Source organism: Triticum aestivum, chromosome 6D (assembly GCF_018294505.1).
Source record: "Triticum aestivum cultivar Chinese Spring chromosome 6D, IWGSC CS RefSeq v2.1, whole genome shotgun sequence".
Taxonomy (NCBI): Eukaryota; Viridiplantae; Streptophyta; class Magnoliopsida; order Poales; family Poaceae; genus Triticum; species Triticum aestivum.
This window is the reverse complement of record NC_057811.1, coordinates 185,454,336-185,526,424: the sequence shown is the minus strand read 5'-3', so window position 1 is coordinate 185,526,424 and position 72,089 is coordinate 185,454,336.

Below are 72,089 nucleotides of genomic sequence, written 5' to 3'. Positions count from 1 at the left end.
ATGCCACTGTTGGGGAACGTAGTATATAAAAAAAATTGCCTACGATCACGCAAGATCTATCTAAGAGAAGCATAGCAACGAGCGGGGAGAGTGTGTCCACGTACCCTTGTAGACCGAAAGCGGAAGCGTTAAGTAACGCGGTTGATGTAGTCGAACGTCTTCGCGATCCAACCGATCAAGTACCGAACGCACGGCACCTCCGCGATCTGCACACGTTCATCTCGGCGACGTCCCTCGAACTCTAGATCCAGCTGAGGCCGAGGGAGAGTTTCGTCAGCACGACGGCATGATGACGGTGATGATGAAGTTACCGACGCAGGGCTTCGCCTAAGCACTACGACAATATGACCAAGGTGGAAATCTGTGGAGGGGGGCACCGCACACGGCTAAGAAATCAACTTGTGTGTCTATGGGGTGCCACCCTCCCCCGTATATAAAGGAGGGGAGGAGGGGGCGGCCGGCCTCATGGGGTGCGCCCCAAGGGGGGGGAATCCTACTCCTACTAGGAGTAGGTTCCCCCCTTTCCTAGTCCAACTAGGAGGGGAAGGAAAGGGAAGAGGGAGAGAAGGAAAGGGGGGGCGGCCACCCTCCCAATTCGGATTGGGCTTGGGGGGGGGCGCCCCTCCACTTGGCCGCCTCCTCCTCTCTTCCACTAAAGCCCATGAAGGCCCATTAACCCCCCGGGGGGTTCCGATAACCCCCCGGAACTCTAGTAAATACCTGATACACCTCGGAACCATTCCGGTGTCCGAATATAGTCATCCAATATATCAATCTTTATGTCTCAACCATTTCGAGACTCCTCGTCATGTTCGTGATCTCATCCGGGACTCTGAACTACCTTCGGTACATCAAAACAGATAAACTCATAATACCGATCGTCATTGAACGTTAAGCGTGCGGACCCTACGGGTTCGAGAACTATGTAGACATGACCGAGACTCATCTCTGGTCAATAACCAATAGCGGAACCTAGATGCTCATATTGGTTCCTACATATTCTACGAAGATCTTTATCGGTCAAACCGTATAACAACATACGTTGTTCCCTTTGTCATCGGTATGCTACTTGCCCGAGATTCGATCGTCGGTATCATTATACCTAGTTCAATCTCATTACCGGCAAGTCTGTTTACTCGTTCCGTAATGCACCATCCCGTAACTAACTCATTAGTCACATTGCTTGCAAGGCTTATAGTGATGTGCATTACCGAGAGGGCCCAGAGATACCTCTCCGACAATCGGAGTGACAAATCCTAATCTTGATCAATGCCAACTCAACAAACACCATCAGAGACACCTGTAGAGAATGTTTATAATCACCCAGTTACGTTGTGACGTTTGATAGCACACTAAGTGTTCCTCCGGTATTCGGGAGTTGCATAATCTCATAGTCATAGGAACATGTATAAGTTATGAAGAAAGCAATAGCAATAAACTAAACGATCATAGTGCTAAGCTAACGTATGGGTCAAGTCAATCACATCATTCTCTAATGATGTGATCCCGTTCATCAAATGACAACTGATGCGTCTAGAATTTTTTATTGTTCCATGCTATTATATTATATGTTTTGGATGTTTAATGGGCTTTGTTATGCACTTTTATATTATTTTTGCGACTAACCTATTAACTGAAGGCCCAGTGCAAATTGCTGTTTTTTGCCTATTTCAGTGTTTCGCAGAAAAGGAATATCAAACGGAGTCCAAACGGAATGAAACCTTCGGGAGAGTTATTTTTGGAACAAACGCAATCCAGGAGACTTGGAGTGGACGTCAAGGAAGCAACGAGGCGGCCACGAGCCAGGGAGGCGCGCCCAGGGGGTAGGCGCGCCCCCCACCCTCGTGGGCCCCTCGTGGCTCCTTCGACCTACTTCTTTCGCCTATATATACTCATATACCTTGAAAACATCCGAGAGCACCACGAAACCCTATTTCCACCGCCGCAACCTTCTGTACCCGTGAGATCCCGTCTTGGGGCCTTTTCTGACGCTCCACCGGAGGGGGAATCGATCATGGAGGGCTTCTACATCAACACCATAGCCTCTGCGATGCTGTGTGAGTAGTTTACCACAGACCTTCGGGTCCGTAGTTATTAGCTAGATGGCTTCTTCTCTCTCTTTGGATCTCAATACAAAGTTCTCCTCGATTTTCTTGGAGATCTATTCGATGTAATTTTTTTGGCGGTGTGTTTGTCGAGATTCGATGAATTGTGGGTTTATGATCAAGATTATCTATGAACAATATTTGAGTCTTCTCTAAATTCTTTTATGCATGATTTAATATCTCTTCGAATTATCAGTTTGGTTTGGCCTACTAGATTGATCTTTCTTGCAATGGGAGAAGTGCTTAGCTTTGGGTTCAATCTTGCGGTGTCGTTTCCCAGTGACAGCAGGGGCAGCAAGGCACGTATTGTATTGTTGCCATCGAGGATAAAAAGATGGGGTTTATATCATATTGCTTGAGTTTATCCCTCTACATCATGTCATCTTGCTTAATGCATTACTCTATTCTTATGAACTTAATACTCTAGATGCATGCTGGATAGCGGTCGATGTGTGGAGTAATAGTAGTAGATGCCGAATCGTTTCGGTCTACTTGTCACGGACGTGATGCCTATATACATGATCATGCCTAGATATTCTCATAACTATGCGCTTTTCTATCAATTGCTCGACAGTAATTTGTTCACCCACCGTAAATTATGCTATCTTGAGAGAAGCCACTAGTGAAACCTATGGCCCCCCGGTCTATCTTCCATCATATTAATTTCCCGTCAACTAGCTATTTCTATTGCCGTTTATTTCGCAGTCTTTACTTTCCAATCTATACAATAAAATACCAAAAATATTTATCTTATTATCTCTATCAGATCTCACTTCTACAAGTGGCCGTGAGGGAATTGACAACCCCTTTATCGCGTTGGTTGCAACGTTCTTATTTGTTTGTGCAGGTATGAGGGACTTGCGTGTAGTCTCCTACTGGATTAATACCTTGGTTCTCAAAAACTGAGGGAAATACTTACGCTACTTTGCTGCATCACCCTTTCCTCTTGAAGGGAAAACCAACGCATGCTCAAGAGGTAGCAAGAAGGATTTCTGGCGCCATTGCCGGGGAGGCTTACACCAAGTCAAGTCAAGATTTGATCTCCCGTCAACGAGCCATTTGTGGCGCCGTTGCCGGGGAGATCTACGCACAAGTCAAGGCATACCAAGTACCCATCACAAACTCTTATCCCTCGCATTACGTTATTTTCCATTTGCCTCTCGTTTTCCTTCCCCCCACTTCACCCTTGCCGTTTTATTCGCCCTTTTTCCGTTCGTCTCTTTTCGCTTGCTTCTTATGTGCTTGTGTGTTGGATTGTTTGTCACGATGGCTCAAGACAATACTAAATTGTGTGATTTTTCCAATACCAACAACAATGATTTTCTTAGCACTCCGATTGCTCCTATTACCGATGCTGAATCTTGTGAAATTAATGATGCTTTGCTGAATCTTGTCATGAAAGATCAATTCTCTGGCCTTCCAAGTGAAGATGCCGCTACACATCTAAACAACTTTGTTGATTTGTGTGATATGAAAAAGAAGAAAGATGTGGATAATGATATTGTTAAATTGAAGCTATTTCCGTTTTTGCTTAGAGAACATGATAAAACTTGGTTTTTGTCTTTACCTAAAAACAGTATTGATTCATGGAATAAGTGCAAAGATGCTTTTATCTCTAAGTATTTTCCTCCCGCTAAGATCATCTCTCTTAGAAACGATATTATGAATTTTAATCAACTTGATCATGAGCATGTTGCACAAGCTTGGGAGAGGATGAAATTAATGATACGTAATTGCCCTACTCATGGATTGGATTTATGGATGATCATACAATTTTTTTATGCTGGATTGAATTTTGCTTCTAGAAATCTTTTAGATTCGGCTGCGGGAGGCACTTTTATGGAAGTCACTTTAGGAGAAGCTACTAAATTCATAGATGACATTATGGTTAATTATTCTCAATGGCACACCGAAAGATCTACTAGTAAAAAGGTTCATGCAATAGAAGAGATTAATGTTTTAAGTGGAAAGATGGATGAACTTATGAAATTGTTTGCTAATAAGAGTGTTTCTTCTGATCCTAATGATATGGCTTTGTCTACTTTGATTGAGAATAATAATGAATCTATGGATGTGAATTTTGTTGGTAGGAACAATTTTGGTAACAACGCATATAGAGGAAACTTTAATTCTAGGCCGTTCCCTAGTAATTCCTCTAATAATTATGGTAATTCCTACAACAACTCTTATGGAAATTTTAATAAGATGCCCTCTGATTTTGAGACTAGTGTTAAAGAATTTATGATTTCGGAAAAGAATTTCAATGCTTTGCTTGAAGAAAAATTGCCTAAGATTGATGAGTTGGCTAGGAATGTGGATAGAATTTCTCTTGATGTTGATTCTTTGAAACTTAGATCTATTCCACCTAAGCACGATATCAATGAGTCTCTCAAATCTATGAGAATTTCCATTGATGAGTGCAAAGAAAGAACCGCTCGGATGCGTGCTAAAAAAGATTGCTTTATGAAAGCGTGTTCTTCTAGTTTTCATGACAATAAGGATGAAGATCTAAAAGTGATTGATGTGTCACCTATTAAATCTTTGTTTTGCAATATGAATCTTGATAATGATGGGACTGGAGATGAGTCAACTTTAGTTAAAAGGCGTCCCAATGATTCAGAGTTTTTAGATCTTGATGCAAAAATTGGTAAAAGTGGGATTGAAGAGGTCAAAACTTTACATAACAATGAACCCACTATTTTGGATTTCAAGGAATTTAATTATGATAATTGTTCTTTGATAGATTGTATTTCCTTGTTGGAATCCATGTTAAATTCTCCTCATGCTTATGATCAAAATAAAGCTTTTACTAAACATATCGTTGATGCTTTAATGCAATCTTATGAAGAGAAGCTTGAATTAGAAGTCTCTATCCCTAGAAAATTTTATGATGAGTGGGAACCTACTATTAAAATTAAGATTAAAGATCATGAATGCTATGCTTTATGTGATTTGGGTGCTAGTGTTTCCACGATTCCAAAAACTTTGTGTGATGTGTTAGGTTTCCGTGAATTTGATGATTGTTCTTTAAATTTTCTTCTTGCGGATTCCACCATTAAGAAACCTATAGGAAGGATTAATGATGTTCTTATTGTTGCAGATAGGAATTATGTGCCCTTAGATTTCATTGTTCTTGATATAGATTGCAATCCTACATGTCCTATTATTCTTGGTAGACCTTTCCTTAGAACGATTGGTGCAATTATTGATATGAAAAAAGGAAATATTACATTCCAATTTCCATTAAGGAAAGGTATGGAACACTTTCCTAGGAAGAAAATTAAATTACCTTATGAATCTATTATGAGAGCCACTTATGGATTGCATACCAAAGATGATAATACCTAGATCTATTCTTACTTTTATGCCTAGCTAGGGGCGTTAAACGGTAGCGCTTGTTGGGAGGCAACCCCATTTTATTTTTGTTTCTTGCTTTTTCACTTCTGTTTAGTAATAAATAATTCATCTAGCCTCTGTTTAGATGTGTTTTTATGTTTTAATTAGTGTTTGTGCCAAGTAGAACCAATAGGATCTTCTTGGGTGATAATTATTTGATCTTGCTGAAAAAGACAGAAACTTTGCGCTCACGAAAATATTGTTAAAATTCACCCGAACGTGATAAAATACCAATTCTTTTTGCAGTATATCAATATACAAATTTTCCAGGTTATCCTAGTTTTTCAGAAGTTTTCGAGTTCCAGAAGTATTCGAACAAATCATATTGCTACAGACTGTTCTGTTTTTGACAGATTCTGTTTTTCGTGTGTTGTTTGCTTATTTTGATGAATCTATGGCTAGTATCGGGGGGTATGAACCATAGAGAAGTTGGAATACAGTAGGTTTAACACAAATATAAGTAAAGAATGAGTTCATTACAGTACCTTATTGTGGTGGTTTGTTTTATTTCGCTAACGGAGCTCATGAGATTTTCTGTTGAGTTTTGTGTTGTGAAGTTTTCAAGTTTTTGGGTAAAGATTTGATGGATTATGGAATAAGGAGTGGCAAGAGCCTAATCTTGGGGATGCCCAAGGCACCCCAAGGTAAAATTCAAGGACAACCAAAAGCCTCAGCTTGGGGATGCCCCGGAAGACATCCCCTCTTTTGTCTTCGTCTATTGGTAACTTTACTTGAGGCTATATTTTTATTCACCACATGATATGTGTTTTGCTTGGAGCGTCTTGTATGATTTAAGTCTTTGATTTTTATTTTACCACAATCATCCTTTCTGTACACACCTTTTGGAGAGACACACATGAATCAGAATTTATTAGAATACTCTATGTACTTCACTTATATCATTTGAGCTAGATAACTTTGCTCTAGTGCTTCGCTTATATTTTTTAGAGCACGGTGGTGGTTTTATTTTATAGAAATTATTGATCTCTCATGCTTCACTTATATTATTTTGAGAGTCTTTTAGAACAGCATGGTAATTTTCTTTGGCTATAAAGTTAGTCCCAATATGATGAACATCCAAGATAGGTATAATAAAAACTATCATATAAAGTGCATCGAATGCTATGAAAAGTTTGATTCTTTATGATTGTTTTGAGATATGAAGATGGTGATATTAGAGTCATGCTAGTTGAGTAGTTGTGAATTTGAGAAATGCTTGTTCTAAAGTTTGTGATTCCCGTAGCATGCACGTATGGTGAACCGTTATGTGATGAAGTCGGAGCATGATTTATTTATTGATTGTCTTCCTTATGAGTGGCAGCCGGGGACGAGCGATGGTCTTTTCCTACCAATCTATCCCCCTAGGAGCATGCGTGTAGTACTTCGTTTCGATAACTAATAGATTTTTGCAATAAGTATGTGAGTTCTTTATGACTAATGTTGAGTCCATGGATTATACGCACTCTCACCCTTCCACCATTGCTAGCTTCTCTAATACCGTGCACCTTTCGCCGGTATCATACACCCACCATATACCTTCCTCAAAACAGCCACCATACCTACCTATTATGGCATTTCCATAGCCATTCTGAGATATATTGCCATGCAACTTACCACCGTTCCGTTCGTTATGACACGCTCCATCATTGTCATATTGCTTTGCATGATCATGTAGTTGACATCGTATGTGTGGCAAAGCCACCTTTATAATTCTTTCATACATGTCACTCTTGATTCATTGCATATCCCAGTACACCGCCGGAGGCATTCACATAGAGTCATATTTTGTTCTAAGTATTGAGTTGTAATTTTGAGTTGTAAGTAAATAAAAGTGTGATGACCATCATTATTAGAGCATTGTCCCAAGTGAGGAAAGGATGATGGAGACTATGATTCCCCCACAAGTCGGGATGAGACTCCGGACGAAAATAAGAAAAAGAGAGAAAAAAAGAGGCCACAAAAAAAGAAGAGAAAAAGGCCCAAATAAAAAAAATGAGAGAAAAAGAGAGAAGGGACAATGTTACTATCCTTTTACCACACTTGTGCTTCAAAGTAGAACCATGATCTCCATGATAGAGAGTCTCCTATGTTGTCACTTTCATATACTAGTGGGAATCTTTCATTATAGAACTTGGCTTGTATATTCCAATGATGGGCTTCCTCAAAATGCCCTAGGTCTTCGTGAGCAAGCGAGTTGGATGCACACCCACTTAGTTTCTTTTGTTGAGCTTTCATACACTTATAGCTCTAGTGCATCCGTTGCATGGCAATCCCTACTCACTCACATTGATATCTATTGATGGGCATCTCCATAGCCCGTTGATATGCCTAGTTGATGTGAGACTATCTTCTTCTTTTTGTCTTCTCCACAACCACCATACTATTTCACATATAGTGCTATGTCCATGGCTCACGCTCATATATTGCGTGAAGATTGAAGCTTGAAGCTTGTCGTCCATTGTGGTGACAATGGACTTGTGAAGATGTGTGGAAGAGTGGCTCACCCATAGTGGAGTATGGGGGAGCAATCAACTAGTCTTCATCGAGCCAACGCAATCAAGAAAGGTGGTCCAACTTGAGGGAGTCAAGATCGTCTTCATCTAGCTCAAGTGGACCATGTGCAAGGCAAAGGTTTGCCCTTGATAGGTTTTCTATTTTACCGGTCTCATGATGGTAGTTGGGAGACCGGGTTATAGGATCGTTTGTCGTACTATCAAGGGGGGCTCTCGATGAGTAGCTTGATCGTATCATTCGTAGAGAGCTCAAACCATTGCATCCTTGCATCATCTTTCTTGGTTCTTGTTTGCTTCTCTTTGTGAGTTTTGGAGCTTTTGGTCATCTTGTTGACAAGCTCGAGTTCATCGAAAACGGAGTTCACTTGCATCTTCTATGATGTTTTCGATGTTGGAGGTTATGCCGGTTCTTCTCTGTTGGAGGTTTCACTCCTCTATGTGTTAGGCATAACTCCCCTGCCTCTTCTTACTATAACCAAGCCTACTGTGACTAACCTCTTAGGACCCAACTTGGTTGGGGACCAACTAGCTCAAACTTGATCAATAGGTGTTGTTGGAGGGCATTGGAGACTTGGCTACTTTATGAAGAATTAAGGGGACTTCATCATTCTAATTGTCTCAAGCCAAGTCATTCGGATTATCAAGTTTCTATCTTATATCCAATGTTCCTCCTTGCGGTAACTTGTGCTTAAAGTGTTTACATTGATAGTTACTTACCCCTTTGCATGTTTGGTTTTGTTCCTTGCATGTGTTTGTATATGTTGTGCTTCCAACTTGATTGTGTTGGTTTGCACATCATGTACGTGTGTGTCATGCGTTGAGCCTTTTGCATCTTGTTTATTTCTTAGTTGGCTCTTGTGAGAGATTAATGGAATATTCCATTATGGGGAGTGATGTGCTTTCTGCACCTCACAATTCTATATATGTGTGTACATGAGTAATACCATCTAGTATTGATATTTCAAGATTATCTAGTCGCTATGTGGTATGTCTTCTCATGAGAAATTCAAATTCTAAATCGTCCATTAATTATCTCTTGTTGGATCGTTATTTTGCCTCTTGTTTATCTTTAATTGGTATCACATTATGGGGGAGTAATATGCTATGTGTATATTACTAGCCTAGAAAATGTGTACATTTCAGATATTGTCACCTAGAATTGATATTGTAAATTATCTTGTTCCTAGGTGGCATGTTAGCTCTACAAGTGTCGGGACCCCGATTCTAAGTCACACCGATCTAGCATGTAACACCTCATATCACTTTGCGGCCTCACGCACGGTACTTCCCACGGGTGTCGCCTTACCATGGCCCGGGACCGTTTGCGCCTTTTGGCTCACGTATATGACAATGTCGCTAGCATCCATATGACAGAGAACCCGGGCCGACATGGCTAGTCGTGAACCCAAAGCGGCACTAACGTATGGGGACAGGCATACATGAATCAACATCGAACGTGTCGTTCAGCAGCGTGTGAATTCGGGCTGTAGCACTGGGCTAACAGGACTCCGGGAACCCGGGCTGTAGCAGGCTAGGCAGGACTCCGGATGTCACCGCGTGACATTTCCCCGAAGGGACAGACACAGGAACGAAGTGAAACACATGCCGGCCAGTCAAGTGTCCAGAGCAGTAGTGCTGGGCTAGCAGGACTCCGGTGAACCGGGCTGTAGCGGACTACTATGGCTCAAGGAGGCACTAGACTACATTTCCCCATAAGAGAGGCTGCCAAGGATAAACAACTAGATTGTCGGATCCCACACATAGCAATACACGTTACACGTACGCATAACATGCAAGTATGTGCTGTACAACATGGCATCACAACATAACGCAAACTCATATAGATAAAAGGCCCAGAAGAGCCACATAGCATTAAGTACAAACAGGGGTCACATGACCCATCATTCAGAGCATACAAGCAACGGAAGCATTACATGTCTGAGTACAGACAACTACAAAAGAAAAGGCGAGAAGCCTGACTATCTACAAGACCCTCCCAAGGGTACAAGATCGTAGCTGAGGTACAAGCTACTCGTCGAAGTCCAAGCGGAACTACTAGCAAGACTGAAGTCTCCGCTGCAAAACATAAATAAAGCAACATGAGTACAAAGGTACTCAGCAAGACTTACATCAGATCCTATCATACATGCATTTGTATCAAGAAGGTAGTGTGGGGTTTAGTTGCAGCAAGCCAGCTTTGACTCAGTGGCTATCCTGTTCTACGACTACGAGAAACTTCTTTGAGGTAAGAAGGCGCACACGAGTCCACTAATCACCACCTCAATACACCACTATGGATTCATTCCCGTCTCACTACGAGAAGCCATCCATAGCACTCACACTTATCTTGAGCATTTTAGAGTATCCACTTCAAGTTGTCTATGTACCACGTAAGCATCCAAGAAGTCCATAACCGAGGACACGGCTATTCGAATAGATCATGATAACCCTGCAGGGGTGTACTGCGTCACACACGCTCTCGCCACTTACCGCCATGTACACGTCATGTACCTCGGCAACCTTCAAGCGGAAGCCTGGCGAGGGTGTCGGCCACGACCTGACTAACCACACAAGACTCTAGTCCAGGTTTATCGCCTATTCGGGTTCCATCCGCAAGGAGATCCGGCCGGGGTGTCGCTCACGGCCCCAAACGATGTGTGCAGGGTTCCCGATCCCACCATCCGGGTGCCACTCGGTACACCGGCCCACGTGTGCCTAGTCTGTCCCAAGCCCACCCTGCCGGGTGCCACTCGGTAGAAAAATAGCACTACCTACAAACACCAGAAACTATTTGCAACTCCTGGACAGAGATCAAGGCGGTTAATAAGTCGAGAGAGCTTGGAGCACCCGGAGCCCAATGTGTGGTAGTAGCTAGTCATTGGACGACTTACACAGAACTCGGTTCTTAAGGACGGTCCCAATGAGACAACCCACCATGTACTCCTACATGGCCTCTCACCGCTACCTTTACCAAATCGTGTTCACACGCTTAACTCTCGGCACCAGAACATATCGTAACACTCCAATTCATTCCCAATGAATCAGACCTGACACAACTCTAAGCAATAGCAGGCATGGCATGGTAGGAACACAACATGGCTCAATCAACTCCTACACATGCTAGTGGGCTTCAACTATTTACTGTGGCAATGACAGGTCATGCAGAGGAATGGGTTCAACTACCGCAGCATAAAGTAGCAGTTGAATCGTTGTTGTCCTAATGCAGTAAAAGAGAGCAGGAGCGAGAGAGTAGGATTGTATCGGAATGAACAAAGGGGGTTTGCTTGCCTGGTAGATCAACAGGGTGGCACTGCTCCTCAGACAGGTACTCTGGAACACTCTCCGGAGCAGGACCTATCGAGAAGGAACGGTGTCGACAATCAAAACACAATCATATGCAACAATATGATGCATGAATATGGCATGAATATGTGATGTATTTTGAGCCAATGCATTTAGCATTCAACTTGGAAGAGATCCATTTGAACCAAAGGTTCAAATGCAACTCTAATTTAAGTCCTTATATATGCCATTTATATGTTTTCACTTATACAGTAGGTATAAGTTGGTTTGTCATGCATGAAACTAGTACAGATGGATAGATTGCATTTTTCTGATAATTTTTCATATATAAATTATTTAAATCTGAGCTACGGTTGAATTTCTATGAATTTTAGAAGTTTTGAACATTTTCTGGAATTTCCTGATTTAATTTAAATCCAGAAAAAGGGTTTATTGCGTCAGCACTGCGTCATCATGATGTCAGCGGGTCAGCGGCGCTGACCAAGTCAAATCTGACGTGTGGGGTCCACACATCAGTGACTTAGTGTTAACCGGAGGGGTTTTCTAGTTAATCCAAATTATTTAGCGGTGCTGGGGCCCATTGTCAGTGTCAGTGGGGGTAGATTAGAGGGTGATTAGCCTTAAGCTAATCACCTGACAAGTCGGGCCCACATGGCAGGCCGGAGAGGTCGTCGCCGGCGACCTCTGGACGCGGCGGCGTCCGCGATATAGGCCACGGGGGCGGCAGCTGAGGGCACCGGGGCGTAGCCCGGGATCATCCGCATCCAGGGGAGGCGACGGAAGGACGCGGGGATGCCGGAGCTCGCCGGAATCAAGCTCGGGGCGGCGACCAGAGCACGGGTTCGAGCGGGATGCGGCTACGAGGCACAGCAGGGGCTGCGGAGGTTCACTACGGCTTCCTGGCGTCACCAGGAGCACGGTGACGCGCTCGGGAGCGGCTAGTTTGGCTTCTGGTCACGGTGGCACCATGGACGGCGGCGAGGCGCTACGGCCGCAGCAAGGAGCGGTGCTGGAGCACGCAAAAGCAAGGGGGGAAGAGGGGTTCGAGTCAGTGGCTCACGGTGAGGCCGGCGAGCAGATCAGCAGCTCGGGGGAGGCCCTGCAGGCGACGAGCGGCCGGTGGAGATCCGCGGCGGCCGGAGACGAAGATGGCGATGGCGACGGCTCCACGGGGCGCTCCGGCTTGCGTGGCTCGGCGGAGAGCTTCAGAGCGAGGAGGCGGAGCTCCTGGGCGTGCCGGAGAGGCGAGGGGGTGGCGGTGGCTACGGCAACGGTGGCCGGTGGCGACGGCAGCGCTCGGCCGTGAGAGAGAGAGAGCGAGGGGGAAGAGAGAATGGGCACGGGAGAGAGCGAGAGAGGTGCGGGGCGGCGCGTGGCGTCGTTCGGGCGATCCAGGCGACGAGGGGAGAAGCAGGAGGTGGCGCGCATGCGCGCGGGCGGCGAGCGCGTGCCCCTGTCCTCCTGGCGCGAGGAAGGGGACGACTGGCACGGCCAGCTGGCTGGGCCGGCCTGCTGGGCCGCTGGGCCAGGCCAGGTAAGTTTCTCCCTTTTCCTAGTTTGTTTCTGTTTTCTAATTTTCTGACATTTGTTTGATTTAGTAGAAATACTAAACCATTTTATTTACTTCTGTCAATTTTTGCAGGGACCTAAGGGATTAATCCAAAGCCCCTCACCAAAATTCAGAATTTTTGGACATATATAAAATATATAACATATATATATCCAATGCAAATAATTACTGCATTAATTCCAAATGGCCAAAATAAATATTTATGAGCTCCTAAAAATATTGGTTTGATTTTTATCTCTGTCCAATATTTTCAGGGAGCAACATGAACATTTTCTTGGACCCTTTTGGAGCAATTTTTATCTGGGTCATTTCCAGAAATGATTCTGAGGGTTTCACAAATCCCCATTTCAAATTTAAATGAAATTTAGACATGATGCACACATGACTAGCTAGTCTAGGTCATACCAGAACTAGGGATGTGACAAGTCGCCCCCACTTGAAAGAATCTCGTCCCGAGATTCAGGGGTCGATGGAAAGAAGGTGGGGTACTCCAGTCGAAGACGATCTTCTCGCTCCCAAGTAGCTTCTCTCTCGGAATGATGAGACCACTGAACCTTGAGAAACTTGATGTTCTGACGTCGGGTGACACGCTCTGCTTGATCAAGAATGCGAACAGGGTACTCTCGATATGTGAGGTTATCTTGGAGATCAAGCGTTTCGTGGTCCACTCCGCGGATGGGATCCGAGAAGCAACGCCTGAGTTGAGAGACGTGGAAGACATCATGGACTCGAGAAAGATGTGGGGGTAGTTCCAACTGGTAGGCAACCTCTCCTCGTTTAGCGAGAATGCGAAAAGGACCAATGTAACGAGGAGCCAACTTGCCCTTGATACCGAAACGATGGGTACCCTTTAGAGGAGTAACCCGAAGGTAAGCCTTGTCGCCAACTTCATAAGCCACTTCCTTATGACGACGGTCATACTGGCTCTTTTGACGAGACTGGGCTGTTTTCAAATTCTCACGAATGATGCGAACTTGCTCTTCTGCTTCCTGGATCATGTCCGGTCCAAAGAATTGTCTTTCACCGGTTTCTGACCAGTTCAAAGGTGTTCGACATCTTCGTCCATACAGAATCTCGAAAGGAGCTTTCTTAAGACTGGATTGATAGCTATTGTTATAAGCAAACTCGGCGAAAGGTAGGCATTTCTCCCAATCCATACCGAATGAGATAACGCAAGCTCTAAGCATGTCTTCGAGAATTTGGTTGACCCTTTCCACCTGACCACTTGATTGAGGGTGGAAAGCGGTACTGAAGGAAAGATGGGTGCCCATGGCAGTTTGGAAACTCTCCCAGAAATGAGAAGTGAAGAGACTACCACGGTCTGAATTGATCTCTAGTGGAACACCATGAAGTGACACTATTCGAGAAATATATAAGTCAGCGAGCTGACTAGCAGTGATACTCTCTCGAACAGGTAGGAAGTGAGCCACTTTGGAAAGACGATCAATGACTACGAAGATAGCGTTATTCCCTTTCTTGGTCCTGGGAAAGCCGGTGATGAAGTCCATACCAACTTTATCCCATTTCCACTCAGGAATGGCTAAAGGTTGAAGGGTGCCAGCAGGCCTTTGATGTTCTGCCTTAACGCGACGACAAACGTCACAGTTAGCAATGAACTGAGCGATTTCTCTCTTCATCCTAGTCCACCAGAACCTCTGGCGTAGGTCCTGATACATCTTAGTACTACCGGGATGAATCGTGAGAGGAGATTCATGGCCTCCTTAAGGATCAATTGCCGAAGATGTTGCTTCTTGGGAACCACCAGACGATTCTCAAAGAAAACAACACCTCGATCATCTATAGAGAAACTACCACCAATACCCTTGCAATGTTTCTCTTGATCCGGGTAATTCCCGTATCCTGCTTCTGAGCAGAGATGATCTGATCCACAAGAGTAGGTTTCGCCACCAAGGTAGAAAGGAATCCGTGAGGAGCAATGTGAAGATTAAGCTTACAGAATTCCTCATGGAGAAGTGGTTGGCCCTGCTGCAACATAAGATTGTTGCAATAGGACTTACGACTTAGCGCATCAGCCATGACATTGCCCTTGCCTGGGGTGTAGGTAATCCCTAAGTCGTAATCTGAGATCAACTCCAACCAACGTCTTTGCCTAAGGTTCAAATCTGGTTGGGTGAAGATATACTTGAGACTCTGGTGATCGGTGTAAATCTCGCAACGTTTACCGAGAAGGTAATGTCGCCATGTCTTAAGTGCATAGACTACGGCTGCAAGCTCTAGATCATGTGTAGGATAATTCTCCTCATGTGGATGCAACTGTCGAGATGCATAGGCAATCACATGACGATCCTGCATAAGAATGCAGCCTAGTCCCTGTCGTGAGGCGTCGCAGTAGATAACAAAGTCTTTAGTGAAATCCGGTGGCACAAGTATGGGGGCAGAAGTCAGGCGTCTTTTCAGTTCCTGAAAACTGTATTCACACTGTGGGGACCACTCAAACTTTTTATCCTTCTTGAGAAGTTCCGTGAGGGGTTTGGCTACTTTGGAGAAGTTTTCAACAAAGCGGCGACAATAACTGGCTAGACCAAGGAAACTCCTAACTTGTTTAACTGTTTCAGGTGGAGTCCAATCAAGAACGGCCTGAACTCTCTCAGGATTGACAGCAATGCCCTTACCAGAGATCACGTGGCCTAGGTAGGTCACTTCTGGCAACCAAAATTCGCACTTGGAGAACTTGGCATAAAGGCGGTGCTCTCTGAGTTTTTCTAACACAAGTCTAAGATGTTCGGCATGCTCTTCCTCGTTCTTCGAGTAGATAAGGATATCATCGAGGTAAACCACGACGAACTTGTCTAAGTACTCCATGAAGATCGAGTTCATCAAGCGGGAGAAGGTAGCTGGAGCATTGGTTAGACCAAAGGACATGACGGTGTACTCGTACTGGCCATAACGAGTGACAAAAGCCGTCTTAGGAATGTCCCCGTTTCTAATCTTGATTTGATGGTAGCCTAACCTCAAATCCATCTTGGAAAAGACTGAGGATCCAGCGAGCTGATCATACAGGTCGTTGATCCTGGGGAGCGGATACTTGTTCTTTATCGTGACCAAATTAACGGGACGATAATCTACAACCATCCGGTCCGTACCATCCTTCTTCTTGACGAAGAGGACGGGGCAAGCCCAGGGAGAAGAACTAGGACGGATGAAACCCTTTTGCAAGGACTCATCAAGTTGTTTCTTAAGCTCAGCTAGTTCTAAAGGTGCCATCTTGTAAGGTCTCCTAGAGATTGGGGCGGTTCCTGGGATAAGATCTATGACAAACTCTACATCTCTGTCAGGTGGAATACCTGGCAGTTCCTCTGGAAAGACATCCGGAAAGTCACGGACTACCGGGATATCTTCAAGGTCTGGAAGAGGACTGGCATTAAGAGAATAGAGTTGACGCTTTGCAACTCTGGTGGAGACAGTGACTAACTTGCCAGATGGGTGTGTGAGTTGAACAGACCTGGTGTAACAATCAATCTTGGCATGATGAGCTGTCATCCAGTCCATACCCAAGATGATGTTAATATCTGTAGACTTGAGGGCTATAAGTGAGGCAAGGAATACAAGTCTGTCAACAAGGATTTCATTACCATGGCTTATTCTGGTAGTTTGCCATCTAGACCCTGGAGTTTGGATTTCAAGTGGAGTTGGCATATCACAAAATGACATGTCGTGCAAACGAGCATAGCCTTCAGAGATGAAGGAGTGAGATGCTCCAGTATCGAATAGAACCGAAGCTGGATGGCAATTGACAAGGAGTGTACCAAGAACGACATCCGGATCATCATGAGCGTCTTTAGCTGAGGCGTGATGCACACGTCCACGCTCAGTGGGAGCTGACTTGACACTGATCATCTTGCGTGATGGCTTACCACTGCCAACAGACTTCTCAGGCAGGGGTGGGGCATAGTTGGTTTGAGAGCAGTCACGTGCATAGTGTCCTGGCTTCCCGCATGTGAAGCAAGTCCCTGAAGTTGGATGTGGACCCGCATTGACAAGCGGTCTACCAATAGGCCTGGGTGGAGCATACTGCTGAACTGGGTGAGGCGCCACATAAGATGGCCTCGGTGCATATCCAGGTGGAAGAGCGGAGTTCGGAACCCAAATCCGGCGCTTATGAGAACTAGAACCAGAGGAAGAAACCAAATCACGGGTGTGCTTACGAGACTCCTCGTAGGTGAGCTGAGCTGTCTCCGCATTAATGGCCTTGTTCACAAGAGCCTGGAATGTATTGCAATGGTGCAAGTGGAGATCACGACGCAACTTGGGGTTGAGACCCTTCCGGAACCTAGCCTGCTTCTTAGCGTCCGTGGACACTTCTTCTGTAGCATAGCGGGCGAGGTTCTCAAACTCTCTACTGTAAGCATCAACAGCCATCTTACCCTGGGTGAAACTACAGAACTCTTCTCTCTTGCGGTCAATGAGAGCCTGAGGAATGTGATGCTCGCGAAAAGCCTCAGTGAAATCTCTCCAGGTCGGTATCTGGCCAGCTGGAAGCATAGCCTCATAGTTCTGCCACCAAAGACTAGCAGGACCTTCCAGGTGATATGCAGCATAGGTGACCTTGTCACCTTCAGCTACGTTCGCAGAACGCAGCTTGTGTGTGATACTACGGAGCCAGTCATCTGCATCGAGTGGCTCAATGGAATGATGGAAGGTAGGTGGTTTCAGACCAATGAAATCATAGATGGTCGCTAACTCTTTGCACTGGGGTGCGGTGTTCTCCTCGATACGTGCTAACAAGCGGTTAGACTCATGCTTGTTCCTCTCCATCTCTAACATAAACTCTGCCAACGAAGGCTGGTCGGGAGGATCCTCCTCATCCCTACCACCTCCGTGGTTCAGGCAACGAGCAACAGAACTTCGGTTAACTGACGACATCCTGAGAAGCGGAACCAAGGACGAGGTCAACAACAACTATAGGATGCAACATGTAGCATAAGGAAATTTAGTATCTCTCAAACTCCTAGGACAATTCCGGCAGCATAACGGCAGTAAAATGCTCAAAATGAGACATTCTGCAAAGGACGGGGTAGCACCATACTCAACATCATCACTCAAGGTTCTGAGATATTACTAAACAGGCTACACCGGAGGTACTCGAACTGGGATATGACTCTGATCAACCAATCCTAAGAGACTACGGAGTAGTAACACGTGATCCTGATAGACAGAAGAGAAGCCTAGTTCCTTAACCCCGTAGGAAAGATAGGATGACTCAGATCAGAAGGGCATGAGGTAAAAGAAGTAAAAAGAGCCTTACGTTCCCTTCCACAATCAATTCCCTTACATAACTAAAGAATTTCTAGACTCAACTTCGACCAGGTTGGCTTGGAAATCCTACAGGCAGTCAGGCTCTGATACCAAAGCTGTCGGGACCCCGATTCTAAGTCACACCGATCTAGCATGTAACACCTCATATCACTTTGCGGCCTCACGCACGGTATTCCCACGGGTGTCGCCTTACCATGGCCCGGGACCGTTTGCGCCTTTTGGCTCACGTATATGATAGTGTCGCTAGCATCCATATGACAGAGAACCCGGGCCGACATGGCTAGTCGTGAACCCAAAGTGGCACTAACTTACGGGGACAGGCATACATGAAACAACATCGAGCATGTCGGTCAGCAGCGTGTGAATCCGGGCTGTAGCACTGGGCTAACAGGACTCCGGGAACCCGGGCTGTAGCAGGCTAGGCAGGACTCCGGATGTCACCGCGTGACATTTCCCCGAAGGGACAGACACAGGAACGAAGTGAATCACATGCCGGCCAGTCTAAGTGTTCCGGAGCAGTAGTGCTGGGCTAGCAGGACTCCGGTAAACCGGGCTGTAGCGGACTACCATGGCTCGGTGGAAGCACTAGACTACATTTCCCCATAAGAGAGGCTACCAAGGATAGACAACTAGGTTGTCGGATCCCACACATAGCAATACACGTTACACGTACGCATAACATGCAAGTATGTGCTGTACAACATGGCATCACAACATAACGCAAACTCATATAGATAAAAGGCCCAGAAGAGCCACATAGCATTAAGTACAAACAGGGGTCACATGACCCATCATTCAGAGCATACAAGCAACGGAAGCATTACATGTCTGAGTACAGACAACTACAAAAGAAAAGGCTGAGAAGCCTGACTATCTACAAGACCCTCCCAAGGGTACAAGATCGTAGCTGAGGTACAAGCTACTCGTCGAAGTCCAAGCGGAACTACTAGTAAGACTGAAGTCTCCGCTGCAAAAACATAAATAAAGCAACATGAGTACAAAGGTACTCAGCAAGACTTACATCAGATCCTATCATACATGCATTTGTATCAAGAAGGTAGTGTGGGGTTTAGTTGCAGCAAGCCAGCTTTGACTCAGTGGCTATCCTGTTCTACGACTACGAGAAACTTCTTTGAGGTAAGAAGGCGCACACGAGTCCACTAATCACCACCTCAATACACCACTATGGATTCATTCCCGTCTCACTACGAGAAGCCATCCATAGCACTCACACTTATCTTGAGCATTTTAGAGTATCCACTTCAAGTTGTCTATGTACCACGTAAGCATCCAAGAAGTCCATAACCGAGGACACGGCTATTCGAATAGATCATGATAACCCTGCAGGGGTGTACTGCCTCACACACGCTCTCGCCACTTACCGCCATGTACACGTCATGTACCTCGGCAACCTTCAAGCGGAAGCCTGGCGAGGGTGTCGGCCACGACCTGACTAACCACACAAGACTCTAGTCCAGGTTTATCGCCTATTCGGGTTCCATCCGCAAGGAGATCCGGCCGGGGTGTCGCTCACGGCCCCAAACGATGTGTGCAGGGTTCCCGAGCCCACCATCCGGGTGCCACTCGGTACACCGGGCCACGTGTGCCTAGTCTGTCCCAAGCCCACCCTGCCGGGTGCCACTCGGTAGAAAAATAGCACTACCTACAAACACCAGAAACTAGTTGCAACTCCTGGACAGAGATCAAGTTGGTTAATAAGTCGAGAGGGTCGAGCTACCGGAGCCCAATGTGTGGTAGTAGCTAGTCATTGGACAACTTACACAGAACTCGGTTCTTAAGGACGGTTCCAGTGAGACAACCCACCATGTACTCCTACATGGCCTCTCACCGCTACCTTTACCAAATCGTGTTCACACGCTTAACTCTCAGCACCAGAACATATCGTAACACTCCAATTCATTCCCAATGAATCAGACCTGACACAACTCTAAGCAATAGCAGGCATGGCATGGTAGGAACACAACATGGCTCAATCAACTCCTACACATGCTAGTGGGTTTCAACTATTTACTGTGGCAATGACAGGTCATGCAGAGGAATGGGTTCAACTACCGCAGCATAAAGTAGCAGTTGAATCGTTGTTGTCCTAATGCAGTAAAAGAGAGCAGGAGCGAGAGAGTAGGATTGTATCGGAATGGACAAGGGGGTTTGCTTGCCTGGTAGATCAACAGGGTGGCACTGCTCCTCAGACAGGTACTCTGGAACACTCTCCGGAGCAGGACCTATCGAGAAGGAACGGTGTCGACAATCAAAACACAATCATATGCAACAATATGATGCATGAATATGGCATGAATATGTGATGTATTTTGAGCCAATGCATTTAGCATTCAACTTGGAAGAGATCCATTTGAACCAAAGGTTCAAATGCAACTCTAATTTAAGTCCTTATATATGCCATTTATATGTTTTCACTTATACAGTAGGTATAAGTTGGTTTGTCATGCATGAAACTAGTACAGATGGATAGATTGCATTTTTCTGATAATTTTTCATATATAAATTATTTAAATCTGAGCTACGGTTGAATTTCTATGAATTTTAGAAGTTTTGAACATTTTCTGGAATTTCCTGATTTAATTTAAATCCAGAAAAAGGGTTTATTGCGTCAGCACTGCGTCATCATGACGTCAGCGGGTTAGCGGCGCTGACCAAGTCAAACCTGACGTGTGGGGTCCACACGTCAGTGACTCAGTGTTAACCGGAGGGGTTTTCTAGTTAATCTAAATTATTTAGCGGTGCTGGGGCCCATTGTCAGTGTCAGTGGGGGTAGATTAGAGGGTGATTAGCCTTAAGCTAATCACCTGACAAGTCGGGCCCACATGGCAGGCCGGAGAGGTCGTCGCCGGCGACCTCTGGACGCGGCGGCGTCCGCGATATAGGCCACGGGGGCGGCAGCTGAGGGCACCGGGGCGTAGCCCGGGCTCGTCCGCATCCAGGGGAGGCGACGGAAGGACGCGGGGATGCCGGAGCTCGCCGGAATCAAGCTCGGGGCGGCGACCAGAGCACGGGTTCGAGCGGGATGCGGCTACGAGGCACGGCAGGGGCTGCGGAGGTTCACTACGGCTTCCTGGCGTCACCAGGAGCACGGTGACGCGCTCGGGAGCGGCTAGTTTGGCTTCTGGTCACGGTGGCACCATGGACGGCGGCGAGGCGCTACGGCCGCAGCAAGGAGCGGTGCTGGAGCACGCAAAAGCAAGGGGGAGAAGAGGGGTTCGAGTCAGTGGCTCACGGTGAGGCCGGCGAGCAGATCAGCAGCTCGGGGGAGGCCCTGCAGGCGACGAGCGGCCGGTGGAGATCCGCGACGGCCGGAGACGAAGATGGCGATGGCGACGGCTCCACGGGGCGCTCCGGCTTGCGTGGCTCGGCAGAGAGCTTCAGAGCGAGGAGGCGGAGCTCCTGGGCGTGCCGGAGAGGCGAGGGGGTGGCGGTGGCTACGGCAACGGTGGCCGGTGGCGATGGCAGCGCTCGGCCGTGAGAGAGAGAGCGAGGGGGAAGAGAGAATGGGCACGGGAGAGAGCGAGAGAGGTGCGGGGCGGCGCGTGGCGTCGTTCGGGCGATCCAGGCGACGAGGGGAGAAGCAGGAGGTGGCGCGCATGCGCGCGGGCGGCGAGCGCGTGCCCCTGTCCTCCTGGCGCGAGGAAGGGGACGACTGGCACGGCCAGCTGGCTAGGCCGCTGGGCCAGGCCAGGTAAGTTTCTCCCCTTTTCTAGTTTGTTTCTGTTTTCTAATTTTCTGACATTTGTTTGATTTAGTAGAAATACTAAACCATTTTATTTACTTGTGTCAATTTTGCAGGGACCTAAGGGATTAATCCAAAGCCCCTCACCAAAATTCAGAATTTTTGGACATATATAAAATATATAACATATATATATCCAATGCAAATAATTACTGCATTAATTCCAAATGGCCAAGATAAATATTTATGAGCTCCTAAAAATATTGGTTTGATTTTTATCTCTGTCCATTATTTTCAGGGAGCAACATGAACATTTTCTTGGACCCTTTTGGAGCAATTTTTATCTGGGTCATTTCCAGAAATGATCCTGAGGGTTTCACAAATCCCCATTTCAAATTTAAATGAAATTTAGACATGATGCACACATGACTAGCTAGTCTAGGTCATACCAGAACTAGGGACGTGACAACAAGTTGCAATTTGCTTTTTGTTTGGTGTGAAGATGTTGTCGGATATCCTTGCTATCTACCACCGGGAATTATTTCCAAATACTTCTTGTCTTTTGACAATTGGTACTCACTTATGTGTGGTAGAAATTATTGATCATCCTCACGTTGGCGTTTGCTTTTTATTTGCCTTATCTCTTGCCAAGTTTGTGTTAACTCCCATTGACTTCCGTGCCACTTGAGGATCTTGTTGTTTTCTTGATCTTGTCTAGTATTTTCCTTGATATAGTGAACGTGGTGATCCTACCTTGTGCATTTTGTATTCAAATGCAAATTCTCTATAATGCACAACTCGTGGGGGAGCTATCCTATTTTCTATAAAACACTAAACTTGTGATCCATTTTAAGTGTGTGTTGGTGGACGGCAAGCCGTTTCTTTTTGGTACTTGTGCCATCATGAAACTTTGTAGAGAGCTTGGTTTGTTTGGGACCATCCTCTCTTTTGGGAGTTTGATATCATTTTGTGGGTTCCAATGGATATCTCATTCCTTGATGTATATTTTAATGATATCTTCCAAGTGATGATTTCTCCATTTGGTATTCTTTTCACTTGGTATTTCCTTGTATTTTGGTATCGGTTCTTGAAAGTCTTGAGCATGCATATTAACTTCACGTAGTTTCCGTGGCATGCTTTCTCTCTTTGACCCAATATATAGGGGAAACTCCACCAAGTCTCAAATTGGATGAGTTGTGCATGAATTTCATTTCCATATCTATATGCACATATTTATGTGGAGTTTTTCCTATGTATTGTTGGTGTTTCTAACTCTTTGGTCCCAATGAGTTTGGGTACCATTTTGTTTGTGTTGTTGTTCTAGGAACAATTGGAGATGCATTGGATGCTCGGCTCACTCACAAGGAAGGTGTTGTCACCATGTGCTTTTTGGAGTCAAGCTAGGATGATCAATGAACTACTTTGTACCTTCAATTGGTATCTACTACATCCTTCCAATGTTAACTCGGTAACAAGTATCTTCATACACTTCATGCACACATTTCTTGCATCAACCTTGTGTAGGTTGTATCATGGCATGTTATTCATTCTCTCTTGTGATACTTGTTTCCTTTCTCGAAGCATCCCAACAATGATCTCTTGTTGCTAGTTGTGATGTCTTTGATGGTTGTGTGGTAGGAATTCATCTATGTACAATAAGACCATATCTAGCCATGTGTTATGCTTCCAAGCAAATATCTTATTGCTATATCTATGACTTCCTTTTGGATATCTTGTTCCTTCATGTTATAACTATTTCGGGTGTACATCCTTCTTTGTAGATATATATCATCATGATCTCGTCTACCTAGAACCTTATACACTTGAGAGAAATTACATCTCTAGATGATATCCTTTCTTTCACATCCACCTTGTCTTTATTGTTATTTCTTTGGTGGCTCCGTGAAAGCTTTTGCCTTGAGTGCATGTCTTATCTCGTTGCATCTTGATGCACTCCTGTGTGGTGAAGATTATTTTCCTCATGCTTATCTCTACGAGGCTTTTTCCATCTTAATTGGTATCCCTCGTCTTGATGAGGCTTTCATCTTCTATCTTCACCATGGGTTGTCACAAGTGTTGGTTATTCATTTTGCATTTTTTGTGTGCTTGTGAACCCTTTTGCTTGGTGTGTGTGGGGAGGACATGTCATGCACCTTTTATCTCCACTATCCAAGACTATGTTGATTCTTAATGCTCATTCGTACATTAGTCTTCTCAAGTGCTTTGACATGACTCACACACATCATTTGGGTTGAGCCTACTCTTAAGTTGCCTCTTTTATATGTTGCTCAACCATTTGTTTGTTGCAAGTGCTAGGCTTTGTTTCCTACATGCTCACTTGCACTTGTTGTGAGTTTCTATTGATTTTGGGGGAGTGATGATCCTATTTTGTGCACTTGGTATCCTAATGCAAATATTCTAAGGAGTGCACAAATCATGGGGAGCTTCACTAGTGTCTTTTAGAACGCTTCGTTGGTCTCTTGCACTTGTCGTGAGGTTCTATTGATCTTGGGGGAGTGACAATCCTATTTTGTGCTTGTTGTATGCAATTGCAAAACTAAATTGTGCACAAAACAAGGGGAGCTTATCTAGTTTCTCTAGAACACTCCTTTGCTCATATCATAATATCTTTTATTCATGTGGCATGTAGGATCATTAGTGTAGTTGTTTCAATTGGTATCTTTTGATAGCTTGCTTCAATTGGTATCGTTTGATTGCTTGTTTCTCTCTTTGTTATGCCTTTGTGGCATATCATTCTTTTGGCAATCTTTGGGCCTCAATATAGTTTGTCTTCCTCCAAGTATTTACCGTTGGATATGTGTATTGCATTCCACTCTCAAGTTGAGAAATACACAATTTATGGAGGAACACAAGTTATATTGGCCTTCTAAGACTTTCGCCCATTTTGGCAATTGATGCCAATGGGGGAGAAGTTTCAGAGTTTTGTGGAGAAGTTTAGAGAGTCATCTCTTCTTGCTTTGGTTTTGTTCCTAAGCATTTGCATCCCATTCTCATGCATCATTGGTTGTTGCATTGCATGGTGATGCATAATTCCTTATATAAACTCTCTTGAAAGTGATTGTCATCAATTACAAAAATGGGGGAGATTGAAAGAACATGCGGTGCCCCCATGTTTGGTTTTGGTAATTGATGACAATCCCTATGGACTAATGGTTGCCTTGAGTTATATTTGAAGGTTTTGTCCATAGGCTTTTCTTGGAGTACATTTGTTGGTTTCAAGGAGAGTTTGTGATGACCAAGGTGCTATTCAAGGAATTACCTAAAGATTGGTCTTGTGAGAGGTTGATCAAGACTAAGTAAAAGAGTGAATCAAGTTGATCAACACACAAAGCGTAGAAGATGTACCGAGAGGGATCAAGCGATCCCATGGTATGGTAAGCATTGTCAATTACGCTTTGTGTACTAACCCATGATCTTCATGAGAGTTCTTTGTGGGGTTAGGTTGCGGTGTGCAAGTTCAAGGAAGCATCACGAAGAGATCAAATGCTTGAAGCTTGTCGTCCATTGTGGTGACAATGGACTTGTGAAGATGTGCGGAAGAGTGGCTCACCCATAGTGGAGTATGGGGAGCAATCAACTAGTCTTCATCGAGCCAACGCAATCAAGAAAGGTGGTCCAACTTGAGGGAGTCAAGATCATCTTCATCTAGCTCAAGTGGACCATGTGCAAGGCAAAGGTTTGCCCTTGATAGGTTTTCTATTTTACCGGTCGCTGTTTTGATGCCACTCGTTGTCTTGTATCCAACAAGCTTGAGTTTGCTCAACTCGGAGCTCATTTGCAGAAGTTATGGTAGTTCTGGTTTTATTGGATCCATCTGTTGTCTTTAGCTGCGTTTTGAAGGCATCCAAGTGCTAAAGCCTCTGTGGCATGCGGTAGTACTGCTCAAGGGAGCGGTAGTACCGCAGGGGCCAGCGGTAGTACCGCTCCTATGAGCGGTAGTACCGCTGCCTCTAGCCCAGAACGCTGGCGCGCACGGAAGTAGGCGCGGAAGTAATTTTTACTTCCGCGTCCTACGCGGTAGTACCGCTCCTGGTGAGCGGTAGTACCGCTGCCTCACATCCTGTTGCTAATTGCGTGCGGTAGTAGGCGCGGATGTAATTTTTTACATCCGCCCTTGCGCGGTAGTACCGCTCCCTGTGAGCGGTGGTACCGTGCCGCCTTTTTCTTGTAGCTAGCTCCAGCGGTTGTAGGCGCGGAAGTTATTTTTACGTCCATGGTCGCGCGGTAGTTCCGCAAGGGCAGGCGGTAGTACCGCTCCTGCAGTAGTACCGCCCTGTTGCCCGTTTGCAGTGTTGTTTCTTTGGGCTTCTTCCGCCCTAGTGGTAGTACCGCTCGTAGGAGCGGTAGGTAGTACCACTCGGTGCGGGCTGTGAGCATAAGGGTTGGATTTTCCCCCTCCTATAAAAGGGGGTCTTCTTCCCCAATGAACCTTATCCTTTGAGCTCGTGTTCTTCCCCCATTGTTGACCTTCTTTGAGCTTGCTAACTCTCAATCCCTCCATGGATTCTTGCTAGTTTTTGAGGGAAAAGAGAGAGGAGATCTAGATCCACATTTCCACCAATCACTTTCTCCTCTATGTGAGGGGAACCCCTTGGATCTAGATCTTGGAGTTCTTGGTGTTCTCCTTCTTGTTCTTCCTCTCATTTTCCTCCCTAGCATTAGTTGCTTCGGTGGGATTTGAGAGAGAAGGACTTGGGCACTCCGTGTGCCCTTGCCATTGCATTTGGTGCATCGGTTTGAGTTCTCCACGGTGATACGTGGAAGTTACAAGTTGAGAAGCTTATTACTCTTGGGTGCTTGGTACCCTTGAGCTTGTTCCTCTTGGGTGCTTGGGCGCCCTAGACGGTTGGTGGTGTTCGGAGCTCAATCATTGTGGTGTAAAGCTCCGGGCAAGCGTCGGGGTCTCCAATTAGGTTGTGGAGATCGCCCCGAGCAATTTGACGGGTTCTGGTGACCGCCCCAAGGGTTGCCAAAGTGTACGGGTTCGGTGACCGCCCCCAAGGGTTGCCTTTTGTACGGGTTCGGTGACCGCCCTCAAGGGTCCCTTAGTGGAATCATGGCATCTTGCATTGTGCGAGGGCGTGAGGAGATTACGGTGGCCCTAGTGGCTTCTTGGGGAGCATTGTGCCTCCACACCGCTCCAAACGGAGATTAGCATCCGCAAGGGTGTGAACTTCGGGATACATCATCGTCTCCGCGTGCCTCGATTATCTCTTACCCGAGCCCTTTACTTATGCACTTTACTTTGTGATAGCCATATTGTTTCTTGTCATATATCTTGCTATCACCGAAGTAGTTTTTCTTGCTTAGCATAAGATGTTGGTGCACATAGGTGAGCCTAGTTGTTGTAGGTTTTGTGCTTGACAAATTAACCGCTAGGTTTATTCCGCATTTGTTCAAGCCTCAACCGTAATTATTTTAAAGCGCCTATTCACCCCCCCCCTAGGCGACATCCACGATCTTTCACATGTTATTTTGAGAAGACATGATTGCTTTGTTAGTATGCTTGAAGTATTACTATTTTTATGTCAATATTAAACTTTTATCTTGAATCTTTCGGGTCTGAACATTCATGCCGCAATAAAGAAAATTACATTGAGAATTATGCTAGGTAGCATTCCACATCAAAAATTCTGTTTTTATCATTTACCTACTCGAGGACGAGCAGGAATTAAGCTTGGGGATGCTTGATACGTCTCCAACTTATCTATAATTTTGATTGTTCCATGCTATTATATTATCTGTTTTGGATGTTTAATGGGCTTTGTTATGCACTTTTATATTATTTTTGGGACTAACCTATTAACCGAAGGCCCAGTGCAAATTGCTGTTTTTTGCCTATTTCAGTGTTTCGCAGAAAAGGAATATCAAACGGAGTCCAAACGGAATGAAACTGTTGGGAGAGTTATTGGAACAAACGCAATCCATGAGACTTGGAGTGGACGTCAAGGAAGCAACAAGGCGGCCACGAGGCAGGGAGGCGCACCCAGGGGGGTTGGCGTGCCCCCCACCCTCGTGGGCCCCTCGTGGCTCCTTCGACCTACTTCTTTCGCCTATATATACTCATATACCCTGAAAACATCTGAGAGCACCACCAAACCCTATTTCCACCGCCGCAACCTTTTGTACCCGTGAGATCCCATCTTGGGGCCTTTTCCGGCGCTCCGCCGGAGGGGGAATCGATCATGGAGGGCTTCTACATCAACACCATAGCCTCTCTGATGATGTGTGAGTAGTATACCACAGACCTTCGGGTCCATAGTTATTAGCTAGATGGCTTCTTCTCTCTCTTTGGATCTCAAGACAAAGTTCTCCTCGATTCTCTTGGAGATCTATTCGATGTAATTTTTTTGTGGTGTGTTTGTTGAGATCCGATGAATTGTGGGTTTATGATCAAGATTATCTATGAACAATATTTGATTTTTCTATGAATTCTTTTATGCATGATTTAATATCTCTTTGAATTATCAGTTTGGTTTGGCCTACTAGATTGATCTTTCTTGCAATGGGAGAAGTGCTTAGCTTTGGGTTCAATCTTGCGGTGTCCTTTCCCAGTGACAGCAGGGGCAGCAAGGCACGTATTGTATTGTTGCCATCAAGGATAAAAAGATGGGGTTTATATCATATTGCTTGAGTTTATCCCTCTACATCATGTCATCTTGCTTAATGTGTTACGCTGTTCTTATGAACTTAATACTCTAGATGCATGTTGGATAGCGGTCGATGTGTGGAGTAATAGTAGTAGATGCAGAATCGTTTCGGTCTACTTGTCATGGATGTGATGCCTATATACATGATCATGCCTAGATATTCTCATAACTATGCGCTTTTCTATGAATTGCTCGACAGTAATTTGTTCACCCACAGTAAATTATGCTATCTTGAGAGAAGCCACTAGTGAAACCTATGGCCCCTGGGTCTATCTTCCATCATATTAATTTCCCGTCAACTAGCTATTTCTATCGCCGTTTATTTTGCAATCTTTACTTTCCAATCTATACAATAAAAATACCAAAAATATTTATCTTATTATCTCTATCAGATCTCACTTTTGCAAGTGGTCGTGAAGGGATTGACAACCCCTTTATCGCGTTGGTTGCAAGGTTCTTATTTGTTTGTGCAGGTACGAGGGACTTGCGTGTAGTCTCCTACTAGATTGATACCTTGGTTCTCAAAAACTGAGGGAAAAATTTATGCTACTTTGCTGCATCACCCTTTCCTCTTCAAGGGAAAACCAACGCATGCTCAAGAGCAACAACTCATGTCTATGGCTAGGAAACTTAACCATCTTTGATTAACGAGCTAGTCAAGTAGAGGCATACTAGTGACACTCTATTTGTCTATGTATTCACACATGTACTAAGTTTCCAGTTAATACAATTCTATCATGAATAATAAACATTAATCATGATATAAGGAAATATAAATAACAACTTTATTATTGCCTCTAGGGCATATTTCCTTCAGTTTCTAGTTGTATGCAGGCCGCTGTGGCCCAGTAGGCGGGTTTTTTTAAATTTAGTTTTTTTCTTATTTTTTCTTTTCTTCTTTATTTATTTTCTTTTATTTATTTCTGAGTTGTTTTTTGTTGTATTTGTCAGTGGAAACGACACCTATGGGATCACGGGGAATCCCTTCTACGGTTGGTGGGCGCGGGGCTGTGGAAAGAGCGGGTTTAAGAGATCAACACGGGAGATTTATCTAGGTTCGGGCCGCAAGTGATGCGTAATACCCTACTCCTGCTAGCTTGTGTTTATCTGGTGGTCTTGGACTAGCTACAAAGCGTGCAGGGTCCAAAAAGTCTGAATCCTCTCTCTGTACTCCGCAGGCCTCCTTTTATAGTCAAAGGGGCTGCCACAGTGGCACACAGGAGGTGGAAAGTTGTACAGTGGCCGAGTTTATCGCCTGACATCACAGGACAAAACACATTAAATGCGCTACTTAGGTGTCCTCTTACTTTATTGGGGGCGGTAACGAAGCCCGTCCCGTCCGTCGCCGCTTCGCTTTGCTCTGACGCGCGTCCAGGCTGACTAGGCGCACAGTGCCACGCTGGCTGGCTGGCTGCTGAGTTGGCGCGGTGGCAGAGTCTTTACGAAGATCTGCATGCCACCACGCAGGTGCTTGCTGAGTTGTCCTGGACGCTGCATGTCGCCACGCAGGCGCTTGCCTTGTTGGTGGGTTGATTGCTGTGTCGGAACGGCGGTGGAGCCTTGGCACGTGGGGGCCTGGCTGCGGCCCCGCAGATGTCCCCGGCAAGGGCCTTGCCGGGGTCTCATAGGCGTCCCCGGCAAGGGTCTTGCCGGGGGTCTCCGTCTTCTGGTCCTCATCTAGTATTGTAGGTTCTTGGTCTTCACAAAGATCTGCATGCCACCACGGAGGCGCCTCCCGACCCTTGGTTCAAATGTGGTTGATGACGTCAGAACTCTCAAGCTCAAGGGTGGCGGCTCTGCTGGTGTTGGGCAAGTTGCCCCGGCAAGGCTCTTGTCGGGGCCGTGAAGGCCGCCCCGGCAAGGACCTTGCCTAGGGAGTTTCACCTTGCCCCTCAGCTCTTCATGCTTCTGGTCTCGAGCATGGATTTGGTAATCTTTGCTTCCTCTGCCCTGCCAAGCGTGGCCACGGGCGTGGGGCCATGACTGCCCGCGCACAAGTAAAGGCGTACAAAAAGGGACCCCTACTTTTCTACACCGACAGGAGCCCCCGGGCCTGGGCCACATATAAGCACGGGGCGTTATTGGGCGAGGCCCAGAACGGTGTGCGGGCGCACGCGGCGGAGTTTTTACTGCAGTAACTTCCTCGCTCATTGCACTTCCCCATGACGCGCGTTGAATGTGTGACGTGGGGGTCGTGCGTGGGGCGGTTGCAGCACGCCTGCGTCACATCGTGGTAAAGAGGCGGCCCGCGCCTTCCCCATAAAAAGAGGAAAATGCAGGTGCGCTGCTCATTTACTAAGTGGACTCGAGTTGTGGCCTTCAAGGCGCCCGCGCCCCATGATCACGGGGTGGAAAACAGACGCTTCACTTGTCTTCTCGATTTTGGGTTGCTCGCCACGTGTCCCCCATACCCCGAGGATGGTAGGTGGTGGACGCGGAGGGCACGGGCCTTAATGGCGAGGCGGGAAACCGGGTCATCGCTGATTGGAGCAGCGGGTCGGTCCCGATTCCTTGCGCCCCTGGCGGACGGATTGGTTAAGTGGGGCGACCGAGCCCCGACCCGGCCCCTTTATAAGAAGGGGAGGGGGATGGCACCCCTCAATCCTTCAACATTAATCTCCTTCCACCTTGACTCCTTCCTTCCCTTTGCTATGGCGAGAGGGCGCGCCGACACTTCGATGGCGGCGACGAGGGTCTCTGCTCAATAGCGTGCCCCTCCTTCCCAAGAGCTCGTGGCGGCGGAGCCGGCTATTACAGGAAGGGGGAGGGGGCGAGGCCGAGGCCGTCATGGCGCTCGAGGAAGAGGAGGACGGGGCAGCGCACCAGTCTCGCCTCCGCCAGCGGCCCCTCCCCCAATGGAGGGCCATGTCGGAGACCAGCCTCGCGAATTCTTCATCAGGCTGCACAAGCTAGTGCGCCGTCGTCTTTGTCTCCCCACTCCGTTTGCTCGGGAGATGGAGCTTGACCCGCCACAGGCTTTGAGGCTGCATATGAGGGGCTGCGGGAATGGCAGCACGCGGGTCGACGTCGACTTCCTTGCCCCCCACGTTATGTATCTCCGTTGTGGATGGAAAACCTTCGCTCGTGCTCATAGCCTGTCGGAGGGGCTCGTTCTCCACTTCAAATTGATGGAGAACGGTCTGCTCTCCGTCAAGGTCTTTGGGCACTTGGGAACTCGCCTAAGGTGTTGCGTGGAGAGCTCTTCCAACGATGAAACCTCCTCCTCGGGCGGGAGTGACGAGGAGGACAGCGACAGCGATGACGAGGGCGTCAAGCGGGAGGACGCCGACTCTGACTGACCGCGCCGCCCTCCTCCCTCGGCCACGCGCCCCGCCGAGGGTCTTCCTCGTCAAGCTCTCCATCGGTGCGTTCCCCGCTGCTTCCTTTTTGCCTTCACCTGCCGCACCTGGGAGGAAAGGGGCAAGAACGGAGATCACGGGGGGGCTATCTTTCTTTTAAATTGCGGGCACTTGCTAAATCTTAATTTCTAGATAATGTAATCTCTTGAGCCCATGCTTGTGTCCTGTAACCTCTCTTCTTGTATCAGCATGTTTAATGAAAAAGTCTAGCCTTGCCGGGAACCCGTGCACGCGTACGCCCGTGCGGAGGCGAAATGCCTCCTTAATGTAAATAAACGAGTCCTCCTAGCAAGCTATCCTGTCAGTACCCTCCGCGCCTGCCGGAGAATCATATCTGTCGGGTTACAGACAAAGGGTCCGGCCCCCCCGTCCACCTCCTTTTATCAAGGGCTACTACGACCACTTCGACCGAAGCAACGTTCGGGCCGAAAATGGGAGGATCCAAGTTTTTAAAGGAGAGTGGTGAGGTTTTCTAATGCACAAGTCATAGGTTACGAATACAAATGGGCAAGAGGTAAAATTTATCTGGTTGGTTTGCCGGGGATTGCCGCGCCAGGCGGTCTTCTCAACTCCTTGCTGGAGCGGGGTCCTTGGCGGGATCGCATGCCCTTGCCGTGGCTGGAAAGAAGAGAGGGCAAGAGCATGGAACCTCGGTGGTCCACTAGCATTTATCGGAATCAAAAAGCAGTACAGTACCCTGGACAAGCATGCATATACGTATACACACAAACATGGAAGTCGACAGGAAACTATACATACTAAGGGATTCCTTTCCCTGACTGCACAGGGTCTGTGCCTGGCTCTGTACATAGGGTTACATGCCTTGCCAGCAAGGCTAGTACAAAATGGGGGTTGCCGGGGCTCCCGGCAACCGCGCCTTAGGGGTAAAACTTGCGAAGATGTTCGATATTCTAGGAATTGCTCACCGGAATGCCATCTTCGGTCTCCAGGCGGACTGCGCCGGACCTGGTGACTCGTATTACCCGATAAGGGCCTTCCCACTTTGGTGTCAACTTGTTTGAATTCTTGGCGGATTGGATCCGCCGAAGAACAAGGTCGCCTTTCTCAAGGCTTCGGGCGTGAACCTTGCGGCTATGGTAGCGACGCAAGGCTTGCTGATAGCGAGCAGCTCGCACAGCAGCCCGAAGACGATCTTCCTCAAGGAGTGTCGCATCATCTTGGTGCAACTGCTCTTGCTCAAGCTCATCATAAGAGAGCACTCAAGGTGACCCGTATATGAGTTCAGCGGGGAGAACTGCTTCTGCCCCGTATACCAGGTCAAAGAGCGTCTGGCCAGTGGCTCGATTTGGTGGCATCCTGATTGACCAAAGAACCGTTTGCAATTCATCAATCCAGCGCCTTCTGCACTTGTGTAGCTTGTCAAAAGTTCTGGTCTTGAGGCCTCGCAGCACTTCTGCATTCGCCCTCTCAGCCTGGCCGTTACTTTTGGGATGAGCAACAAAAGTAAAACATACCTTGCTGCTGAGGTCTTGAATGTACTGCATGAAGGTGCGGCTCATGAACTGCGTGCTGTTGTTGGTGATGACTCTGTTCGGCACACCGAAACGGCAGACTAGTCCCTTGAAGAACTTGATGGCTGACTGTGCTGTCACCTTTCTCACTGGTTCCACTTCCGGCCACTTTGTGAACTTGTCGATCGCGACGTACAAGTACTCAAAACCCCCCACAGCACGGGGAAAAGGGCCCAGTATGTCGAGCCCCCAGACCGAAAATGGCCAGGAGAGAGGGATTGTCTGAAGAGCTTGGGCTGGTTGATGAAGCTTCTTTGAATGGAATTGGCACGCTTCACACTTGGTTACTAGGGCAGTTGCATCCTGGAGGGCAGTGGGCCAGAAGAAGCCTTGCCGGCAAGGGCTCTCGACCCTATGTGGGAACCACACATGCCTCCATGTATCTCTGCCAACAGACTCAGTCCGTCCTCCCGAGGAATGCACTTCAACTTCACGCCGTTTGGTCTCCTTCTGTACAGGGCATCATCCACAAACTGGTACATGCTGGACTGACGGGCTACTTTCTCTGCTTCTTCCTGCTCCTCGGGGAGCTCTCCTGTTTGGAGGAAACAGACGGTGGGCTATGCCCATGCCGGAGCCTGGGGCTCGACGGCAAGGACCAAAGGCACATCTTCGGTCGTGAGGGCAGCTGCCTCTACGGTCAGGGCTTGAGGCCCTGCCGGGGGTTGCTGCTCTCCGGTAAGCTTGGGATACCCGGCGACGTCCTTGCCGGCGGCTCCTGGGAGCTCAGCGGGAAAGTACTTGTCGGGGCCCGCCTTCCTTCGTTTGCTCTGTCCTGCTGATGGTTCAACATGGCTGAGTTAATTGAAGCACAAAGGTACCTGGTTCCACGGGTAACTTGAGGGCAGCGCGTTTTGACAGGTCGTCAGCAATGCCGTTCTCCGCTCGGGGAACAAGCTCTGCTTGCAATCCGTCAAAGCACTCTTCCAACTTCCTCACTTCACCCACGTAGGCCTCCATCAATGGGCTCTGGTAATCCTTGTTGACTTGCTTGACGACGAGCTATGAATCACCGACAATGAGCTTCCTGATCCCAAGGTCTGCCGCAATCCTGAGACCCTCAAGCAGTCCCTCGTACTCTGTCGTGTTGTTCGTTGATTTTTCCCAGGGAAAGTGCATCTGAACTACGTACTTGAGGTGCTCTTCGGTGGGCGCGATGAGTAGTACGCTGGCACCAGCACCTTGCAATGAGAAAGCTCCATCAAAGTACATAATCCAATCGCGGCACGTTTCCTTGCTGGGAAGGGTGGTCTCTTGAACTTCTTTGTCGGGCGTTGCGGTCCATTCTGCTTTGAACTCTGCCAAAGCTCGGCTCTTGATTGTTGAAGTACTTTCAAACTTGAGGCCAAAGCTCGACAGCTCCAATACCCACTCCACAATCCTCCCAGTTGCATCTGGGTTGTGCAAGATTCGTTGCAATGGGAGGCGGGTGACAACCGTGATCTCATGTGCTTGGAAATAGTGGCGCAGCTTTCTCGGGGCCATGAGGAGGCCGAAAATTAGCTTCTGCATACCAGAATACCTTGACCTAGCCCCCTACAAGAGGGAACTGACAAAGTAAACTGGGTGCTGCACCATCTTCTTCTTCTGTCCCACTTCGCCCATCTGCTCAGACTCTGCCTTGCCAGGATCGGGTCTTGCCGGGGGTTCCGCCTTGCCGGCGTCAGGCTCTGCCTGGGAGGCCCCCGGCCTGCCATCCGATGGCTCCGCTGCTACCGCTGCTTCTCCCTCAAGTTCCCTCTGCGCCACCAGCGTAGCGCTGGACACTTGATTCATTGCTGCTAAGTACAGCAGCAACGGCTCTTGTGGTTTGGGCGCAACTAGTATTGGCGTGGAGGAGAGGTGCTTCTTCAAATCTTGCAGTGCAGCCTCTGCCTCCGGAGTCCATTTTACTGGACCCGCCTTTTTCAAAACTTTGAAAAAGGGGAGGGCGCGCTCAGCAGATTTGGAGATGAACCTACTCAGGGCAGCAACACAACCGGCGAGCCTACGGACGTCTTTGACTCGTTTTGGCGCCTCAATCTACTCGATCGCCTTGATCTTGTCGGGATTTGCTCTGATTCCGCGTTGAGACACAAAGAACCCGAGAAGTTTGCCGGAGGGGATACCGAAAACACTTCTCTGGGTTGAGCTTGAGGTTGATCTTGCGCAGATTTGCAAATGTTTCTTCAAAATCTTGCACGAGCGTGGCCCTGTCCTTGGTTTTGACCACTATGTCGTCCATATAAGCTTCCATATTTCTATGTAGCTGGGGCTCAAAACAAATTTGGACCGCTCGGGCAAACGTTGAACCAGCACTCTTCAACCAGAAAGGCATTCGTACAAAAAAGTACGTACCACATGGGGTGATGAACGCGGTCTTCTCTTTGTCTTCCTTCATCATGAAGATCTGGTGGTATCCCGAATAGGCGTCGAGGAATGACATCACGTCACACCCGGCAGTGGAGTCTACAATCTGGTCAATGCATGGCAGAGGGAAAGGATCCTTTGGACAGGCTTTATTGATATCTGTGTAGTCAATACACAGCCTCCACTTCCCATTCGCCTTACGCACAACCATGTGGGGTGGAGTACTCCTCTAACCAGGCCTGCCGCCTCCAACTTCCTGATCTCTTAGATGATGAACTCTTGTCGCTCCAAAGCTTGCTTCCTGACCTTCTGCTTGACGGGCCACGCATGAGGGCGGACAACAAGATGGTGCTCAATCACCTCCCTGGGAATGCCGGGGATGTCGGATGCTTGCCATGCAAACACATCGACATTCGCCCGTAGGAAGGCGACGAGCGCGCTTTCCTATTTGCTGTCGAGGGTGGAGCTTATAGTGAAAGCCCCGCCCGTGCCGTCCTCCTTGACGGACACCTTCTTAGTTTCGGGTGGTGCAGCCTTGGACTTCTTGCTCTTGCCGGTGGAGCTCTCTGGCACGTCCTCGACGGGAGCGCAGCACTCCGAAGAGGCACGCTTGCCGGAGTGGGTGCAAGAGATCTTGCCGGAAGAGGTCTCGCCGAAAGAGGTCTTGCCGGCAAAGGTCTTGCCAGCCTTCTTCCTTCTCGAGGCTTCTTGTAACACCCCGGATGTAACTTGCCATATTTGTAACTCCGACTCTTGCCATTTCCGGCTATGTGTTATGATTTTCCCTCCGTTGTCGGGTTTTGTTTTTCGTTTTTGCATTTTGTTCATGTCATGCATTTCATATCATGTCATCATGTGCATTGCATTTGCATACGTGTTCGTCTCAGGCATCCGAGCATTTTCCCCGTTGTCTGTTTTCCAATCCGACGCTCCTATCTCCTCCGGTGCACCCCTCTTGTTTTCTTTCGTGTGCGTCAAACTTTCTCGGAATGGAACGAGGCTTGTCAAGTGGCTTTATTATACCACCCGGAGACTACCGGTCAAGTTTCGTTCCATTTGGAGGTCGTTTGGTACTCCAACGGTTAACCGGGTATACGCAAAGTCCATTTGAGTGTCCAGCAAAAAACCCCTCTAAAACCAGCCCAAAACCCACCAAACTCTCTTCCATGCTCTAGGTCGTTCGATCACGATCGTGTGGGCGAAAACCGCACCTCATTTGGAGCCTCCTATATCCCTCTACCTATAAATATGTGGGCATCCCGAAATACAATCGCAGTCCAACCCTAACCCTCGTCCCTCTCCGCCGCCGGACACGTCCGGGCGGAGCCGGACGCGTCCGCCCGCGCCGCCGCCGCCACGTGGCACGCCGCCGTTCGTCGCCGCCGCCGAGGCCCGCCGGCCCACCCGCGGCCCTCCCGGCCCACGCCGCCGCCGCCCACCGCGCCTGCCTCGAGGATCCCGCCGCCTCCTTCCCCACGCGACCCGCCGGCGTTCCGCCGCCGCGCCGGCAAACCGCGCTCCGGCGAGCTCGCCACTGCAGCCGCCGCGCCTCGGGGGTCCCGCCGCCCGTGCCGCGTCCCTTTCCCGAGCGGAGCCCGCCGCCCTCGCCCGGATCCCGCCGGCGCCGGGCCCCGCCGTCCCCTACCTCGCCGTCGTCGACCCCCATCGCCGCCGCCGTCGGCAACTCGAGCCCGAGGTCGATCCAGATCCATACGCTCCGGCGTTGACTTTCTCGTACCCCCCCCCCCAAATATTTTCTAAGTCTGGAATTTTTACAGCAATATGCCTCTGTTGGTAATGCTATAACTCCTTGCAGGTAGCTCCGATTCGCGAATGTAATATGTCAAATTGTTCGCTTCGTGATGCTCTACATTTTGTTCAATTGCAGAATGTTCATTAGAGGTCATCTTTATGCCCAAATCTCTGTTGGAAGAGGGCTAGTTGCTGTTATTCTCTGGTTCTTATCAGAACTTGGAGATTTGTCATTTTTGTATCATTTATTCTGTGCATCTTATAAGCATGAGCTCTACATGTGTTTTGAAGTATGCCATGCCATATTTCCAGTGGTGTAGTCCATATATTTTTGTGATCTCTGTGGTGACTAGCACAAGCATGCAAAGTAGGCCCCGTAATGTTTCTGATTTCAGGGACTTAGTGATTTCTCCAAGTCCTTGTCTGCTGTTATTTTGTTGCCATGTAAACTTGATGCTACAGAGAGATCCATGCATATTTTGGAGATGTTCAGTAAGGATGTTTTGTATATATAGTTGTCAGTGATCCATTCCTGCAATTGTTTGCAATTATGGAGTGCCATAGCATGACTCAATTGTGCTCTACGTTTGCTATAAAATATTTCTGACAGATTCTTAACATGATATGCAATTTTGTCAAGCTTATTGTAGTTGATCCATACATGCTATGTATTTGTTCTTTCCATGGATAGCTCCAAAAATATGCCATCTTGCTGTAGGTGTGCTTGGTTTGTCATGCATTGCTCTGTAGTGAGTACATCAAGCTCACAAAGAGGCCTACATATTATTATTTCTGCCATGCTCTGTTTTCTGCTAAGTCTGAAACCTGATAACGAAACTTGCTATGTTTACATGCTTGCCATCATATCTTTTGGTCCTTTTTGGCTTATGGTCATTAAGGGACTTTTGTCATGTGCTTTTAGTAGAACACTGCCATGCCTTGTTTTGCTATGTTAAGTTCCTGTAGCATGTTGATTTCGTGCTCTAAACATTGCTACCTGATGCTTTTTTCTGCCATGTCCAGTTTTTCACTGTCTGTGATCCTGTTATCTTTTGCACTTTTGCCATGCTTGTTTGAGCTTGATATGTTGTGAACTAGCCGTAGTTCAGTGTTCATCGTTTGTCAAGCATCTCCTGTAGATTACTGCCATGTGCTTTGTTGCTATGTTGGGGTGCTGTAGCATTGTTACTTGTTGCATTTTAAGTGCTATCATGTTGTTAATCGCAGATTCGTGTCATTCTTGTTTTGCTCGCCATTTGCAAACCGTGCATCCGATTCCGGTGATCTTTATATCGATTTCGACCGAAATCATCTCATCTTTCCAGTGGCATGCTTGGTTTGCCAAGTTACTGCCATGTTCATCATTTTCCTTCCGGAGCACGCATATGCATCGCATATCATATCTCGCATATCATACATGTTTTGCATCATGTTGCTTGTGCATTTCTCGTGGTTGATTGTGGTTCCGTTTGTTTGTGTTCTTGTCTTGGGTAGAGCCGGGAGACGAGTTCGTGAACGAGGAACTTGTTGAGTACGCTTACGAGGATCAAGCTTTCGACAACTCTGAGAACCTTGCACGCAAGATGACCACCCCTCGAAATCACTTCTATCTTTGCTATGCTAGTTGTTCGCTCTATTGCCATGCTCCGCTACCTATCACTTGCTATATCATGCCTCCCATATTGCCATGTCAGCCTCTAACCATCCTTTCCTAGCAAACCGTTGTTTGGCTAAGTTACCGCTTTTGCTCAGCCCCTCTTATAGCGTTGCTAGTTGCAGGTGAAGTTAAAGTTTGTTCCATGTTGGAACATGGACATATTGGGATATCACAATATCTCTTATTTAATTAATGCATCTATATATTTGGTAAAGGGTGGAAGGCTCGGCCTTATGCCTGGTGTTTTGTTCCACTCTTGTCGCCCTAGTTTCTGTTATACCGGGATTATGTTCCTTGAGTTTGCGTTCCTTACACGGTCGGGTGATTTATGGGACCCCCTTGACAGTTCGCCTTGAATAAAACTCCTCCAGCAAGGCCCAACTTTGGTTTTACCATTTGCCGCCTAAGCCTTTTCCCCCGGGTTTTCGCGAGCCCGAGGGTCATCTTATTTTAAACCCCCGGACCAGTGCTCCTTCGAGTGCTGGCCCAAACCGAGCGATGTCCGGCGCCCCCTGGGAAACCAGGGTCTATGCCAACCCGACGTCTGGCTCATCCGTTGTGCCCTGAGAACGAGATATGTGCAGCTCCTATCGGGATTTGTCGGCACATTCGGGGGCTTTGCTGGTCTTGTTTTACCATTGTCGAAATGTCTTGTAAACCGGGATTCCGAGACTGATCGGGTTTTTCCGGGAGAAGGTTTATCCTTCGTTGACCGTGAGAGCTTATGATGGGCTAAGTTGGGACACCCCTGCAGGGTATTATCTTTCGAAAGCCATGCCCACGGTTATGAGGCAGATGGGAATTTGTTAATGTCCGGTTGTAGAGAACTTGTCACTTGACCCAAGTAAAATACATCAACTGCGTGTGTAGCCGTGATGGTCTCTTCTCGGCGGAGTCCGGGAAGTGAACACGGTCTGAGTTATGTATGACGTAAGTAGGTGTTCAGGATCACTTCTTGGTCATTGCTAGATGACGTCCGTTCCGTTGCTTCTCTCCTCGCTCTCATTTGCGCAAGTTAGCCACCATATATGCTTTTGCCGCTGTAGCTCCACCTCATTACACCATCCTTTCCTAAGAGCTTAAATAGTCTTGATCTCGCGGGTGTGAGATTGCTGAGTCCTCGTGACTCATAGATTCTACCAAAACAGTTGCAGGTGCCGACGATGCCAGTGCAGATGATGGCGTCGATCTCAAGTGGGAGTTCGACGAGGAACGTGGTCGTTACTATGTGTCTTTTCCTGATGATCAGTAGTGGAGCCCAGTTGGGACGATCGGGGATCTAGCATTTGGGGTTGTCTTATTTTCATCTGGTTTTTGACTGTAGTCGGTCTATATGTTTGTATTTTGGATGATGTATGATATATATTCATGTATTGTGTGAAGTGGCGATTGTAAGCCAACTCTTTATCCCATTCTTGTTCATTACATGGGATTGTGTGAAGATGACCCTTCTTGCGACAAAACCACTATGCGGTTATGCCTCTAAGTCGTGCCTCGACACGTGGGAGATATAGCCGCATCGTGGGCGTTACACTTCTGTGGCAGGAGCAAGTGCCTTGGCGGCAGTTGCTGCAACTCCCTCTCGGTAGAGTTGGTCGGCGCAGATGAGCGCATCTTTCTTGTTAGAGGGGACGGTGATGATGGTCAGCGGCCCCGGCATCTTCAATGTGTTGTAAGCATAGTGTGACGCCGCCATGAATTTGGCCAGCGGTGGGTGGCCAAGGATCCCATTGTACGGCAAGGGGATCTCGGCGACATCGAAAATGATCTTCTCCGTCCTATAGTTCAGCTCGCCCCCAAACGTAACGGGTAGCGTGATTTTACCTTTCGGCTGACTCCTTCCCTGGTTGACCCCTTGAAACGTGCCTGTCTCCTCGAGATCTCCATCAGGAATCTGCGGCTTCTTGATCACAGTGGGCGAGATCAAATTCAGACCGGCCCCACCGTCAACCAGCACTTTCGTCACCTTGAGGTTGCGTATCGTTGGCGAAACCAACAACGGCAAACACCCGACCGCAGTTGTGCGATCAGGGTGATCCTCGGTGTCAAAAATGATGGGCGTGCGGGACTGACGATGACATGTACCAAGGGTAGGGCACTAGACCTGATCTAAGCACCCTTCCCAAGGACACTGCCTTACGGTCAAGGACATTCAAAGGACAGCAAATTCCACCGACTGAAATCACCACAGGATGCAACCCACTTGACCGTGGGTTCCACTCGGATAACCCAATTCCATTCGACCAGGATATAATCATTCGACCATATCAGAAAACCACTTGGAATACAGAAGATCTAAGGTCACACTGTATGACAACGGTCCGGCATTCACTCCGTAGTCTTAATGATCATTTATATGACTTTAATGCTGACGTTACCAATAACGTCCGCTCTTTATGTACATTTAACCCTTTGTAACGGGGGATGGCTGGGGTCCTGGCGCACTCCATATAAGCCACCCCCTCCTCTGGAACAAGGGTTCGCACCCCCTGTAACTTCACACATAATCCAATCGACCAGCCTCAGGGCACCGAGACGTAGGGTTGTTACTTCTTCTGAGAAGGGCCTGAACTCGTAAATCTTGCGTGCACAACTTCACCATAGCTAGGATCTTGCCTCCTCATACCTACCCCCATTCTACTGTTAGACTTAGAACCACGACAGTTGGCGCCCACCATGGGGCAGGTGTCTTAGCGACTTTCCGGTGAGGTTGCAGTTTTTCCGATTCTCATCATTATGGTTTCCGGTGGTGGATTGGCTGAGGGCCGTGAGGTCCGTCTTGGCGCGCTCGTCATCGTCGCCGACGACTCCGCCTGGCTCCAGGAGGCCCCTCTCGACGTCGAGACACTCCCCGTCCGTGGAGCGACGCACTTTCACACATGCATTCGCGGCGTCCTTCTGCGGCAGCCATCGACCCAGTATTGGTCGGCTCCCGCGGTGTCTTCGCTCCCCGCTGTTCGACATCGCAAGCGATCCGGTCGGTCGCGGCTTCAGCGGTGGGTGAAGCATGCGGTGGCCCGTCAGTCAGCCACCCCTCAAGTCACGGCAATCGAGCCCGATGAATCTCTCTACAGCCTGTTCAATCTGTCGACTGGCTCCGTCAAGACCTTGTCCGAGTGCGACAGCAGCGACCCTGCGGCAGAGGTCCTAATGGTCGACACACCGCGCAGCCCACTTGGCATGCGTCGCAACGGCGGTGGCGATGGCGGCGGCGATCCATCGCGCGTTCACGGGGAGTACCACCCCGAAACACTTTCTTCACAGCAGAGGGAGGAACTTCACTGCCGCAACATGGAGGCGCTCCAAACGCCCATCATTGGAGAGACCTCTGAGGCTCGGGCCTTGGAGGAGGCGCGCCTGGCCTCTTTGGCTGAGCGCACTCGACTGGAGAACCTTCAGCATGCACTCGACGAGCGTGCTCGGCGGCAGATCCCTGAGTCCAGTCGATGGCAGCGACAACTATTCCCGCCTGAACCACAGGTATACCGCACTCCGATTCAGAATCTTACAGCTGTGGCCCGTATAGCAGAGTCAATTCAGCCGTCCTAGTCGGAAGCTGGAAGAGGTTTGATGCAGATCTGGGCTTTGCTCCGGGCGGCGGGAGAGCAAAACACGGCAGTGTCTCAGTCGTCGAACAGAATCCATACCAGATCTGTGGTCGCTGATACAGTCCAGTCGGCTCACAGCCCAAGATCACCTCTAAGGCGTGAGGGACGTGGGCATCGCCAAGAGCAGTACTTGGGTCAGAACCATGAGCAGTATGATCATCGAGTCGGCCGTGATGACCGCCGTCAAGTGCCTACATCCCCTCCGAGGGGCGGATCATATGTGCCCCAGCATTATGATGACAGGCGCCCATATAGTGTGAGCGGAGGTTGCCAGTCGACCCAAGAGAGCCAGGATTTGATGCAAGGTCTGGTTGACAGGAACGGAGCACACAGAGAAGGACAAGATAGAGGTCACCCGGCTGGAAGCAGAGTGCATGTTTCTGGTCCCAAATGTTTTAGCAGAGCCATCAGGGCTGCAGAGATTCCTCCCAACTTCAGGTTGGCGACTGGAGTTAGTAAGTTCACTGGTGAGTCGAAGCCTGACACTTGGCTAGAAGATTACCGAGTGGCTGTGCAGATCGGTGGTGGAAATGATGAAGTAGCTATGAAACATCTTCCTCTGATGTTGGAGGGTTCGGCCAGAGCATGGTTGAATCAGTTAGCTCGTGGTAGTATTTTTAGCTGGGAAGAATTGGCTCGAGTGTTTGTTAGAACTTTTGAGGGTACGTGCAAACGACCTGCAGAATTGGCCGAGTTGCAGCATTGCGTACAAAAACCGAATGAGAATTTGAGAGATTACATCCAGAGGTGGACCACTTTGCATCACACAGTGGAAAATGTATCTCAGCACCAAGCAGTTTTGCACCTTCAAGGAGGGAGTTCGGTATCGAGACCTTAACTTGAAATTCGGTCAGACAGGAGATATGACTTTGACTCAGATGATGGAAATAGCCACTCGGTACGCTAATGGAGAAGAAGAGGATCGACTCCGCAGTGGAAAGGGCAAACCAGTCGCCCAAGACACCGGAGGAGGTCGGACGCAGAAACACAAAGCCGAGCCAGCAGGTCCTGGTGAAGCTTTAGTTGTGGCTCAAGGAAAATTCAAGGGGAAACCCAAAGGGCCCTGGATCCCCAAGAAGGTAAAGGATCAAGCAGGAAATGATGTGTTGGATTTGCCGTGTCACGTTCACACCAAGAAGGACGAAGAGGGTAATCTGATCTACCCCAAACATACCACTCGGCAATGTCGGCTCCTAATCCAGCTGTTCTGAGAGAAACAGCCCAGTGAGAAGGAGAAGGAGTCTGATAAGGACGAGGACAAAGAAGAAGATGGTGATGGTTTTCCTAACGGTAATTCCACTTTGGTGATTTTTGCTGACGTTGAAAGCAAAAGTCGATTGAAGGTCATCAACAGAGAAGTAAACATGGTTGCTCCGGCAACAATGACATATTTGAAGTGGTCAAAGACTCCCATCACATTCGACCAGTCTGACCACCCCCCGCGTGTTGCCACCCCCGGGAGGCAAGCGTTGTTGGTCGACCCAGTCGTTGGAGGCACCCGACTGACCAAGGTTTTGATGGATGGACGTAGTGGTCTGAACATTTTGTACGCTAAAACTCTCCGAGGGATGGGCATTCCGATGTCCAAACTCAACGAAAGCAACATCGACTCCACGGAGTCATCCCTGGGAAGAAAGTCGATTCACTCGGCCCGATCACTCTTGATGTGGTTTTCCGCGATTCAAAGAATTACCGTAAGGAAAAGTTGACATTTGAAGTTATGGATTTTCACAGTGCCTATCATGCCATCTTGGGCAGAACTGCATACGCTCATTTCATGGCTCGACCGTGTTATGTGTACCTCAAGCTGAAGATGCCTGGACCTAGAGGCGTGATCACAGTCACTTGTAATCGGCAACGAGCAGAAGAGTGCCTCCAGAAGGGCTCGAAGATTGCCGATGAACAAATGGCAGCAGTAGAAATGGAAGAATACAAGAAGACTGCAGATCCGAGTGATCTGTTGAGGGAAAAGAAGCCTGCTTCAGATTCTGCATTTAAGTCGTCTGGTGAAACAAAGGCAGTTCATATTCACCCAACTGATCCCAATGCTGCTCCGACTCATATCTCAACAACACTCGACAGCAAATAGGAAGAAGCGCTCATCCAGTTCCTCCGTGAGAACTGGGACATCTTCGCATGGAAACCTTCTGACATGCCAGGTGTGCCCAGGGGACTGGCTGAGCACCGTTTGCGAGTCGACCCAAAGGTAAAACCAGTCAAAGAGCATCTCCGACGGTCCACCGTACAGAAAAGAAAAGCAATTTGCGAGGAAGTGGCTCGGCTTCTGGCAGCTGAGTTCATCCGAGAGATTTACCACTCCGAGTGGCTCGCCAATGTCGTCATGGTTCCCAAGAAAGATGATTCACTCCGTATGTGACTTCAAGCATATCAATCGGGCCTGCCCGAAAGATCACTTCCCTCTTCCCCGCATCGATCAGATAGTCGACTCGACTGCGGGATGTGAGCGATTGTCCTTTCTGGATGCATATTCCGGGTACCATCAGATCCGACTGTATGGACCCGACGAAATAAAAACAACTTTTATCACCCCATTCAGGTGCTTTTGCTATGTTAATATGCCCTTTGGTCTCAAGAATGCTGGTGCCACATTCATGCGCATGATTCAGAAGTGCCTGCTCACCCAAATCAGTCGGAATGTGGAAGCATACATGGATGACATCGTGGTTAAGTCATGGAAAGGTTCCGACCTGCTGACTGACCTTGCTGAAACCTTTGCCAATCTGAGAAGATATGATATCAAGCTTAATCCATCGAAGTGTACATTCGGAGTTCCAGGTGGAAAGTTACTCGGTTTCCTCGTTTCCGAACGTGGGATCGATGCAAACCCAGAGAAAGTTGGTGCACTACTCCGAATGAAACGCCATGTGCGCGTACACGATGTTCAGAAGCTTACTGGTTGTTTGGCCGCTTTGAGTCGATTCATCTCTCATCTCGGTGAAAAGGCATTGCCTCTTTACCGACTGATGAAGAAATCTGATAAGTTCGAGTGGACTCCTGAAGCTGACGCTGCGTTTGTAGAGCTCAAAACCCTGCTTTCCATCTAGCCAGTGCTCGCTACTCCAATCAGCAAAGAGCCTTTACTGCTTTATATTGCAGCCACTAGACAAGTCGTCAGTACAGTACTCACGGTCGAGCGGGAAGAAGAAGGTAAAGCCTACAGGGTTCAGCGCCCAGTGTACTATATTTCTGAAGTCTTAACTCCATCCAAGCAGAGATATCCACATTATCAGAAGCTTGTCTATGGAATTTACTTGACCACAAAGAAGGTTGCACATTACTTCTCAGATCATTCAATTACAGTCGTCAGCGATGCCCCATTATCAGAAATTTTGAACAACAGAGATGCAACTGGTCGAGTGGCTAAGTGGGCGATTGAACTCCTTCCGCTGGATATCAAGTTTGAGGCAAAGAAAGCAATCAAATCCCAAGTAATAGCAGATTTTCTCGTCGAGTGGACTGAACAGCAGCTGTCGACTCAAATTCAGTCAGAACATTGGACTATGTTCTTTGACGGGTCCAAGATGTTGAATGGTTCAGGTGCTGGGGTAGTCCTGGTATATCCGCAAGGCGACAAGCTCAGTTATGTACTCCAGATTCACTTTGACTCCTCCAACAATGAAGTTGAATATGAGGCACTTCTGTACGGGTTGCGTATGGCCATTTCACTCGGCGTCCGGCGCCTAATGGTTTACGGCGACTCAGATCTGGTGGTCAATCAAGTGATGAAGGAATGGGATATTAGGAGTCCAACTATGACTGGTTATTGCAATGCAGTGAGAAAACTGGAAAAGAAGTTTGAGGGGTTAGAGCTTCACCATATACCCCGATTGAAGAACCAAGCAGCTGGTGACCTGGCAAAGATAGGTTCCAAACGGGAGCCCATTCCCAGAAATGTGTTTTTGGAGCATATTCACACACCATCAGTTCAAGAGGATCCCTTCACTGAAGAGCCCCCATAGCCTAAGAGCTCTACTGATCCGACTGAAGTTGAAATTCCAGCCGTGGTCGACTTGATCATGGAAGTTTTGGTCGTCATTCCTGATTGGACAGTGCCGTATATTGCATATATTCTCAGGAAGGAACTCCCAGAGGATGAAGAAGAAGCTCGTCAGATTGTCCGTCGATCCAAAGCCTTTACTGTGATGGGTGGACAGCTTTACAGAGAGAGTGTTACTGGAGTCGCTCAGAGATGCATCACATTAGAAGAAGGCCGAATGATCCTCAATGATATCCACTCGGGGACCTGTGGTCACCATGCGTCCTCTCGGACCATCGTGGCCAAAGCATACCGAGCGGGGTTTTATTGGCCACGTGCTAATGAGATGGCAAAAGAAATAGTCGACAAGTGTGAGGGTTGTCAGTTCTACTCCATCATGTCCCACAAGCCTGCATCAGCCTTGAAGACTATTCCACTCGTCTGGCCATTTGATGTTTGGGGATTGGATATGGTTGGACCTCTGAGGACCGGCAGGAGTGGCTTCATCCGTCGACAAGTTCACCAAATGGATTGAAGCTAAACCTATCAAAAACCTCGAATCAAGTACTGATGTCAGCTTCATCAAAGAGTTAACGTTCAGATATGGAGTTCCACACAACATCATCATAGATAATGGGTCAAACTTTGATTCAGATGAGTTCAGAGCTTTCTGCGCTTCCCAAGGCACTCGGGTCGACTATGCTTCAGTCGCCCACCCACAGTCGAATGGGCAAGCGGAAAGAGCAAATGGTTTGATCCTCAAAGGGCTGAAACCTCGATTGATGCGTGACCTCAAGCATGCAGCAGGCGCTTGGGTCGACGAGCTACCATCAGTACTTTGGGGATTGAGAACAACTCCAAATCGGTCGACTGGTCGGACTCCCTTCTTCTTGGTGTATGGGGTTGAGGCTATGCTTCCGAGTGAATTGCTTCACAACGCACCCCGAGTGGATCTTTTCTCAGAAACTGAAGCAGAACAAGCTCGACAGGACGTTGTTGGTCTTTTGGAAGAGGAGAGAGAGATGGCCTTGATCCGGTCGACTATCTATCAGCAGGACATTCGTCGATTATATGCTAGAAACGTGAGAGGTTGAGCATTTCAGGAAGGTGACGTAGTGCTCAGAATGGATCAACAACGGCCACACAAGCTTGCTCCCGCTTGGGAAGGTCCCTTCATAATCACCAAGGTGCTCCACAACGGAGCATATCACCTCTACAATGTGGAGCACAATAAAGACGAGCCACGCGCTTGGAATGCGGAGTTGCTCCGCCGTTTTAATACTTAAGTCATTCTGACTATTGAGATGTAATAAGAAGTACCTCTTAGTTTCTTTATCAAAGACACATTTTTACAGTCTCCTAAATGATTGTTGTCACTTTTACATATGTTTAAAATCCCCCAGTGGGTGGCTTAGCTGCGAATCCATTTTGCCTAAGTTTCAAAAAATCTCACCGAGTGAGGAGCAAGCATCTCACTTGGTGGCTTAGCTGCGAATCTGTTTCGCCTAAGTTTCAAAAAATCTCACCGAGTGAGGAGCAAGCCTCTCACTTGGTGGCTTAGCTGCGAATCCGTTTTCGCCTAAGTTACAAAAAATCCCACCGAGTGAAGAGCAAGCCTCTCACTTGGGGGCTTAGCCGCGAATCCAATTCGCCTAAGTTTCAAAAAATCCCATCGAGTGAAGAGCAACCCTCTCACTCGGGGGCTTAGCTGCAGTTTCATACTCGCCTAAGTTTCAAAAAATCCCATCGAGTGAAGAGCAACCCTCTCACTCGGGGGCTTAGCTATAGTTCCTTACTCGCCTAAGTTTCAAAAAATCCAACCGAGTGAAGAACAAGCCTCTCACTCGGGGGCTTAGCTACAGTTCCGTACTCGCCTAAGTTTCAAACAATCCTACCGAGTGAAGAGCAAGCCTCTCACTCGGGGGCTTAGCTGCAGTTCCGCACTCGCCTAAGTTTCAAAACATCCCACCGAGTGAAGAGCAACCCTCTCACTCGGGGGCTTAGCTGCAGTTCCGTAATCGCCTAAGTTTGAAAAAATCCTACCGAGTGAAGAGCAACCCTCTCACTTGGGGGCTTGGCTGCAGTTCCGTACTCGCCTAAGTTTAAAACACGTTTCGAGTAAAGAATGATTCTCTCACTCGAGGACTCGGCCACACGCTCCACCCTAATCCGCAAGGATGATGAGGTACAGGTCAACTGCGACCTTCTCCTCAGAGCTGCACTACAAGTATAACGTGCGCTCCATCCTAATCCGCAAGGATGACGAGGTGCGGGTCGACTGCTACCTTCTCCTCAGAGCTGCGCTACAAGTATAACGTGCGCTCCATCCAAATCCGCAAGGATGACGAGGTGCAGGTCGACTGCGACCTTCTCTTCAGAGCTGCGCTACAAGTATAATGTGCGCTCCATCCTAATCCGCAAGGATGATGAGGTGTAGGTCGACTGCGACCTTCTCCTGAGAGCTGCGCTACAAGTATAACGTGCACTCCATCCTAATCGGCAAGGATGACGAGGTGCAGGTCGACTCGACCTTCTCCTCAGAGTTGCGCCACAAATACAATGTGCGCTATATCCCGATCCACAAGGACGACGAGGTGCAGGTCGTCCGTGACCTTCTCCTCAGAGTTGCGCCACAAATACAATGTGCACTCCATCCCGATCCGCAAGGACGACGAGGTGCAGGTCATCCGCGACCTTCTCCTCAGAGTTGTATCACAAGCACAAAAGACTGTTCCGAGTGAAGAAACAAGTTCCACTCGGAGGCAAAGACAAGCATATTCAAGAAAAACCAAGTTCAGATAAATCCCATGAAGTTCTGGACCGCAGATTAAAGTACTCAGGCATCAGGCCCGAAGGAGTTTAACGGTTACAAAACCACTCGGCATACCGAGGCAAATTTAATCGGACCATAAAAGTTTGTTCACTCCGCAGGAGGAGGGCTGGCAGGTTCGACGAACTCATCCAGGTCGATTCCATCTGCAATACGAGTAGCAGCAGCAATGAAGGTCTCCATGAAAGACTGGAAGTCAAGTCTCTTGGTGTTGGCAACCTTGATCGCAGCTAACTTTTCTTCTTTGGCCTCCTTGCAACGGACGCGAACAAGAGATAGAGCTACGTCAGCACTGCACCGAGCAGACGATTTCTTCCATTCCTGCACTCGACCAGGGATCTCATTGAGTCGAGTCATCAAAGACTCGAGGTCATTTTGGAGCGTCTCCCTTGGCCGAAGCGCCGCGTCGATCCGTGACACTGCAACCTTCAGTCGAGCGAGGTAGTCTGTAACGCTGGCAAGTCAGGATTCCAGTCAAAGCACATTCATGGCAGCTTCATCTTTAATAGGAGAATTGATGGGGTTCAAGCTTGTCTCGATTCGCCTAGTTTCTTCCTCAAAGTTTTGACAGAATTCTGCACTCACAGATAAATAATGAGTCATCAGTTATATGTTGAGTCAACGAAAGCAAATCAATTGGAAAAGTACCTTCAAGCATGAGGAATAACTTCTTGGTGAGTCCTCCCAGATAAGTCTCTAGCTCGTCTCTCTTGCGGGTGATGTCTTCCACCTTGTCGCTCAGGGTCCCTTTATCCTTCTTCAGTCGAGTCACCTCTTTGTTGGCTTCATCAAGAGCAGTCTTCAGCTTGGAGTTCTCTTCCTCCAACTTTCCGACTGAGGCCAGCTTCTGGTCAGCGAATGCCGTTTTTTCTTCTGTTGTTTTCTGTGCCGCCGCAAGGTTAGAGTCCTTCTTCTCCAAAGCATGTCTCATTGTTTCTACAAAGAATAACATTCGAGTTAGAAAAGGAAGGAAAAGGTGGCAGGAGAATCAGTCGATAAGTTTTCCATACCAGCAGCATCATCCTTAGCCTTCTGCAAATTCGTCTTGGCCAACTCCAGATCAAGATTGAGCTGGATCTGCTTCTGCTCCAAGTCAGCAAACCGAGCTCCAAGTTCACAAGATTTCTGTGGTCAGAGGATAGTCAGTTGACAGACACAAAGATTGGTTGCTTTCGAGCAATAAAGTAACATGTTCAAAGAGTTCTAAGACTACTGCCGAATCTAACATTCAACAGTAGTCTCGGGGACTACACCCAGTGGGTGCACTCAGCGTGCCCCCACTGGTTCAACTTTTCAGTTGACTCGCTCCGTCCAGTCGAAAAAAAAGAAAAAAAAGAGAGAGAAAGATATTACTTGTTCTCAGACCATAGCCGACTGCTCGCAGCCGACTACAGTCTCGGGGACTACACCCAGTGGGTGCACTCAGTGTGCCCCCACTGGTTCAGGTTCTGCTCGACATGATCTGCTCAGACCGAGTGGAAAAGTTCTGTTCAAAGACCCCCGCCGAATCAAACATTCGACGGTGATCTCGGGGACTACACCCAGTGGGTGCACTCCAATCGACACAACCTAAGTCGACTCAAGAGGAAAAACTATTCAGCAGAAATTGAAACACTCAGTGGGTGTACAGATGCAAAGTGCAGACTGACAAATAGATGCACAATAAAGGTTTTCAGGTACCATATCCTAACAGAACAAGCGTCAAGCTAGAAGATCGGTCGGAAATAAACTAACCTAGACATTGGCCTAGAGTGCTGAGCTGGCGTCATAAGCAGCTTGACTGGCCTCGTGAACCACTTTCATCTGCTGCATCATAATGCCTGCCTAGTGTATGGCTTCCTTGGCAGCACTCACTTGGTCCTCTGGGACGTAATGGGTGGTGAAAAGTGAAGACGGCGGATCAGCTGCAGCAGCTCGAGAATCTGAGACATGGGGTTGCACAGACGAAACAGGAGCATGTGCGGTCGACGCTGAAGACTGTGCACTCGACAATGGAACAGCAAAGGTAACTGAAGACCGGTTGAGGTATCCGGACTGCTGAATCACTGGTTCCGTCGCCGGCGTCGACTGGGGCGTCTTGCTAGTTGATGCTTTCCGGCCCGAAGTCCTGCTCCTCCTTCCCGTGGGCCTCAGTGGCACATCTTCGTCGACGTCTGGAAGTTCAATAACATTGGGCGGAGCTGCAAAGGAATCGATCGCAAGAGTTCAGTCGGCCGTGAAAATGGCTGATAAAGTAAAGACAAGGTGACAAGAGTTATACCCGCGTTGGAGGTGACTACGTCTTCCATATCCTCGTCATCATCATCTTTGTAAACAGAAGTCATAGAGGTAGCAGCACTGCAAATTTCAAAATTCACTCAGTCAGAACAGGAAAGTGAGTTGACCAAAGATCAAGTCGTGCCAAACTAAGAGGTCGAGCTCAAGGATTACCCAGAAGCAATTGGGACGGCAACTTTGATCTTGGGCAAGGCCTTCCGGGGCTTTGACGGTGCGACTTTGGGCTGCTTCGGAGCTTTCTCAGTCGGCACATGAGAAGATGTTTGAGTGCGCTTAGAGGTCTGACCAGTCGGAGCAGTCGCCTTGCCACAAACACTCACTGGGTCTTGCCTCTGCTTGGAGCGTCTTTCCGAGCAAGGTGGAGACTCGACTTCCTCGCCATTGCTTGAGTCTTCACTCTCCTTGTCTTCTCCCCCATCAGATTGCCAGTCACCGCTCTCGCCTCCGCTCACCTCTCCCTCCTGCTCCTGCTCTCCGTTGGGCATCGAGTACATCTCAGTATAAATCTCCAAGGCACGGGATTGAACAGATATCAGTCGGTTTCGAGAACTATTATGTATCAGAACAAATGGATGCTTGGAAGATAAGGTCAGACCTTGTCCGGCTCGCTGGTGTTGTCGAGTGGAGGAATTCTCTTGGACCCCCTGGGGTTGTCCTTGTTGCCCGTGATGCCCTGCAACCACTGCGCCATCATCTCCTCGTCAACTTCCTCCGGGTGAATCCGAGCGGTGTCGTCAATTCCTGAGTACATCCACATCGGATGGTCATGAGCTTGAAGTGGTTGGATGCGTCGACTGAGAAAAACCTCCAACAAATCCATGCCAGTCACGCCGTCGTGGACAAGTTGGACTACTCGCTCTACCAACATTTTCACCTCCACTTTCTCAGCTGGAGTCACTTTTAAAGAAGAGGGCTTCTCAACTCGGTCCATGGAAAACAGAGGAAGGCCAGTCGACTGACCAGGGGTCGGTTGGTCCTTGCAATAGAACCAGGTCGACTGCCATCCTCTGACTGACTCAGGAAGAATCATAGCTCGGAAAGTGCTTTTGCCCCTCATTTGGATCCCTAAACCTCCACACATCTGGATCACGTGTGTCCTCTCATCACTCGGATTAGCCTTTTTTACAGACTGAGAACGACAAGTGAAAATGTGCTTGAAGAGACCCCAATGCGGTCGACAGCCCAGAAAATTCTCACACATGGACACGAATGCAGCAAGGTATGTGATGGTGTTGGGAGAAAAATGATGAAGTTGGGCTCCAAAAAAGTTCAGAAAACCCCGGAAGAAAGGATGGGGGGCAAAGAGAAACCGTGGTCGACGTGAGTCGCAAGAAGGACACACTCACCCTCCTGCGGCCGCGGCTCGATCTCATCCTCCGGAAGCCGCCAAGAACCATGCGGAATCAATCCCTCCTCAACCAGATCCTCTAGATCTTCCTGTTGGATCGTCGATCGAATCCAGTCGCCCTGGATCTAGCCGGGCGGCAGGCCAGTTCTCGATGACGACCCTCCCCGGCTCGTCTTCTTCCCCTTCGCCTTCGCCGTCGCCTTCTTCGCGCGCTCCAGAGCCGCCATCTTGTCCTTCCCCATTGCGGCAGGTTGAGCTCGGGCTAGGTGGCAGCGACGAGGGTGGAGGCGGATGCAGTGGAGAAGAAAAGGAGGAAGGGAGAAAATGGGATGCACTGTGCAAAAAACACCGGCCCAGATGCCTTATATGGTCCTATTCCCCGAGTGACTGACTTGTGGGCCCAGGCAATCCTGTCAAATCCCGCAACAGTCGCACGCTCGATACGTGGCAGAAAAGGTGGCGCAAGAATCGAGGCACCCCTGCCTAATCCGCTCCGCTTACTGCGGCTCTCTCCGTGCCGCGCGCTTCCCCAATTTTGAATCCCGTGAGATCCGAGAACGGCAGCGCAGTCGATCGCACCGAAGATTTTATGCCATGTTAGCATTCGAAGTTTATCAACAAAGTTCACTCGATAAACTCTGAATGGCTCAAGGCGACTGAAAATGAGGTCGAAATTTTTGGATGGTTCACCAATCCAAGTAAAATGCTTCCGAAGCATGAAAATTGGGTCGGAACCATCTTCAACTCCATCTCCACTCGGACCCAGAACCATTCGGGGGCGAATGACGATGACATGTACCTAGGGTAGGGCAATAGACCTAATCTAAGCACCCTTCCCAAGGACACTGCCTTACGGTCAAGGACATTCAAAGGACAGCAAATTCCACCGACTGAAATCACCACAGGATGCAACCCACTGGACCGTGGGTTCCACTCGGATAACCCAATTCCATTCGACCAGGATATAATCATTCGACCATATCAGAAACCACTCGGAATACAGAAGATCTAAGATCACACTGTATGACAACGGTCAGGCGTTCACTCCGTAGTCTTAATGATCATTTATATGACTTTAATGCTGACGTTACCAGTAACGTCCCCTCTTTATGTACATTGAACCCTTTGTAACGGGGGATGGCTGGGGTCCTGGCGCACTCTATATAAGCCACCCTCCTCCTCTGGGACAAGGGTTCGCACCCCCTGTAACTTCACGCATAATCCAATCGACCAGCCTCAGGGCACCGAGACGTAGGGCTGTTACTTCTTCTGAGAAGGGCCTGAACTCGTAAATCTTGCATGCACAACTTCACCATAGCTAGGATCTTGCCTCCTCATACCTACCCCCCATTCTACTGTCAGACTTAGAACCATGACAGGGACCACTTCAGTGGCTTCTGAGCATCGAACGATGGCTCCGCCGCAGTGACCTCACGCGCCCACTGCTTCAGTTGGCGGTGAGAGGTGTGCAGCGAGGCGCCGCTGTCGACGCACATGGCCTCTGTAGCTTTCTGGAATTCGTGCTCGCCGGAATCGCCGTCCTTGTCATGATCATCATCTTCCTCCTTCTTGTCGTGGCCCCGAGCGGGCCTCTCTTGTTGATTATCTTTGCCGCGGCGACTTCCTTGGCCGCCATGCTTCTTGCCGGACCCCTCGGCACCATCCTGACCCTTCTCTTTGTCCCGCCTTTCATACTCATCTTTCTGCTTCTCTGCAAGCAGCTCAACCTGTCAGCAGTTCTGGAGGTCATGGCCCTTGGTGCGGTGGATCTTGCAGTACTGCTTGTTGGAGCCTCCTGGCTTGTCGGCGGCCGCCAAGGCCTGGCAAGCGGCGCACCCGACAACCTCTTCGCCAGGGTCATCGGCCTTGGCCTTCTTGGCGGCACCGGGGTCGCCAGATCCCTCAACGGCAAGCACAATCTTTCCCTTATGCTTCCTGTCGCGGCGTCGGCCCTTCTTCATTGGGGCGGCAGCGTCTTCATCCGTGGAGTCAGTTTCCGCGCCGGCGTCCTCGCCGGGGTACTTCCTTCCTTCCTCAGCCCGAGCACACCTATCAGCCAGAACATAAAGTTCGGCCACATCCTTGACCTTGTTCATCGCCAGCTCTTCATGCATCTTGCGGTTGCATACGTTCTGATGGAATGCACTGATGACAGCGGCGGGATGAACATCTGGGATGCTGTACTGCACACGGCTGAATCTTTGTATGTACTTACGCAGGGACTCACCATCCTTCTGGGGGATGACATGCAAGTCACTTGCCTGGCCAGGAGCTTGGTGGCCTCCGGTAAAGGCGCCAACAACCTCGTGGCACAGGTCCGACCAGGAAGAGATGGAATCCACCGACAGGTGCATCAACCATGACATGACTTGGGCTTAAGTGCCAACGGGAAGTACTTGGCGAGCACCTTATCGTCCCGAGCCCCGTCGGCTTGCATCGCGGTGGAACTCCGATGGGTGAGTCTTGCCATTGTACTTTTCCCCAACATCAGGTTTGAACTTGCGGTGGGAGGGCCACTGGAACTGCCGCAGCTCTCGAGTAAAGGCCGGACAACCCACCTCGTAAGGCAGGCCGCCAGGGGCCCCCAGCGCTGGGTGGTCCATAGCAGGCCCCGCACGCCGATCTGACTGATGGCGCGCCTCCCGCCATTGCTCGATGGTAGTTCGAGCGTCTTCCTGAGCTCGCTCGCGAAGAACTCGATGTTGATCGCAGCGGGTTCGCGGGTCGGACAACGCTGTGGAAGCATTGTCACAGGCGTCGGCCCGACGGGCCGGCGGCTGCTTCGTGGCCGCGGGGGAGGAGAGTGCACCGTAGTCGCAGTGTCTCTAGTCCCCCCGCTGCCGGCATGCACCGGCTCAACAGAACGTCGGCGTGAAGGTCCCGTTGGGAGCGGCCCGTCTTTGTTGGCGAAGCTGACAAGGCTTCGGATGGTGGCCCTCCACTCGTCGAGCTTCTCCGCGGCAGGGAGGAAGTTGAGGAGTAGTTGCACGCGCGCCAGCGCTTCCGCTGGTGTGGGCGGCGGCAAGAGCTGCGTAGACCGTGACGCGCTCCGACTTCTAACCGGGTTAGAAGGGGCTCTGTCACGGTCTCGCAGTCGCACGCCGCTTCCGCCGGCGTCCGAGCGCGCACGCCGGCCTGGTGCGTCCTGCGAGTGGCGCACAGGGCTCTTTCCGTGGCGGTGCCCGGGGGCTCCGGCATCGTGGTGTCGCTCATCGCGCGCGGCCTGGGAAGGCCGCGACGCGAGTGCCAGCTAGGGCGTCGTCAAGGTTGCCGCGCCGCCCATGGGCAGCACGACCCCGCCACCGGACCCATCGGCATGTGGCTCGTTGTCTCAGATTCGAACGATGCCGCTCGCCTGGCTCCGATCGCCAGAGTGGCGTGGACACTCGCAGGCCACGTCTCCGGCGCCATCCGTGGCCACCCGGTCGCCTGCCCGCGCTGGCGCGGACGGGCCGGCTCCGGGTGACCCGATCGCTGTGATCCCCTTTCTCTTGGGGGCTGTCGTGGAATTGTCATGGCAGATGTCCTTGTGAAAGGACTTAGACGTGGAGCCATCGCAACTAGGAAGCTTAAAGGGGTTAAAGCGGGACAAAGGACACGAGGGTTATACTGGTTCGGCCCCTTGCGGTGAAGGTAAAAGCCTAATCCAGTTGAGGTGGAATTGCTAGGGTTTCGATGACCAGGGAGCGAATCCGCTATGCCTGGCTCTCGATTTGATGTTACTTGCCGTAAGCCACAGGCGGGTCGTCCCCTTATATACACGGGTTGACGCCCCACGTCCTACAGAGTCCCGGACGGCTCATAAACAGTGTCCAGCCCGGTGACTAGTTAATCTTGCCTTACAATGCAAGTCATGCTATTATGGCGGTTTATCACTACGGGCCTTAAGTCACCTTTGGGCTTGGGGCCCCTTACTGAATCGCCATCTTCAAGCTTGATATTTGGCTTCATATGATGAATCGATATAGTGTAACCCGGCCCTCCTGGGTGGGTTACACTAGTAGTTATCTCCCCAACATTAGGCCCCAGATTGATTTGAACCGGTTCATGTCAATCTTCAATACTTAAGAAAAAGTCTTCTGCCTTCTACCTGTGCAAAATTCTGTAACCCGCCATGACGTCATCCTTCGGATTTATGGTGACCCGCCATGACGTTATCTGTCATTAATGCATGTTTTGCCAAATGTATCTCAACGGATCTTTTATCTTAATGACCATCCCGAAAATCGAGGCGCCTTTGTAGTTGGATAATCATATTTTCGGCTCCTCGTTTTTCGCGCCCACTTACCAGCCTTCCCTTATAAATAGGCACGACCAGGTCTTTCCTCATTCTCCCCTTTCCTCGTCTTCTTCCACTCGCAACCCTACTGTCACTCGAGCTCCGCCGCCGCCGCAGAGCACCTCGTCTTCCTCGAGCTCGGCCGCTGCATCAACCTGAATCAGACCAGAGGACGGCGGCGACCCTCCGCAGTAGATCTGCAGCCGTAAGTCTTCACCTTCCCGCGCCTCTGATCCGCATTGGGGTTTTCAAGTTCCTCTGTGTTCTTCATAGTTCATCACAGTTTCTTTGTAGTTCCTCCACCGCAGCCTCTTCTGAGCCAAAAAGTACTAAACACATGCGGTAGTTGTTTCGCATCCATTTCAGATGCTAGTAGATCCCTTTTTCTAGTTCAGAGGCCTCATCAGAACTCACGAGCTCATCTGCACTAGATTTTTAGGTCTAGAATATTTTCTTTTCTGAACAGCCGTTTGATCCAAAATAATGGCTGCAATCTGTGAAACTTGTTTGTACAACACTTAGGCAAAATCTGTATTTGTTAGGCCCACCTGGTCATGGCGACTCACACCACCGCTTTAATTTGAGATGCTCAATAAATAACTTCAACCATGCCTGGTGGCTTAAATAACTGTAACTGCTCATGGCGGCTTAAACAATCTGACATAATTAGCCATACGCCATTAGGCCCCTCTTATAAGCCGCCATCTTGAGTATGATTTGAAGTATTTCTCTCCGGCTTAAATTTGAATCGTAAATTTTTATTTTGTCGTAGGCTTCGATCTTTAAAATGCCGCTGAAAGCGCCCAAATCACCCGTTACATGCAATTGGGTCAAATCCATCATCACAGAAAACACCCTTGCTGATTTTGTGAAGACTGACTATCTGCCAAAGAAGGAAGTCATGTCCTATCGTGCTCCTGATCCAACAGAGGAAAAACCTCAACCCAAAGAGGGGGGGAAGTCATCGTCTTTACTGATCACATGAACTAGGGCTTTTCTCCACCCGGCTCAAAGTTTTTCAGAGATGTCCTGCACTTTTTCGATCTCCGGCCTCAAGATATCGGTCCCAACTCTGTATCTAACATTTGCAATTTCCAAGTGTTCTGTGAGGTGTACCTTGGAGAAGAACCCAACTTGCTGCTCTTCAGGGAATTATTTTTTTTGAACCGGCAGAATGAACGTGCCAATGGGCCTAGCTTGGAACTTGGTGGGATTTCAATCCAGCGACGGAGTGACTGTCTTTTCCCGTATGTCGAACCACCGAGTCACCCTAAAGACTGGAACCAGACGTGGTTCTATTGTCAAGATACTTCTCCGGCTGATGAGAACCCTCTGCCCAGCTTTCGCGCCCTGCGCCTCAAGTCTACTCATCCTCTACCAGATAAGCTGTCAGCTGCTGAACGCCAGAAACTTGCCCCCACCATGAACAAAGTCAAAGCTCTTCTGGGGAATGGCTTGAATGGCATTGATTTGGTCTGGGTTTGGCTTGCCTGGCGGGTTATTCCATTGAGCCGCCGCCCTGGTTTGATGTGCGACTACACAGGCCAGAAGAATGATCCTCTGCGGCACAGCCCTGACGATTTACCTGATGACGTCATTGATGATAGGACAAAATCACTTCTGAATGAGAGCCTGGCAGACTGTGGCAAAATAGGTTTGAGCCCTTTCTGCAAAGCTAACCCGGCTCCAGCGGTAAGCTAGTAACTTAAGCATTTTTATTTTATACTCTCACCTTTAAGGTTTTACCTTTACTCAAAACTCTTGTTGAAATTCACAGGCCACTGACGATTTTTGGAAAGCCAACTATGATCATGAGGCTGCAAAGAAGGCCAGAAAGGCTAAGAAAGCCGCCAGGAGAGCCGCCGCCAAGAAGAAAGGACATAAACCCAGCGCCTCAGACATGCTTCGACTAGAGGACACCTCTGAGTCAGAGGTAGCTCTTGATTCTCTAGGCTCCTTTTTTAACTATCTTATTGACACTGATTATCATCAGGAGGATACATGAGCGAGTCATGCAACAATTGAAGACGTAACTATATTTTCCTCTGACTCCGAGCCTTTGCCAAGACGGAAAGTCCGAAGAGTAACCCGGAAAGTAAGATTTTCACATCCTTTAGCTTACCAAGATCCTCAATTTCTTTTTGAAGCGACAGATTCATGAGAGCCGGAGGCAGACCCAAACCAGTAAAGATGCGGAACTCTCCTCCGGCTTACCCGATGTAACAAGAAAACGCCGGACCGAGGTCATCTCCGATTTACATTCCTTTTATCCTCTGGCGGGTCTCACTCGTCAACCACTCAATTCTTCTGACTCAAACTTCCAGGGAACTTCCCCTTCCTCCGGCGAGTCAATGCAGTCCAATTTGTCAGCTTTCAAAACCGCTCTAGGGTAATGATAACCTGCTTATCCTATGTTAATTTCAATTTGCTACTCTTGTACTGACTTTTTGATTTGATGCAGTGGACAAGCAAAGCCTAGCAAAAGGGCGAAGAAGAACAAGCCGGCCGAAGAGCTGATCTTAAATGAACCGGAGCTCGGAACGGCTGCTCCTGACACCTCCACTCATGAGTCGCCGCCTGAACCAGCCCATGATATTCCAACACCTACTGCTGATCCGCCTATCGAGCAAGCCATTGATGGTTCTGAAAACCCGAAAATCCCTAGCCCGGCCAAGACAGATGACCCCGATGTTGAAATCATCAAGACTGGCTTTGTTGAACCGGGAAGACCAACCGTGCTGGCCAAGTGCTCCGCCAAGGAAGAACTTCTGGAACCCCGCAGGGCTAAACTGGATGTCACTGATTATACTCACATGAGTATTGGAGAAATCTTCTCTGGCTATATGAGCCAAGTGCAGAACAGCCGTGACATGGAAATTGACATGGTGAAGCAGATGCACCAAAAATCTGAGGTATAACTCTTCTTGTTGTACTTTATTTATCCTTACCATACCAGCCCCCAAGTCTATTGCTTATGATAAAATATGTTGTAGACTTAAGACCAGCTTAGCAAATTATGTAAGAAGTCCGGCTTATCCTGCAGCCCCCAAGGGCCGGCTTAAACAGTATGTTTAAACCAGTCCTTGTCATGTTTAAATCGAAAAGTTCTTGTAACAGCAATATGCATTAGCCCCCAAGTGCCAAGTATCTTTGCTTGCAAAGTGCTTGGGACTTACTTTTATGAACCGCTCTGTAAGCAGATTTCTTCAACACACATTAGCCCCCAAGTGCCAAGTGTCATTGCTTGCAAAGAGGCTTGGGACTTAAATGTGGCATTATGATAATCCTGACTTTAACCCGGTATTTGTGCAGGCCACCATTAGTCAATTTGAATCGGAAATATCTCACTTGAAGAATCGCCTGGAAGCACAGGAGATTGAGACCCAAAAAGCCAACTCCAAGTTTGAATTCAGTATATCTGAACAAGAGAAACTGAAAAAAGGCTTTGAATCCGAGAAGAAGGCCTGGGCTGATGAAAAGATCGCCTTGATCAATCGGGCTGAGAAGGCAGAGGCGGCTCTTGCAGAAACAACCGCCGAATTATCCGGTTTAAAACGCCATGTATCTCAGATGGTCTCAGCAATCTTTGGTAAGTTACTCTGCAAGTGTTAAGTATTTAAATCTTCATAATAAGCATATCAATTGTTGTCAACTCATCTGACATCGTAACGCAGGCCCCAGGAGCTCAAACCTTAACCACAACATGCTGATAAAACTGAAGGTGGGTTACACACTGGTGGAGCAACTTTACACCGGGTCTCAGCGTGCCTTAGCCGCAGTGGCCCTGTCAAATGAAGTTCCCACCCGCCTGTCAAATGTATTAAAGCTGCTTGTTGTGTTACCTCAGTGGTTTAATGAACTAAGGCGATCTTCTGTGAGAGCCGGAGCCGTAACTGCATTAAGCCGGGCCAAGGCATGGCTACCGGAGCTAGACCCGGCCGACATCGCCATCGGGTATCCAAGCTTAAAAGAGGACGGCACACCGTTTGGACAGGAGGACTTCACCACTTGTGTTAAGGAAATCCGCCCTGTGGCCACCCTGATTGCTAATGACACGGATCTTACCAAGTATCATCCGGGTTATGACGCTGAAAACCGGAGGATTCCAACGCCACATTATGAAGTGACCAGCCTGATCCCTCCAATTCGTAAGCATACCTTCGCCCCTGAAGTTGACCCGGCCGGATTAATTGATGATGAAGCTGAATTTGAAGCTTTGAGTGGCATTGACTGGTCATCATCAACCTTCCAGGACAGGGAACAAGATGGAGGAGCGGAAAGGGATGATCCGGAAGCTTCAGGTCAACAACACAATTGATCCATCTGGCGGCTCATATTTACGCTTTGCTAAAAAACAATGTTTCATCATTTGGACTCGGGGAGTCATGTAATGGGGTAGAAAAACACTTGGTTTTGTCGTGCCATCGTGCACGTGTCTGGCGCTCAACACTGCTTAAGCCGCCATCTTATATTCCTCCATATTGTGCTGATCATCTGTTTTCCTTATGTTTAAAAAGCTTTTTAACTGTCCTGCATAGAGAAAACAAATCACAAGTCCCTTGGCGGCTTACCGCATGGCGGGTCATATATCTTACATATAACCCGAAATATGAACAAGAGTCATAGATAAGCCGGCTATCAATTATATCTTTGAAATATAACCATAACATCATACCTGTGATCCTTTGGTTTATGCTGCCAGTTTATGTGACCCGAACAGTAAGGGTGACAACCCAATCTTGTAGAAGCTGGTACTTCCACTCATATGATTATTGTTATATACTGGCGACTTATTGACGAAGGCCAAGTCGGGTTAAATAGAAGCCACTCATTAGAGGCTTCCAAATATGATCAAAAGGTCTCAAGACAAAGTCAAAAAATTGTGATTGCAAAAACTTACAGGAAACAAACAAAGTTTTGAGGCTTCTGATTCGAATACGATCAGAAAACCGTTTCCAAAGGGGTTAAGCTAAGATTCAAATACGATCATATAGCCCCCAGTGGCTTTGGCGTTGCCGATCAAGAGGGTACCGACAGCTATGTTCTCTTTGGTTCGAATACGACCCATGTTTGAACAGGAAGCCCCCAAATGACCTTGAGAGTTGTTTAATGACGCTGATTCGAATACGATCCACGTCAGACCCAAAGGGGTTGAGCTATGATTCGGATACGATCAAGAAGCCCCCTAGTAGGTTTGGCAGTGTGCCAATCAAAAGGGTATCGACAGCTATGTTCTCTTTGGTTCGAATACGACCTATGTTTGAACAGGAAGCCCCCTAGTGATCATGATATTTAACGGCTAGATTCCAATACAATCATGAGCCGGACCAAAAGGAGAGCCAGATTCAAATATGATCAGCTCCCTGTTGGTTGTTTTAAAGATATAATAATGAGGACATACAAACTTTTGAGGATGAAAAGGACAGAGGTCCTGCTTTATTACTTTTCATAATATATACATCGTCAAAATATGTACATCATGAGAGCCGGCGGCTCAAGTGTATTAAGGCCGAAGATGAGCAATATTCCATGGCCGGCGGGTCTCTTCCTCCGACTTACGTGAGTCTTTGTGCTCTCGAACATCGATGAGGTAATATGACCCGTTGTGTAAATTCTTACTGACCACAAAGGGCCCTTCCCAAGGCGGGGATAACTTGTGCGCATCAGACTAATCCTGGATGAGCCGGAGCACTAGGTCACCTTCTTGAAAGGTTCTGGACTTAACCCGGCGGCTGTGATAACGACGCAGGTCCTGTTGGTAAATCGCCGAGCGGGCTGCTGCTAAGTCACGCTTCTCATCCAACAAGTCAAGTGCATCCTGACGGGCTTGTTCGTTATTAGCTTCAACGTAAGCCGCCACACGGGGCGAGTCATGACGAATGTCGCTTGGTAGAACTGCCTCTGCTCCATAAACCATGAAGAAAGGCGTATAACCCGTAGACCTGTTAGGTGTAGTATTGATGCTCCATATCACAGAAGGCAACTCCTCCACCCAACAACCCGGCGTCCGCTGTAAAGGGACCATGAGCCGGGGCTTAATGCCTTTCAAGATCTCCTGATTGCTCTTTCAGCTTGACCATTGGATTGAGGATGAGCTACTGATGAAACATCGAGCCGGATATGCTCACGTTGACAGAACTCTTCCATGGCACCTTTGGACAGATTAGTACCATTGTCAGTTATGATGCTGTGTGGAAAGCCAAAACGAAAGATCACCTTTTTCATGAATTGAACCGTCGTGGCTGCATCACACTTACTGACCGGCTCTGCCTCAACCCACTTTGTCGTGAATTTATCAACCGCCACCAGCAGGTGTGTCTTTTTATCCTTGGACCTTTTGAAAGGCCCAACCATGTCAAGCCCCCAGACTGCAAATGGCCAAGTAATTGGAATCATCCTCAATTCTTGAGCCGGCACATGAGCTCGTCGTGAGAATTTCTGGCAACCATCACATTTACTGACCAGGTCCTCCGCATCAGCATGAGCCGTCAGCCAATAAAAACCATGACGGAAAGCCTTGGCCACAAGAGATTTAGAACCGGCATGATGACCACAATCGCCTTCATGGATCTCACGAAGGATTTCTTGACCCTCCTCAGGCGAAACACAACGTTGAAACGCCCCAGTAACACTACGATGATGCAACTCACCATCAACAATTGTCATCGACTTAGACCGCCGGAACGATTTGTCTAGCCAAGGTCTCGTCCTCAGGCAACTCGCCCCGGGTCATGTAAGCCAAATATGGCACTGTCCAATCTGGGATGACGTGAAGAGCCGCCACCAATTGCGCTTCTGGGTCTGGGACAGCTAAGTCTTCCTCTGTGGGTAACTTAACAGAAGGGTTATGCAGAATATCTAAGAAAGTGTTAGGTGGCACCGGCTTACGCTGAGATCCCAGCCGGCTTAAAGCATCAGCCGCCTCATTCTTTCTTCGATCAATATGCTCCACTTGATAACCTTTGAAGTGTCCAGCGATAGCATCAACTTCACGGCGATAAGCCGCCATGAGAGGATCCTTAGAATCCCACTTGCCTGACACCTGTTGAGCCACCAAATCTGAGTCGCCGAAGCACCTTACCCGGCTTAAGTTCATCTCCTTAGCCATCCGAAGACCATGGAGCAAGGCCTCATACTCAGCTGCATTGTTAGTACAGGGAAACATCAACCGGAGCACATAACAAAATTTGTCACCTCGAGGGGAAGCTAAAACAACTCCAGCCCCCGAGCCCTCCAATTGCCTGGACCCATCAAAGTGAATAGTCCAATATGTGTTGTCCGGCTTTTCCTCAGGCGTCTGCAGCTCTGTCCAATCGTTGATGAAGTCCACCAGTGCTTGAGACTTAATAGCAGTGCGTGGCACATACTTTAAGCCATGAGGCCCAAGTTCAATGGCCCACTTGGCGACTCGTCCTGTGGCCTCTCTATTCTGAATGATGTCTCCCAAAGGAGCAGAACTTACCACAGTGATGGGGTGACCCTGGAAGTATTGCTTAAGCTTCCGGCTCGCCATGAACACCCCATAAACGAGCTTCTGCCAATGTGGATATCTTTGCTTAGACTCAATAAGCACCTCACTGATGTAGTAAACCGGCCGTTGAACCGGATGCTCCTTGCCAGCCTCTTTGCGCTCCACCACAATTGCAACACTGACAGCACGTGAGTTAGCAGCCACATACAACAATAAGGGTTCCTTATCAATGGGAGCCGCAAGGACCGGCGGCTCAGATAACTGTCTCTTTAAATCTTCAAAGGCAGCATTAGCGGCATCACTCCAGACAAAGTTGTCTGTTTTCTTCATCATCTGATACAGCGGTATGGCCTTCTCACCTAACCGGCTTATGAACCGGCTTAAAGCAGCGATACGACCCGCCAGTCGCTGAACATCATTGACGCACGCCGGCTTAGCCAAAGAGGTGATTGCCTTGATCTTCTCCGGGTTAGCCTCAATGCCTCTGTTAGAAACCAGAAAACCCAAAAGCTTGCCTGCTGGCACGCCAAACACACATTTGGCCGGGTTAAGCATCATTTTGTAGACCCGGAGATTATCAAAGGTTTCCTTCAGATCATCTATCAAGGTCTCCTTCTCTCTGGACTTCACCACAATATCATCCACATAAGCATGAACATTACGCCCAATCTGATTATGGAGACAGTTCTGCACACATCGTTGATAAGTCGCCTGGGCACTTTTAAGCCCAAAAGGCATAGACACATAACAGAAGGCTCCAAACGGAGTGATGAAAGCCGTCTTCTCCTGGTCCTTAACTGCCATCTTGATCTGATGATAACCAGAATAAGCATCCAAGAAACTCAAACGCTCACAACCCGCCGTAGCATCAATGATCTGATCTATACGGGGGAGAGCGAAAGGATCAGCCGGACAAGCCTTGTTTAAGTCCGTGTAATCCACACACATACGCCAGGTGCCGTTCTTTTTAAGTACAAGCACCGGGTTAGCCAACCACTCCGGGTGAAAAACTTCAACAATAAACCCGGCCGCCAAGAGCCGGGCCACCTCCTCACCGATAGCTTTGCGCCTCTCCTCGTTAAACCGCCGAAGAAACTGCCTGACCGGCTTAAACTTTGGATCAATATTGAGAGTGTGCTCAGCGAGTTCTCTCGGTACACCCGGCATGTCAGAAGGTTTCCATGCAAAGATGTCCCGGTTCTCACGGATGAACTCGATGAGCGCGCTTTCCTATTTGGGATCCAGATTGGCACTGATACTGAATTGCTTAGATGAGTCGCCTGGAACAAAATCAACAAGCTTGGTGTCATCGGCCGACTTAAATTTCATCACCGGCTCGTGTTCCGTGGTTGGCTTCTTCAGAGACGTCATGTCTGCCGGGTCAACATTATCCTTATAAAACTTCAACTCCTCTGCTGCACAGACAGATTCAGCATAAGCAGCGTCGCCTTCCTCACATTCTAGGGCTATCTTCCGACTCCCATGTACCGTGATGGTGCCCTTGTGACCCGGCATCTTGAGCTGCAAGTAAACATAACACGGCGCGCCATGAACTTGGCATAAGCCGGCCGTCCAAATAGAGCGTGATACGGGCTCTTGATCTTGACCACTTCAAAGGTTAATTTCTCAGCCCTAGAGTCATGCTCATCTCCGAAGGCTACCTCCAGTTCAATCTTACCCACTGGGTATGCCGACTTACCAGGCACCACTCCATGAAAAACAGTGTTGGATGTCTTAAGATTTTTATCAGTCAGCCCCATACGACGGAAGGTCTCATAATAGAGGATGTTGATGCTACTGCCTCCATCCATGAGCACCTTAGTGAATTTATATCCACCCACTTGAGGTGCCACCACCAAAGCCAACTGACCCGGATTGTCAACTCGGGGAGGGTGATCTTCCCTGCTCCATACAATGGGCTGCTCTGACCACCTCAAATAACGAGGGACTGCCGGCTCAACAGCGTTCACAGCCCTTTTGTGAAGCTTCTGGTCTCGTTTGCACAGACTAGTGGTGAACACATGATACTGTCCACTATTCAGCTGCTTTGGATTGCTCTGATAATCCGATTGCTGCTGTTGCTGACCTCCTTGGCCAGACTGTTGATTATAACCACCTTGATTTCCTTGAAAGCCGGAACTTGAGCCGCCTCCCGAGCCATGAAAACCGCCTCCACCTGAGCCACCGCCGGGCCCAGGGTGGCTGTCGAACATGTTAGAATTTTTGAAAGCCTTCATGATCGCGCAATCTTTCCATAGGTGAGTGGCTGGCCTTTCCCGAGTGCCGTGTCTTGGACAGGGCTCATTGAGCAATTGCTCAAGAGTAGGACCTGACCCGCCAGACCGAGGGGGCGGCCTCCCCTTGCGTCGTTGATTGTTACCCTGTGAATTGGTGTTAGCCACAAACTCCGGGTTACCGTCGACCTTACGCTTATTGCCTCCCTGACTTGCCGGGTTATGCTGATGACCCTTTCCATTGCCGTTCTTCTTTCCCTTCCCTGCCGTCTCTTCATCAGACGCAGGATCCTTGGTACTATCAGAATCGGCGTATTTGACTAGAGCCGCCATCAGCTGGCCCATGTCATTACAATCACGCTTGAGCCGCCCCAGCTTCTGTTTCAGAGGTTCAAATCGGCAATTTTTCTCCAACATTAAGACCGCAGAGCCGGCGCACCCAATGGGTCGTGGACTCACCTTCCTCTTGCTTGCAATTAGTTAAATCTACAATTGACATGGGCTGCTTGCATGTGTCCTTGAAGTTCTGAATAAACCGGGCTTTTAACTCTGCCCATGAACCAATGGAGTTAGGCAGAAGCCCCTTCAGCCAAGTGCGGGCCGTTCCATCCAACATCATGGTGAAGTACTTGGCCATTGCTGCATCACTGACCTCCAACAATTCCATGGCCATCTCATAGCTTTCAATCCACGCCCCAGGCTGTAAATCGGCTGTGTAATTCGGCACCTTTCAAGGTCCCTTGAAATCCTTGGGCAAACGCTCATTCCACAGAGCGGGTATCAAACAAGGAGCACCGCCGGTTCTCGTGGCCACACCTGCCTCAATAGAAGTCGTTGGGTAATCCGGGAAGGTTTGATGAGCCGCCTGCTGAGCCGCCTACTCAGCCGCCCGCTCAGCCTCTTGACGTATCCTGTCCTGTACCGGATTATGCCCACCTGGCTAGTTACGGCACTGGGCGTTGCTTGATACGGCCGCTGAATCCATATGTTTGCTGTAACTCGGGCTCCGGCTTGGGCAAGGAGTCGAATGAATCCTGTCTCGACTATAAGAATAAGCCTCCTATTGCGCCAGAGCCGTCTGAAGAAGTTCTCTGACCCTTCGCGTCTCAACTACTGTTGGAGAGTCGCCATCCACCGGGAGAGCTGCCAAACGCGCCGGCGCAGCGATCAGGTTTTCCAAAGGGTTGGAAAAATGACCCGGTGGTGTTGGTACGTAGCGAGGCGGGGCAGTATTCATGTGAGGAGGCTCCACCACTCGGGGCTGAACCGGCGCCCCCGCTCCGGGTGTTATAAGCCGGTTTGCCTCCGGCGGGTTACTAGGGTCGGCTCCGGGTGTGCAGAAGAGATTTCGAGGATCATAAACCGGAGGCAGACGGGATTGAGCCTTCTAGTGCCTCCTCCTCATCACCTCATTAGATGCGTTCAGATTCATCATAAGCTGGAAAGCCTCTGAGTGGATCTGCTGAGCTCGAGAATCCAAAGCCACCCGTTCTGCGGCCAATCTGGTGTCCTCAGCTGCTAGGGCTTCTTTGGCTCGGGCTACCTCCTCACGTACCCGTGCTACCTCTGCATCATGCTCAGCCTGATCCGCCGGAATAACTGTGGCGGTTAACAGGGCCGTCAATCTGTCGATGAGATCAATCAGCACCTGAGCCGGCGGGCGCACAGGGCCTCCTGCCCCGGCCGCTCCTGACCCGGAAGTTATTGCTGCCGCAACCGTAGAGTTTTGACCGGGTTGAGTGCCAGCCATGAAGATCCCTACTCTGCTCGGCGGCTCAAAGGGGTCTGGAATACTGCTGACATCGGAACAGCCCCCAAGCCCACCGTCTTGTAATTGGTATAACGAATCCGTCTCACCAGTGGATGACTCGCCATCAGAGCAGACGGCCGTCTCACCACCATCCACGGATCCTTCAGAAAGTTCCCCTTCGTGGATGCAACCCACGAAGGCACGCTTCATGGTGGCTGAGCCCGGGCGGGTCTCGCACGCTGAGCCGTCTCGATGATGTCGGTGCAGATGTTCGGCTCAGGGCCCGGCTCGTCAATCCGGCCGATGAAGACGTGGATTCTGCCGAAGGGGACCCGGTACCCGTACTCAATTGAGCCGGCATCGGGGCCCCAGCCGGCGTCGTCGATGTAGAGCTTGCCGTGACGACTCTTGGTCATCCGGCCCAGAGTGTATCCCTTGAACCCTTCGAAGCTGCCCTTCAAGAACTCAAATCCACCGTGCGCTGGCCCCATGGTGGGCGCCAACTGTCGTGGAATTGTCACGGCAGATGTCTTTGTGAAAGGACTTAGACGTGGAGCCATCGCAACTAGGAAGCTTAAAGGGGTTAAAGCGGGACAAAGGACACGAGCGTTATACTGGTTCGGCCCCTTGCGGTGAAGGTAAAAGCCTAATCCAGTTGAGGTGGAATTGCTAGGGTTTCAATGACCAGGGAGCGAATCCGCGATGCCTGGCTCTCAATTTGATGTTACTTACCCTAAGCCGCCGGCGGGTCGTCCCCTTATATACACGGGTTGACGCCCCGCGGCCTACAGAGTCCCGGCCGGCTCATAAACAGTGTCCGGCTCGGTGACTAGTTAATCTTGCCTTACAATGCAAGTCATGCTATTATGGCGGTTTATCACTACGGGCCTTAAGTCGCCTTTGGGCTTGGGGCCCCTTACTGAACCGCCATCTTCAAGCTTGATATTTGGCTTCATATGATGAATCGATATAGCGTAACCCGGCCCCTCCTGGGCGGGTTACACTAGTAGTTATCTCCCCAACAGGGGCCATGGTGATGATGAAGTCGATGCGCTGACCTTCAAGCCGGATTCTCACAGCTTGCGCCCCCTACCTGGCGCGCCAAAGATGTCGGTGGAAACGACACCTATGGGATCACGAGGAATCCCTTCTACGGTTGGCGGGCGCGGGGCTGTGGAGAGAGCGGGTTTAAGAGATCAACACGGGAGATTTATCCAGCTTCGGGCCGCAAGTGATGCGTAATACCCTACTCCTGCTAGCTTGTGTTTATCTGGTGGTCTTGGACTAGCTACAAAGCATGCAGGGTCCAAAAAGTCTGAATCCTCTCTCTGTACGCCGCGGGCCTCCTTTTATAGTCAAAGGGGCTGCCAAAGTGGCACACAGGAGGTGGAAAGTTGTATAGTGGTCGAGTTTATCGCCTGACATCACAGGACAAAATGCATTAAATGCGCTACTTAGGTGTCCTCTTACTTTATTGGGGGCGGTAACGAAGCTCGTCCCGTCCGTTGCCGCTTCGCTTCGCTCTGACGCGCGTCCAGGCTGACTAGGCGCGCAGCCCCACGCTGGCTGGCTGGCTGCTGAGTTGGCGTGGTGGCAGAGTCTTCACGAAGATCTGCATGCCACCACGCAGGTGCTTGCTGAGTTGGCCTGGACGCTGCATGTCACCACGCAGGCGCTTGCCTTGTTGGCGGGTTGATTGCTGTGTCGGAACGGCGGTGGAGCCTTGGCAGGTGTGGGCCTGGCTGCGGCCCCGCGGATGTCCCCGGCAAGGGCCTTGCCGGGGTCTCGTAGGCGTCCCCGGCAAGGGTCTTGCCGGGGGTCTCCGTCTTCTGGTCCTCATCTAGTATTGTAGGTTCTTGGTCTTCACAAAGATCTGCATGCCACCACGGAGGCGCCTCCTGAGCCTTGGTTCCAATGTGGTTGATGACGTCGGAACTCTTAGGCTCAAGGGTGGCGGCTCCGCTGGTGTTGGGCAAGTTGCCCGGCAAGGCTCTTACCGGGGCCGTGAAGGCCGCCCCGGCAGGGTCCTTGCCGGGGGAGTTTCACCTCGCCCCTCGGCTCTTCATGCTTCTGGTCTCGAGCACGGCTCTGGTAATCTTTGCTTCCTCTGCCCCGCCAAGCGTGGCCACGGGCGTGGGGCCGCGACTGCCCGCGCACAAGTAAAGGGGTACAAAAAGGGACCCCTACATTTGTACGCCGACAGTATTTAGAATTTCTTTGTGAATATTTTTGCTTTAGGTACAAAACCAGACATGGTTGAAAGTTGATGATGTGGCTTTGAATGGTGCATACTGAACGCACAAAATTATAGACCATTGTAGGTGAGAAGGAGCAGAGAAAAAGAGTGACACGTGCACTACTGGGGGTCACCGTGAGAAGCCCAGCTTCGAATGGTGCATACTGAACGCACAAAGAGTCTAGAGTTGTAATAAGTTTAAAAAAATGAAATGCCTTTGTAACAGATGAGTTTTTGTCTGAAACCCTGATACTTCGAAAGAGATTGTCCAGTTTGTACGCGAAGTGCATCCAGTTTTTGCCGTAACCCTCTTTACTTTTTTGCACATGCTATGTGGGTGAAATGATGATAACATGCCAACTTTCAACCTTTTCAAAGTTCTTTTGTAGTGCTTTTCAATTTCAGGGTCATTTAGCTCAAAACAAATGAGTAAATGTATAAAAATAGCAAATGAAGGCGGAAAGGGTTGAAAGTTGATGACGTGGATTTGAATGGTGCATACTGAACGCACAAAAAGTCTGGAGTTGTAATAAGTTTAAAAAAATGAAATGCCTTTGTAACAGATGAGTTTTCGTTTGAAACCTTGATACTTTGAAAGAGATTGTCCAGTTTGTACGCGAAGTGCATCCAGTTTTTGCCTTAACCCTCTCTACTTTTTTTCACATGCTATGTGGGTGAAATGGTGATACCATGCCAACTTTCAGCCTTTTCAGAGTTCATTTGTAGTGCTTTTCAATTTCAGGGTCATTTAGCTCAAAAAATCAGTAAATGCATGAAAAATAGCAAATGAAGGCAGAAAGGGTTGAAAGTTGATGATGTGGCTTTTAATGGTGCATACTGAATGCACAAAAAGTCTGGAGTTGTAGTAAGTT